This window comes from Phycodurus eques, chromosome 17 (genome assembly GCF_024500275.1).
Source record: "Phycodurus eques isolate BA_2022a chromosome 17, UOR_Pequ_1.1, whole genome shotgun sequence".
Classification (NCBI taxonomy): domain Eukaryota; kingdom Metazoa; phylum Chordata; class Actinopteri; order Syngnathiformes; family Syngnathidae; genus Phycodurus; species Phycodurus eques.
Window position 1 is genome coordinate 10,951,325 of NC_084541.1, and position 61,448 is coordinate 11,012,772.

At 41.1% G+C, this 61,448-nt stretch overlaps 1 protein-coding gene across 3 annotated transcripts; it reads left to right on the top strand.

The window, feature by feature from the left end:
• The first annotated feature begins 285 nt into the window (after positions 1-285).
• On the top strand, positions 286-41,941 carry gabra6b (gamma-aminobutyric acid type A receptor subunit alpha6b). 3 transcript variants are annotated; one of them, XM_061702903.1, is made up of 10 exons: positions 286-511; positions 643-767; positions 1,243-1,310; positions 3,267-3,487; positions 5,264-5,346; positions 5,701-5,844; positions 7,372-7,524; positions 11,379-11,656; positions 22,920-23,176; positions 39,435-39,538. In XM_061702903.1, the coding sequence occupies exons 1-10, from the start codon at positions 477-479 to the stop codon at positions 39,445-39,447; spliced, it is 1,377 nt and encodes a 458-aa protein (XP_061558887.1). In that variant the 5' UTR covers positions 286-476; the 3' UTR covers positions 39,448-39,538. The 3 variants fall into 3 exon arrangements, with proteins under 3 accessions (XP_061558887.1, XP_061558888.1, XP_061558890.1); XM_061702904.1 differs by having other exon boundaries at positions 649-767; XM_061702906.1 differs by lacking the exon at positions 22,920-23,176 and having other exon boundaries at positions 39,435-41,941.
• Positions 41,942-61,448: the final 19,507 nt, after the last annotated feature.

Genomic DNA, 61,448 nt, shown 5'->3' on the forward strand with positions numbered 1-61,448 from the left:
TTAGATAGCCACGTTTAAGTGTACCTACTTTTGTGGCCAGTTAGATACATAAATAATAATATATACAATATATAACTATATCCAGCATTTCACCGGTTGTAATGTCCATGATGGTGGTGCATGATTCCTCTTTTTTTTAAATCAGGTGATTATCGCCATCAATCTAAAGATTTGTATTTTCTTCTTGCAAAACTCTCCCTTCCCTCCCTCCCCACGCTCTGCACTCTCCAAACTCCTGTGTTGTATGATTTCTTTATTTATTTTCACTCTCAACTGAGCGGTTGAGGCTGTGAGGCGTGCGCACTGGAGAGGAAGTCAAGTCGTGCTGGACCGGACTGACGCGCCAAATCCACGCAACTCAACAGGAGCTGCTTTTTAAAAAAATAATAAATCATGTCCACGCATGATGATGGCATGTGCTCTTTTGCGTAGCTGACCTCGGATTTCTATACTTGTATTTCTTAATAGTACAAGGCATGGCTTTCCTTTGGACGTGCTTCTTTCTGTGTTGGTGAGTCGCAAACTCTCGGACTTTAACGCACGGCGAGCGCGCAATTTTTTTGCACCACTTCCTCAACTCCTTGAATATGTTGACAAGATGGTTTTCGTTTTTTTTGCTTATTTTTTGCACCTGTGCTTTAGTTACAGCGTCTGCAGTGTGCGGGGGACTCAGCACAGTGAGAGCAGTATCTATTTGGATAACATCACGCGCATACTGGATAGATTACTGGACGGCTATGACAACAGGCTGCGACCTGGATTTGGAGGTATTTTTGAATACGGTTTTGTTCATAAAACACACTTATGTTGTTGTTGTTTTAGTGCACAAAAGTTCATACAAAAGTTCATATGTTTCCAGGCTGGTTGTGATGTGACTTTGACTGGTGTGAAATCTGGACGAATACTGTATATCACGTGTGCCCATTTGCTTTAGTGTGAAAATGAAGTTAAAATGATGTTTTGTGAGTCCTACAATGGAAATATTTACCAGTAATTGCATGCAATAAAACTGTACAAATCCAGTGGTCTAGTCCTATTACGAATACAGTACGCAGTACAGTAAGTACCAGTATAGAGCAACATGACTAATCAAGTCAGATAAATGTATATATCCTTGAAAACAATATTTACAAAACTACATATAGGATATAAATATGTTTGTATTGTTCATTTTTTGTAACATTTTTAGAGCATTTCGTGGCAAACATGGAATATGTAAATGCTTGACTGCCTGTGCCGTAGGTCCAGTGACAGAAGTCAAAACGGACATCTTTGTCACCAGCTTTGGACCAGTTTCAGATGTTGAGATGGTATGTAAACAAGCATCATAAAGTTAATTCGTTCACTGGTTGTCATGCACATGCGTGTGTCGTGTTGTTCCGTCATTGTGTAGACATGAGAGCAAATGTGCACTATTTGTTGTTGGGTTGGTTTTTTTTCCTGGTAACTCAAGTCCTAGCCTTCATTATTCCAGCATTTGGTCAGATGTCATTAGTGCAGCTTAGTCAGACTTTAATCTGGTTGACAATCCCCCCCCCCCCCCACTTTAGAGAGAGGGAGAGAGATGTGGCTGATGTTGGGACGGGATAGGCTGCTGACTACTCCTGACATGGGATAGGCCAAGTGCTATATGTCTGTTGAATGTGATGCTGCTGTTCAGACCTTTTCGTGTGGTCTCTAAAGCCTTGGACCGCCGTGTGATGATGGTGATGGTGGATGTTCTATTTAGAGAGGCATTAAAAAAAAAATAATAATAATAATACAGGCGTCACGGTGGACAACTGGTTAGAGCATCAGCCTCACAGTTCTGAGGACCCAGGTTAAATCCCCAGGTTCAATCCCTGTGTGGAGTTTGGATGTTCTCCCCGTGCCTGCGTGGGTTTTCTCCGGGTACTCCGGTTTCCTCCCATATCCCAAAAACATGCATGGTAGGTTAATTGGAGACTCTAAATAGCCCGAAGTTGTGACTGTGAGTGCGAATGGTTGTTTGTTTGTATGTGCCCTGTTATTGGCTGGCAACCAGTTCAGGGCGTACCCCGCCTCCTGCCCGATGACAGCTGGGATAGGCTCCAGCACACCCGCGACCCCAGTGAGGAGAAGCGGCTCAGAAAATGGATGGATGGATAATAATACAGCTCTCCAGGGCAGTGAGGTTACCCATTTGACCTCAAAGCATCCAGGGTTGACATATTTAAGTGTGACTGGCTGCGTGTTTTTTGAGGAATAAATATACAACCACTAGCCAAAAGGTACTAGAGTATTAGGCAATATTTGCCCCCAATACTGAATGTTTATTTATGTACTTATTGGTTGCTGTGAAGTGTTTCCAATATTTTTTGAATTATTTAGCTACACAAGCGAGGCAAAATATTCGAAACAGCCCTCAGTATGATGCAGTGCAAACTACAACAACGATAATGAATATATCTCTCTCGCAGTGTAAATAAAAAAAGAATATAAGAGAGGAAAAAAAATAAAAGAGCATTATTATTCAAGTATATGTAAGGGAAGGCTTTTTGAATTGTATTGGAGTCACCCCTTGTGGAGCTGTTCAATGATCAAGCAATGGTGGAATCAGAGGGTCTTCCAAATTGCCCAATCATGCCTCTTTCTGTATCTGTTTGAGTCAGGATGCAAGTTTTTCTCGTCAATCTGCAAATAAATAAATAAATAAAATAAAATACTGCACTTTGAAAATGAATGTGAGTACAGTGGTACACCATTATAAATCGATATACTTAAAAATATATGAACAAATATATACAATACATGCAGCAATGGGAGTGATTCATCATTGATGAATTATCTTGAATTGATTCATACCAAGGTTCTTAAGAAAAAAAACCTGAAGACTTCTCATAATCATTATAATGATGAAGATACAGTAATAAATAATGGTATCTGAATTCCTGTGGATGTGTGAGCTATGGAGTTCTCCTGCTGCTTAAGAAAATATACTTTGGTGAATGTTGCATTAAATGTCCCAATATTTGTTTTAAAAGTACATATGCAATAATTGTCAAGGGATGGAATGTTGAAGTGACAGTACAATGCATACAAATGTGCCAACCAATGTTGGCCATGGAACGAATAAATCTGTATGAACATTTAATATATAAACCAGACACATTGCCGGCACTTTGCACAGCAGGTTCCAAAGAAACCATGTGTCACTCCCCTTCTGCCCGTCTCTGCAAGTCAGAAGGGTAGCGGCATCACAGAGGTACTAGTGAACAAGTAATATAAATTCTTCTTGCCCTGTACAGGAATACACCATGGACGTGTTCTTCCGCCAAACATGGATAGACGAGCGCTTGAAATTCGAGGGCCCCATCGAGATCCTGCGGCTCAACAACCTCATGGTCAGCAAGATCTGGACACCAGACACGTTTTTCCGAAACGGCAAGAGGTCGATCTCTCACAACATGACCACCCCCAACAAGCTGTTTCGCATCATGCAGAACGGAACCATCCTCTACACCATGAGGTAACGATGCAGTGGCCAAGACCAGAATAGAGTGGCGGATTGAGCCCTGGATAGCAAATCAAACAAACAAAGCATCCAAAAAAGGATGCACAGACATGCGTAAAGCCATTCCAAAATAAAATATGTGCCATCTGATCGTGAAACAGCCTTTGGACGGCAATTCAAACAAACTGCTTTGTTCCAAAAAGAGAGATATCCTGGATGAGAAAGTTCCCCTTCTGCGATGGAGGGCACCAGCTGAGATTTCTCAAAAATAATTGGAACATCTGAACGCAAAATCTTCTTTGTCAAACTCCAAACTAATGATGCACTGCATTCCGCATCATCTTTTGAAGCTGAGTGGTCAAAAGGTACATCCGCAATACGGCTATATTTACAATACATGGTTCAAGACACCCAATCAGGATTTTTGCGGCATGGTTGTGTAAAGCAGACTAAGCGCATATTGATTTTTAATACCATGACGGATTTTCAAAATGTGAGCGACTCCACGTGACAAGCTTCAGGTTTCCTCCCAATTGGCTATTGTTCCATTTCCCCTTACAATCACAGCGTCCGTAGATCGGTCAACCATAGGATTTTCAATCATTAAATATTGAACGTTCAATTCGCAATTGTCGGCCCTGACTGTTGTACAAGCAGATCTAGGAGTAGTAAAGTAAATAAACACTCTTAACTCACCCAACACCATGAAATAACCAGTAAAGATAATCATTTACAGACATCGGACAATCGCCGGCACGGTGCCCGACTGGTTAGAGTGTCTACCTCACTGTTCTGGGTACCGGGGTTCAAATCCCGGCCCCACCTGTGTGGTGTTTGCATGTTCTTCCCGTGCCTGAGTGGGTTTACTCCGGGCACTCCGGTTTCCCACCACATCCCAAAAACATGTGTGGTAGGTTGATTGAAGACACTAAATTGCCCGTAGGTGTAAGTGTGAGTGCAAGTGGTTGTTTGTTTCTATGTGCCCAGCGATTGGCTGGCGACCGGTTCGGGGTGTGCCCCGCCTCTCGCCCAAGGGGGGCTAAGATGGGCTCCAGCAGCCCACGACCCTGGTGGGGATAAGCAGTAAAAGAAAATGGATGCATGGACATCGGATAATCAGACCTTTGCAAACTTTGATCGGAAGGGGGGAATCAGGCTCAAATTAAGGCCCAATATTCGTAACTGCGTAAACAACGCATGAACTTGGAAAGCCTCAGATCCCAAACATGCCTCAATCGAATAAAGAATTGTAAAAATTGGATATAAATCAAATGTAAGTGGAGAAATTGGACATACACTACCGTCATTGTGAGCCAGCCATCATCAGAACACAATTAAATAAAAATTAAACATATTTGGTGCTTTTTAAACCTGAAGGCAGAAAAGTTTTTGTCTGAGTTTAACCTTAATGGCACATAATGTTTACCTTAATGTTTGTTTACCTCTACGTTATCACTGCCTGCTGCTGTCCATTCTGTTTCTGTACCGGCATTTGCGTTTTAAACACAAAGGTTGTTTCAGGTGTTCATGAAATGCAGTAGATTTCGACAAACACATCGGATAATGGATTTGAATAGCAATTGGAAATAAGAGCGACAGCGTAAATCCAGCCTCAGTTACTAATGCTATGATACTGTCTGTGGCCATTAAATATCACAGAGCTTGTTTACAGCCAAGGTTTTTTCAAACTCTTTGAATTCTCGCAACACACAGACAACTTTTAAAATCAGCACTCAGTGCATCAAATATGAGCTAAAAAACTTTCCTCCTAACTATTCTCTATTCTGACAGATTAACTATAAATGCTGAGTGCCCCATGCGCCTGATGAACTTCCCGATGGATGGACATGCATGCCCACTCAAGTTTGGGAGCTGTGAGTTTTGTTTCTTTTTTTTTCTTGTTGTTGTTTTGTGAAGTCTCTGTCACAGATGGTGCCACTCTCAAATGATCACTGTGTCACTGACTAACTGACTGGCTGACAGGACACCCTTCATAGATGTCAATTTGAAACGCGCAGCTCATTTGAGCAGCTCCGTGTCTGTCATCATGTGTCACTTTTGCAGGCTATTCGTTAGCAAAAGAAAACAGTTGGGATTCATTGTTTGAACATCAGATTTTTTATGCTTAGATTTCACAAAACACCAGAAATCTCATCTTTCTCCTTTAAAAGTGCCTAAATTTGATTTGGTGTTGAATGTTTAAATGCCCTCTGATCTGTTCTCTGCAGATGCTTACCCTGTCAGTGAGATCATGTACACGTGGAAGAAAGGTCCTCTGTCTTCTGTTGAGGTGCCACAGGAGTCATCTAGTCTCTTGCAGTACGACCTCATCGGTCAGAGAGTGTCAAGTGAAAGGCTAAAGTCCAATACAGGTGAGCAAAGATCCTTGTGAAATCGTTTTAGGGTTGTAAGGTTAATGGACACAAGTACTGGATCCCTCTGGTCATGACACGTACATGAATTCTGCTCCCATTAGAGGGCCTGTCTCCAACTTGCATGATTTGTATGGCTCAGATATATTTTCTTTTGTGATGCAACCCTCCCATTTACAAGGGCATGGAAAATCACTGGAAATTGTTGGTGGCTGGAAGGTGGACTATTGCCAGAAAAACCACTACGCTACCAATGCCCTTATTACACCAACATGAAATGACCGTAGAGGACAATATGGAGTTGATTTCTTTCCCCATTCATCCAGAAGAACATCTATGAGGTCGGACCTAAGAGAGGACGTGGATCACAATCTCCATTCTAGTTAATACCTATCGTTTTTGATTAAGTTGATGTTAGGACTGCAGAGCTCTTTAAAACCAAAGTCATCAACCTTTACATTTCTTTCTTTGTGCGTTTAGTCACAAGGAAATAGACTTCCTCCAACTGTTCCCGCAAAGCTGGAAATACAATTGTCCAAAATGTCTCTGTCAGATTGTGCTGTGCAATTGATTTACGACCATTGCCCCACCTCTAGCTCCAAATCTGTTGGATTTCCTGTGACCATGAAACGGATACGCAGTAAAAAACATATGAATAATACAATTGCATTGATGTTAGGATGAACAATTAAGGATTCAGTGGTAACGAAGGGATCAAGTCCAATCCTGAGTTGATTAATTGAGGGATTAAAATTAAGACTCTGGTCAATATAAAACATACATGTTTGAGATACAGCAACGTTATCTTTGAAGATACTGCACCTAAGATGTACAGTTAGGAGTAAGTCATAGCCTTATAGTCCTAAAATAGGGAAATGGGGAGTCAGCATCCTAGAAACTTTGAGTTGAATATGTTCTTCATGTCCACTTTGATCATTCCAGGTTTCTAGTTGGTAGCCCTTGTACTCATCATTTTCAGATTCCTTCTTCAAAAGCAAACAACTTGGAGTAGATTAATTTTCCATCCATTTTCTGAGCCGCTTCTCCTTACTAGGGTCGCGGGAGAGCCCTGGAGTCTATCCCAGCTGTCATCGGGCAGGAGGCAGGGTATACCCTGAACTGGTTGCCAGCCAATCGCAGGGCACATACAAACAAACAACCATTCACACTCACAGTCACACCTACGGGCAATTTAGAGTCTCCAATTAATGCATGTTTTTGGGATGTGGGAGGAAACCGGAGTGCCCGGAGAAAACCCACGCAGGCACGGGGAGAACATGCAAACTCCACACAGGCGGGGCCGGGGATTGAACCCGGGTCCTCAGAACTGTGAGGCTGACGCCCTAACCAGTCGGCCACGTGCCGCCATAGACTAATTTTCTGCAAACAAAATAGTACTCTTACTACATTTTTCACAGGTTTAAGACAAGGTAAAAGTCTCGCATTCAACCGGTCCAGAATGTAACAATGGCTTTGTCTATAAAGTGACAATTTGCCTCCAGTAGACACCACTGTCTTTTCTCTCAGGGGAATACGTCATCATGACTGTCCACTTCCATCTGCAAAGAAAAATGGGCTTTTTCCTGATCCAGACATACATTCCCTGTATCATGACGGTGATCTTGGCTCAAGTCTCCTTCTGGATTAACAAGGAATCAGTTCCAGCACGGACAGTATTTGGTAAGAATTGTTTTAACTTAACTTCAGCCACACGTATGATGTCAAACTCTAAAGGCTTCTCAAGCTTTTGAGTATTCTAAGACATTAAGCCAAGTAGTTTTAAATTGCAGTTTCAGGCTCCAAGAAGTATTTCTTAAAGTATCCAGAAGTCAAATAAAAAAAATATGAATTTATCGACTCAACACCCACAGTTTGACCCCAATGCAAGTCTCCATCTGTAAACTTTAAGCAGGCATCCTCTCTTCAGTTACTAGCATATTGAGTCCAAGCCCTGATTGGTTCTTAAAGGAAAAACCTTGCTAGCGCAGGCAAACAAAGGCAAAGTGATTTTTTTTAACCTTTCCTTATTATCTCTATTCCTCCTCCACAGTGGTTGAGCTGAATTAATTGGGAATAAATGTCCTTTTTGAAATTGCTCATGCAAAGGGCTGAGAGGAGGAGGATGTTTATACTTGGCTCGCTTCTGAGCACTCACAGGTTCCGCTCGCTCACATTACATTACGCTACAGTTGCCACCGAGCTCTAGCCTCAGGAGCAGAGCGGGCGAGAGACACCGAAGTAAGACAGAGAGAGAGGAGCAAGAAATAAAGACGCTGGAGACAAAGCAAAGAGGAAAAGATGGGAGAAGTGTGTGAAAGTGCGCACAATCCTATCCATTTTAATCCTGGTAACCTCATGTTAAATATCAAAGAAACTGGAGCAGTAGATTTCGGTGCTCTTTCTTGCACCTGTAGTTTTGAAATGATTTATCTTGGTCTCAGTCTTTACATCACAGAGAAATGGCCTTTGAACAGGGTTGTGTAGATGTTTTATATCCACTGTATATATTTAAATGAGACATGGTGTTAGCGTAGGGTTATACACTGCATCCATCTACAGTATTTCATGGCCAGCCTTAAATTTAATTATGGCATACAGTTAGATTGCATCTAATTTTGGATCTTGATTTGATCATTGGCAAGTTCGACCATTGTGCAATGTGCTCTGACACACAATGCGCTCTGGATTTAATGTTTGGAATCTGGATAAAATATGCACTGGTCCATAACCATTCAGAACATAAACCTTACCAAGTGAAACAAACCCAGACCATATGACTGGCTCCAAAGTTGAGAGCTCCATGGATAATTGCAGTTCTCTTTACCACATAACCCCTTTTCTTAAATTGATGTACCCATCACTCTAGAACAGTATACATCTGAAAATCCAAATCACATCTATATCTCCCCTAGCAAAGTGAACAATTGTATTTTCCATTACTTTTGCAACTTTCTGTGATTCTTTGGGATATCACTGTGTCACTGTGATTTTCTTAAGACTCTGTGTTTAGTCCCACTCCCTTGTACTCTTGCTCTTACATTCACATAACATCCATAGGTGAGTTGAGGCATTACGTTTTCACATTAAGTGATCTTCTTGGAGGATGATGGTTTAATAATTCATAATCTATGGAGGTTTTAGTAATCCTATCCTCAGTTGTTTTCCTTGCTTCACACAGGCTAGAAATGTGTCCCTCCTGAGTTTTTCACAACCACAAGATGGGTTTATCAGACAAATGACAAGCTATCCAGTTGCTTATATAACCTGTTGCCCTGTACAGCAGTGTTCCAATGGTTGTCTCTTTTTTGTTTTTTTTCAGTGGAATCCGTATGATTTCTTTGTTTTGGCCAGTATACTTGAGTTTTGGTGTGGATGGGCTTCCGAGGGGCAGTCCGACTTTGGTTTTGTGCAGGTCACAAGCAACCTCTGGCGACAAGATTCTTCTAAAATGTTGATGTTGCTGATTGTGATTGTTTTAGTTTGTGCATTGTGGAAGGTGCATTTAAGAGCTGGGAGGAATTCAAAATGGAGACATGGAGAAGCTATAAAGCATGCGCACAGTACATTAAGGCTATAATACAGTATATTGTGGACTGCATCGTCAACATCCGCTCTAAAAGCTTAAAGTTCCTTGAGCAGAAGTCTCCCAGACTTAATTGAGTGTATTCTAATTTGTACCTTTTTTCCCCAATAAAAGCCCATAAACGCCCAAAGCATTTCATTTCTTTCCTATCTTTGTAACATCATCCCCCTCCCTCCCCCCCTCATACACTTTCTTCCGCTTCCTTCTGCCTCTCACTGTTGGCCTGACAGCCTTTCTTTAATTCGCTTCACCATATTTAAGATAGAGACAGTCAGCATTGCTTGTGGAAGATATACTGTTTTTGAGGAGGTTTCTGTCCACTGGTGAAGTGATGGCTCACAAGAGAGCCATTATTAAGTCACATTAGCTACTTTAATTTCCTGGACTGCTAATGAAATCCCAAATTTGGTAAAAGCCTTGGCAGCAGTCTTCAATTACTTCTTTTTCTTTCTTACTTTCTCAATGAAAGTTAATTAGATATCTCATTTGTTAAGCGGCCTCTTAAAGGAATGTGGAATGTCAGCAATTTTGATTTGTCTTAATACAGATAGCGATGAGGCACAAAAGAGAATGACTTGATTCCACCTGCTATTCGCAAACACTGTGGTTCAAACAAATTTGGCAGTGTCCTCGGGATTGTATAAACTACTTGCTGGTCTCAACACTGGGTACACCTACAGTGTATATGGTAAATGGGCTTCACTTCTATAGAGTTGGTACCTTTAAGGGACTAAAATACAAGTTCACCCAGTCACACTTATTAATGAAATATATGGTCATGATAGGAATTCATTGACACTGATGCTGCAGCACTAAATTGGGGTTTCAGTGACTTTCTCAAGGATACTTTGATATGGTCTACAGGGAGCAGGGGAATAAACCCACAACCAACTGGTTGTGGGTTGCAACCATTCTAAAACTGAGGCAAAAACAGACAAAAAAACAGTGTTGTACTCTAAATTAAATTCAACAAGCCATCATTGCATACCCGGCTGACATTGGGTGAGAGGCACTACACCCTGGATTAGTCGCCAGTCAATTGCAGAAACAGCCAAACAAGTATTCACACACACACCAATGTGCAATCTAGAGTCTTCAAATCATCAAACATGCATATTTTGGAGATGTGGGAGGAACCCACAGAGTAGCAGTACAAGAGAAAACCCACACAAGACTGTGCAAACTCTACACAGGTGGGCCTAAACTGAAATTGTGACCCCAAACCTCAGAACTGTGAGGCAGATTTGTTTACTACTGTGCTGCCCCAATTAAATTCATCCATCCATCCATTTTCTGTGCCGCTTATCCTCACTAGCGTGCTGGAGCCTATCCCAGCTGCCTTTGGGCGAGAGGCGGGGTATACCCTGAACTGGTCACCAGCCAATCGCAGAGCACATATATACAAAAAAAACATTCTCACTCATATTCACACCTACGGGAGTTTTCAATCAACCTACCATGCATTTTTTGGGATGTGCGAGGAAACCGGAGTACCCGGAGAAAACACATGCAGGCACAGAGAGAACATGCAAACTCCAGACAGACGAGACTGGATTTGAACCCGGCTCCTCAGAACTGTGAGCCAAATATGCTAACCGGTCTTCCACCGTCTTAAAAACACATTTGGCTTGTGTGCGGTTATCACTCTCGATGGCTGTCTGTCTCCATGTTTGCTGATCACCTGTGTTAGTGTGGTGCCCAAAGTGCGGTCAGTGCACGGGATATGTCATGGACAGATCATAATCCCCTGAAGTGACATTTTGGCACAGCAATGAAAATGAAATGAAATGCCACCTGGTCTGACATTCTGGTGATTTACTGAAGCAGAATGTTATAGAAAGAGTCAGTTGTGTGCGTGTAATTGCACGGAATTACATCAATGTTAGCACCAGGTTACCATGGTAAATCGAATGATATCAGCATCAGTATCCACCCATCATTCTGTATCCAGGTATCACCACTGTGCTTACCATGACCACGCTGAGCATCAGTGCCCGCCACTCCCTCCCCAAAGTCTCCTATGCAACAGCCATGGATTGGTTCATCGCCGTTTGCTTTGCCTTCGTCTTCTCCGCCCTCATCGAGTTTGCGGCTGTCAACTACTTTTCCACGCTGCAAGCCAACCGGGAGCTACGCAAGGCGGCGGCCATGAAGGCAGCGGCTCAAGAGGCCCCAGCTGCAGCTGCCACCCCAGCTGCTGGTGCAGGAAATGATGGAGAGGTCTCCTCGGTAAGTGTCTCACATATCAAAATGATTCTATGAATGATCAATGTCCAATCAAAAACCCACATACAGTATCCCAACATATAATTTTCTTACATTCACTGTTTCCAGTTGAATCAGAATCAGAATCAGAATCATCTAGAACCAGAAGTATAAATTGCTTAATCCAGATACTGTACATCATTTGGGCTGGAAATACTGTTTTTTTTGTTTTTTCTCTTTTCTTTGCTGCCCAATGTGAAATGCACAAGGCAAGAGTTAGTGCTTCAAGTTATCCTTTGTATGTGTGTGTTTGGTTTGGTTTGGTTGGTTGGTGAACATTGCACAACAACAACTGAATTGATTTCCACAAAAATTTGTGGAGAGGTGTTGTTTGGAGAAACAATGTAGAAAAAGCTGTGGAATGAAATTGCGTGGAATGCTCAGGGTGGTTTCTACCCTCAGTAGAGTTACAGTAGGTGGTTATCTCAATAACTTATTATCGAGATGATTATGTAACATTTTAGCTCTCAGTCTGGTGGCAGCTTTCTGTTTGGATGATGTGAATTAATTTTTGCGAAAAAATTTTAAAATCTGAAAAATAATCTGATATTTGGGGATTTCTCTATAGGGCCTAGGGTGCGTACTGTGGAAGCGTGGCTTTTGTTTTTATTGAATAGCTCAGAAGACTTTCCCCGAAAGGCAAATCATGGATTCGTTGCCAGTCAACCACCGGGCACATATGGAGACAAACAACTATCCACACTAACATTCGCTGATCGCTGAGGGAGAAGTGAACCTGTGCTGCCTGCAAGTAAACCATTACACCATCCGTGACATTCAATATCATTGCATCATTTTTTCTGTATCAACAGTATACTGGTTGTTTCCCATCTTTGTAAAGGGTTATAGTTTATGCAACTTTTGTATTGGATCTCGTTAGTTTGTGCAGCGTAGGCTTGCCTAATGTTATGGTTAGTGAGTCCATGCAGCTCCCTCCACATCATTCATAAGAAATTCATGACAACCTTGCTGGAGTCTCACACATCTCTGCATACCCTCCATAAGCACACCAAACTTTGCACCACCTGACAATTAAATTTAACGTTTCTTCATGTTTATTTACTAATTCGCTACCCTGCTTTTCATGTACACACTTTATTCTACTGGCTACTGTGTTCATTCCTCCTTCGTATACTGCCCATGCATGCACTTAAACGCCACCGTCATCACTTCATGTCCACACAGGACCAAGCGTCCCAGTATAATCTGCTGCACACTTGCATCTATATGCACACGCTCACTTAATCTGGGAGTATTATGCATCCCACACCCATACAACATACTCATCCATTTCAGAATCAGAAGCATCTTTATTTGCCAAGTATGTCCAAAAAAACCACACAAGGAATTTGTCTCCAGTAGTTGGAGCCGCAATCAATTGATAGGGAACACTTTTGAGACATAAAGACATTGAGAAAAACAGTCACTGAGCAATAAAGGGTTGATAGTTATCTGGTTATATGCCGGTACAATTTATTTTTTATTTTTTGACAATTGTGCAAAAAGATGCAGAGTCCTCTAGCACTTAGAGCAGTTCGAATGACTAATCTCGCAATAGTCCGGGGCAATGACCATTGTGCAAAGGACCATTTCTAAAGTGACTTATCTATTCATCTCGGCTGAGTATCCATCCTCCTCTCCTCTCTAGCTGCCCTGTTACTGTGTGATCACCACAGAGAGTGACATGAGGAGACAGCCAGTAGTCCCCCCTGTGAACGACGCTGCCACAGATTATGTAAGAGCCATAGATTAAGGAAATATCCAGTGGAATGAGAAGGGAGGGCACCCACCACACTGGAATAGCCAGCCTGGGCCAAGATGCATAGATACAGTGCATGTGCGAGAGGGAGGGCAGTGGGGGTTTGTTTTTGTGTTGTGTGCGTAAGAGAGTTGCACTGAAAAGAGCTGAGTAGGAGGGAGGCTTCATAGAGAATGACTGCTTTCACCAAAATATGTAGGAGGGCAGTAAAAAGAAAGAGAAAAATAGCAAGCAACCACGGGTAGAAATAGCCGTCCTCCAGTCACGATTTTTAACATGACAACTTGTTATGGCTGCAAGGTAGAGCCGTAGCAGGAAATGAGTGATTATTTTTTGACAAGGTCCAGGTAATGGGAGATAAGTAAGGGAAAAGGATATTGTTAAAACATTTTGGGTAGTGTGCAAGTTGGTGGGGTATTATGGAGACACATTCTTGGACAGGGAAGACTTAGACATGAGTTTAGTCCAGCCACAGGGGATGAAAAACATTTTGATTAATTCCAAAATAGCTTTAGTGATGAGTATTTGATTACATGGGTAATGTATCTATCCAGTTATTTACTTTCAAGTAATTTAAAAACTAAAGTTCTAAAGGAATGGAATATGTTCTGAACCTCTGTTTCCATGCCAGTGTCGTATTGATTAGTCATAGCTGAGGTCCGCGTGGATGTAGCTGAGCTCAGGTTGGTCTTTTTTAGACATCTGATTTCCTACAAAATTCAACTCTGCATTGGTAGAATCTCTCCCTGAACGTTCTCAACTCCTGTATCCATGTCAGTGTCAGATTCAGCAAAATGATGCTGAATAACTCAGCATAGGTCTGCCTGGCTGACATTTTAGGACTTCTTTGGACAGCAAACTAGTTAGGAGTCAATAAACAATGCCTCTGCTGGTTGCAGCTAAGTTTTGCACTTTATTTTGCTGCAGTGGCTTTCAGACCCCTTGGCTCAAGTACACACTTGGGCTTCTGGCATGAGTCGGCCTTTCCCCATTGGGTGCCTTCAGTGGCTATTCAGTGCAATTGACATTTCCTTATAGATAATAAGTTTCTACCACTACAGCATGTAGTCAGACATCAAGCTATGCCAACAACCCGAAAAAATGCATCCCTCACAATGGAGACACTAAAGGGAGAGATAACTGTATATTACATGCTCTACCTCGCGAGGTAATAAGCTAAATGTCTAGCAAGCTAATGAAACAGCGACCTTACCAGTACAGCATCGGCTCGTCCGCCTCACTTGGTTTTGAGTCGTGTGTGCGTCCACATAACAGCGACACATCAGGGAAAGTTAACAGTTTAACAGCACAGCAACAGTCAGTTTGTGGCTGTGTGAGCTACAGAGTTGCAGACACATACAGGATTGACAGCTGAAGGGGATAATTGGGACACCGGTTTAAAAAACAACAACATTACAGTTCTTGAGTAATGAAGCAGAGGAATACCTAATAATCCCACAATGATAAAACTCCAAAATGGTGTATGTCTCATCCCCTCTCTCACTCAATGATAGACAGTCCCTATACTCCTCAGCTAGAACTGTTGTGTTGGTCTGATAAAACCCCTGCTATTGAAGAAACCACTTTGTCTGCGGCAATACCACCTGTCTTGCTTTCAGTATTTTATTATATAAGCATTGTGTCCTTTTTTTCCCTCAAATAGTGGATATCAAATAAAGGTAGTTCCCCAATTAATCGCCGGTTGCGTCATCAACTGCAGAAAAATAGATCCCTCTTACTTTCCCATTGGGGGAAAAAGTCTACATAGTGTCAGTATCTCAGTTCAATTTCACCATCATTCATACATGGACACTATAAAGTTAACTACTGTGTCAATTTGAATTATTTTGCTAACCACAACAGCAGCACCTACCAAGCATATACACAGTCTCTCAGCTCAATTAAGGGGTGGAGTTTTACACGATGTTGTAAATGATCGAACGTGATGTGACGATTAGCGACTCTGACATTTTATGTCCCGTTTGCTTCAGTGTTTACCTTTTCACTGCATTTCCCCATAGTAGTTCTCTTTTAAATTTATTTAAAATTCAGTTTAATTTGACATGAATTGTAATATTCAAAGACATTACTGGACATAATAATAAACAAAATAAACAATATTATTTGTCAAAATAAAATAGACAGCTCCGCTCCTCTGTATTGAACTAATAAATGCGGTAATACAATAATTTAACAATAGTGTTATTATGGTGCGGCACGGTGGACGACTGGTTAGAGCGTCAGCCTCACAGTTCTGAGGACCTGGGTTCAATCCCCGGCCCCGCCTGTGTGGAGCTTGCATGTTCTCCCCGTGCCTGCGTGGGTTTTCTCCGGGCACTGCGGTTTCCTCCCACATCCCAAAAACATGCATTAATTGGAGACTCTAAATTGCCCGTAGGCATGACTGTGAGTGCGAATGGTTGTTTGTTTCTATGTGCCCTGCGATTGGCTGGCAACCAGTTCAGGGTGTACCCTGCCTCCTGCCCGATGACAGCTGAGATAGGGTCCAGCATGCCCGCGACCCTAGTGAGGAGAAGCGGCTCAGAAAATTGATGGATGGATGTTGTAGTGGTGTTGGAATTACACTATATTATGCTGAGTGCTGATTCAAACTGTTGGCCCACTTATGTAGCTAACTAAGGTGAGCGAAATATTATTAACGCCTCTCAGTATGTAGCTAAAGAAGTGACCAATGGGTGTATATCGTAACCAAATAAGTGTATTTCTTTTTCCAAATGATGGTTAAGTGATTAATACTGGGTTGTATTATGAGGGGCCGTTAGGGACATTATTCAGGATTAGCTCACACTTACTGTTCAAATGGTTTCACACACACACAAACTACTGAAAGGCTCTCATAAGGACGACTCAAACATTCTCATACACACGAGTCTTGCTCTCATTAACACTACTCAAATGCTCTCATTTACACGACTCAAATGCTCTCATTGACACAAGTCAAATGCTCTCTTCAACTCTACTCAAATGCGTTCATGTGAGCACGTCAATCACTGGCATTCACGAGTACATGTCAATCATGCTCACACATGAATAGTGTAAATCTTTTATTAGGTACTTCAATTTCATCCATCCATCCATTTTCTGAGCCACTTATCCTCAAAAGGGTCGCGGGCGTGCTGGAGCTTATCCCAGCTATCTTCAGGCAGGAGGCGGGGTACACCCTGAACTGGTTTCCAACCAATCGCAGGGCACACATAAACAAACAACCATTCGCACTCACATTCACACCTAAGGGCAATTTAGAGTCTTCAATTAACCTACCATGCATGTTTGTGGGATGTGGGAGGAAACCGGTGTGCCCGGAGAAAACCCACGCAGGCACGGGGAGAACATGCAAACTCCACACAGTCGGAGCCGGGGATTGAACCCGGGTCCTCAGAACTGTGAGGCTGACGCTCTAACCACCGTGCCGCTGCCCTCGTACATGTCTTGTATTATTCTAACATACTTCTCTGCCACTCCAGACTTCCGCATGCAGTACCACAGTTCCTCTCTGGGTACTCTGTCATAGGCTTTTTCTAGATCTACAAAGACACAATGTAGCCCCTTCTGACCTTCTCTGTACATTTCCATCAACATCCTCAAGGCAAATAATGCATCTGTGGTACTCTTTCTAGGCATGAAACCATACTGTTGCTCGCAAATACTCAGAGTCTAGCCTCCACTACTCTTTTCCCATAACGTCATTGTGTGGCTCATCAACTGTATTCCTCTATAGTTCCCCAGCTCTGCACATCACCCTCGTTCTTAAAAATGGGCACCAGCACACTTTTCCTCCATTCCTCAGGCATCTTCTCACGCGATAGAATTCTATTGAACAAGCTGGTCAAAAACTCCACAGCCACCTCTCCTAGATGCTTCCATACCTCCACAGGAATGTCATCAGGACCAACTGCCTTTCCATTTTTCATCCTCTTTTATGCCTTTCTAACTTCCCCCTTACTAATCATTACCACTTCCTGGTGCGCCACACTTGCCTCTTCTACTCTCCCTTCTCTCTCATTTTCCCCATTCATGAACTCCTTGAAGTATTCTTTCCATCTATCTAGCACACTACTGGCACCAGTCAACGTATTTCCATCTCTATCCTTAATCACCCTAACCTGCTGCACATCCTTCCCATCTCTATCCCTCTGTCTGGCCAACCTGTATAGATCCTTTTCTCCTTCTTTAGTGTCCAACCTGGGATGCATGTCATCATATGCCTCTTGTTTGGCCTTTGCCACCTCTACCTTTGTCCTATATCGGATCTCAATGTATTCCTTTCACCTCTCCTCGGTCCTCTCAGTGTCCCACTTCTTCTTAGCTAACCTCTTTCCTTGTATGATATCCTGTACTGTGAGGTTCCACCATCAAGTCTCTTTCTTTCCTTTCCTGCCAGAAGATACGCCAAGTACTCACCTGCCTGCCTCTCTGATCACCTTGGCTGCAGTGGTCCAGTCTTCTGGAAGCTCCTCCTGTCCACCGAGAGCCTGTCTCGCCTCTTCCCGAAAAGCTGCACAACACTCGTCTTGTCTCAGCTTCCACCACATGGTTCTCGGCTCTGCCTTTGTCTTCCTAATCTTCCTCCCCACCATCAGAGTCATTTTATACACCACCATCCTATGCTGTCTAGCCACACTCTCCCCTACACTACCTTACAGTCAATAACCTCCTTCAGATTACATCATCTGCACAAGATGTAATCCACCTGCGTGCTTCTACCTCCGCTCTTGTAGGTCACCCTATGTTCCTGCCTCTTCTGGAAAAAAAGTGTTCACTACAGCCATTTGCATCCTTTTTGCAAAGTCTACCACCATCTGTTCCTCCAAGTTCCTTTCCTGGATGCCGTACTTACCCATCACTTCTTCATCACCCCTATTTCCTTCACCAACACGTCCATTACAATCTGCACCAATCACGACTATCTCTCTGTCTGGGATGCTCAGGGCAACGAACTGTATACGTTTCAGATTGTAATGCAGCAGTGTTGAAACTCTGTCTATGTGTCTACTATGTGCTACAATCATCAAAATAATACATATTTTAAACATGAAATACTTCACACTGATTGTGTGCAGTGTGCAGCTCTTTTTTAATTGAACTACCTAATAAAAGATTTACACTATTTGTGTGTGAGCATGAGTGACATGAGCTTGTGAATGCCAGTGATGTGTGCGAGAATCTGATTGACGTGCTCGCATGAACGCATATGAGTAGTGTTGATGAGAGCAAGACGCGTGGGTATGAGAGCATTTGAGTAGTGTAAATGAGAGCATTTGAGTTGTGTCAATGAGAGCATTTGAGTAGTATAAATGAGAGCATTTGAGTAGTGTAAATGAGAGCATTTGAGTAGAGTCAATGAGAGCATTTGAGTAGAGTCAATGAGAGCATTTGAGTAGAGTCAATGAGAGCATTTGAGTAGTCAATGAGAGCATTTGAGTAGTGTTAATGAGAGCAAGACTCGTGTGTATGAGAGTGTTTGAGTAGTGCTTATGAGAGCCTTTCAGTAGTTTGTGTGTGTGTGTGAAAGCATTTGAATAGTAAGTGTGAGAGCTAATCCTGAATAATGTCCCTAACGGCCCCTCATATTGTATCATTTTCATCCATGTATTAAATAGCCAACATTTACATATACTGTAGATAAATGTAACTTCTACAAGCGTATTAACACCCACTCGCCACCCACTCAGATGACCTCCTATGCACCCACTCCCAAACCACACATATTGGCAATATGCAGCTACTGTAACCTTATTTTACACACACCTACACGTACGCTGTCTAATACACACACACACACTCGCGACATTTACATATCGATTGCAACCGCCCCCATACATACAGTACACATACCCAAACAATGTATTTACTTGTCCAATAGTAAGTGACCATCTGTGTCATGCCAGTGAGCGTGTGTGCGTGTGTGTGCGCGTGCGTATGTATGTGTGTAAAAATGTAGAGCAGTGGATAAAGAGGAGCATATCCCACTGGGATTTGACCAGCAAGAAGCCAACCAAGCCAGTGTGTCATTATCAGAAAAAGCTTCTCTATGGGATCGGTTGCCATCTACAGTATAGTACACACAAACGCACACACACACACCATGTGGTGGAATTGATGAACCGACTGGTGATGGAATTTACGGAACCGTACAGTGGCACCCAAAAATAAATCTCCAAATCATAATCCTAAAATAGGGCTCATTTAGGCAAATGGGATGCAATGGAATAATCGAAAGTATACATTTTTAATGAAGAGTTTTTCCTTGGGATTTATTTCTAAAATGGTCTTCTTCTCACTTTTACCACACCATCGCAGGTTAGCCCTTCACATCTGACTTTGGGCCAAAAGTGCGGTACTCACACTCACATTCACACCTCAGGGCAATTTAGAATCTTTAATTGACCTAACATGCCCGTTTTTGGAATGTCGGATGAAGCTAGAGTACCTGGAGAAAGCCCACCCAAGTACAGAGAGAAAATGCAAATGTAACGCAGGAAGGCCCGAGATGTCAGAACGGTGAGGCAGATGTGCAAAACACAAAGTTGTGTGCTGTACTTATTATTTTATATTTATTATTATTATTAAGTTTTCCAATGTACTTTTACAGTCAAAAAATGAGGTCAGCAGTCAGATAGTGACAGTGGATGAAGTAATGAAGTTATTATTATTGAAGTACTTTGTTGCTGTCCAGCCATCCATCCATCCATTTTCTGAGCCGCTTCTCCTCACTTGGGTCGCGGGCGTGCTGGAGCCTATCCCAGCTATCATCGGGCAGGAGGCAGGGTACACCCTGAACTAGTTGCCAGCCAATTGCAGGGCACATACAAACAAACAATCATTCGCACTCACATGCACACCTACGGGAAATTTAGAGTTGTCAATTAACCTACCATGCATTTTTTTGGGATGTGGGAGGAAACCGGAGTGCCCGAAGAAAACCCACGCAGGCACGGGGAAAACATGCAAACTCCACACAGGCGGGGCCGGGGATTGAACCCCGGTCCTCCGAATTGTGAGGCAGACGCTCTAACCAGTCGACCATCATGCCGCCACTTTGTTGCTGTACTTAATTATATTTTTCAAGTACAGTATATGTACTTGAGTAATTTTTTTTTTATGATTTACTCTTACCCCCTACATTTGAAAACAGATTCAGTAGCTGCACTTTGTACTCCTTGCTTTGTCAAATGGGGCTTGTTATTATTTTCAACTGCTGCAGATGATGACACAATGTAAAAATATTAAAACAGAGAGCGCTTGATTGATTAATTGATTGTTTGATTAATTGATTGACTGATATGGAGCAATGTGAACCATGGAATATTAACAACGGCAACAAATTCGGAGAATCAATAAATTACCCTTCCTCTGCCTTATTTAAGAGAATTGTTTGATGTTAGAGCATTTTTTATTATGTTAGTTTCGTTTGTTCATGCAGCACCTGTTGTCATTTCATTCCGGATTGGCTGCTTAGTCATGCAGACAAGTGGATCTGGTTCATTTTTCATGCCGGAACAGTTTTGCCGTACAACAGGAGAGTTTGATAGATTCCCTCTGCTGTTGTTTATATTGAGTTATATTTTTATTGTAAATGCATTCAGACAGAACAAGGTTTGAGGGCAGACAGGCAGAGAGAAAAGGGCAGCGTCTGAGGCGACACGGCGGGCCGGACGAGCTTTTTGCCCGAACACCAGCGCGAGCCTTGCCAGCGGGGCCCTCCGATGGCGGGTTATCACTGCAAATAAGACGTGGTGGACAGTGGGGGAAAAAAATCAAAAATTGGAAAAACTAAATTGATCCAGTTTGGGTCAATGGTAGATACTTAGCCTGGATACTGTTACAGCGCTTTGATGTTGAATAAATTTTACACTTCTACTCACTCTGACGGCTCTTACTGTCTCAACTGTTGGTACTTGGGACACATGTGGTAACTTCGGACACACTATTTTTTGCAGACCGGTCACTCCTGGGAAGGTACTCCACTGTTCCATGTTTTCTCCATTTGTGGATAATGGCTCTCACCATGGTTTATTGGAGTCCTAAAGCTTTAGAAATGACTTTGTAACCCTTTTCGGACCAGTCAAAGTAAATTACTTCACTTTTCACAATTATTTACTATTCATAATCTGTTCTTGACATTCCTTGGATTGTGGCATTTTTTTTCAGCTTTTTTAGATCTTTTGGCCCATTTCATTTTGTCAGAGAGGTTTTTATTTCTAAAGGGGTCTTAAGTTTTTGCCACACCGGCCAGCCTAGAGCAGTGACAATGCTCAAGTCACGCACGGATCACTCTTCCACACAGAGCTGTCTCCATGTGAGACTCACTGCGTCGCATTTAAACGGAATGAGAGGAGCCGCTTTGATTGGTGGTGCCTGAAGTCGGCTGTGTTAACTTCCACAACGGCGCAGACCGGCCTCTTTTTAAATACGCTGTCTGCACAAACCAGCCAAATTACTAAAACCCAGTTTGATTTAAAATGGTCACAAAACTAGAGACCTAACGGTCAACTGTTTTCACTTGTGTTAGATCGGTGCTCTCCTGAGTTTCCTAATTGTAAACACAAATAAAACAACTGAAACCTCCTCAGTGGTTCAATGTAAGTGTCATGTGATGAGTTGAATTAAGAACCACAATAATGTTTAAATAAAAAGGAAAGATGTAAAATACAGATCTGATATATAAAGTGGCTAAAACGGAATATCGATTTTGGTTTTGCTACAATTTTATTATTCTATGTGGAGTCACCAGGGATAATCTCGTAGTTCAGTGTTTGTTCTATTTCTGGGCCACTGCAGGTAAAAGATTCCGTGCTGTCTTCTTTGGATTATTGCGCTGGCTGGCAGTCTCGCTCTCACGCTGACTCTATCTGCTGGCAACATGGTGTTTTTTGACCCAATTCCCAGAAGTACTTTGGTTTTTCTCTCCTAGCACACCACATGTGATTTACAGCGAGCGGCGCACGGACTTGGTTTACTCAAACTTGATGAGGCATGCTGATAACCATGTGTCAATATGTAGGATTCTGTTTGCATTTCTACCCTCCCCCATGCCCCTGAAAATGTTGAAATCTCCTTTAGAAATAAGCAAACATCATTTATTCTCTTTGTTGAGCTTCTTGTCTGGTTCTTATTAATATTTTAAACATAGTTTTTTTTGTACATTATCACATGCATGGAATCAACCCAAACGTTGTCTAAATAAGGCATTCACGTCATTAAGGGTGTCTTTTGACTTTCATATTTTGTTTCCCTCGGATTTTCAAATATTTTATGACTTATTTAACTAATACACATTTATACTGTGGTGATTTAGGATATGATGATGCCTTTTTTTCTGAAAAAGTTCTTAACGTGTTGTGATTATTTGGGAGAACAAAAACCCAGCACTGTTTTCATTATTAATGCCCTCATGTTACATCGAGCTAGAGTTCTTTTAATGTGAATTTCCATCTTCTCTCAAAGACGGATGTGAGCAACATGTTGAAGAAGAGAATGAATTCTGCGCCCCTCTTCGATCGCCCGCCTAAAACATTCCCCAACCCGCCCGTCAGCGCCCAGGCATTCCTGCAGCAAGGCTCCGCTGTGCCGGCCAACAACGTCCTAACGGGCACGAGCATCATCGACAAATACTCTCGCATCCTCTTCCCGCTTTCCTTCGGCGCCTTCAACCTGGTCTACTGGATTGTGTACCTCACCAAGGACACCATGGAAATGACCAGGTGAACACATGGCATGCTTGCTATTTTAAAATGCTGCTTTGTCAGTGTGCTGGGACTTCTTTACGAAACTGGCTCTTGCTGAACATGATGAAAGCGCTCGCTACTATAAACAGGATGGATACCATCCAATGTTCTCTGCATGCATACAAGTGACATGTTTCCATCTCTGTTATGCACTTTTGTTTCTTTCAAGCATGCATTGTCTTCACCTGGGAGCTGAATTTGTTATTCGGCAGCCACATAACACTCCTACGCTTTCATCGCTAATTAGTCACCATATGGCTTTTTAGCAACAAGCCCGGAGTGGTCACAGCTACACAGTGGTTAACATGATCATTTCTCTACAAGAAAAATGCGACAACACTGGTTATTCAGTGCTTTGCTAGGCTTGCAGCCTGGAGATGTATTTGCTTTTACATGTACAGTGAACTAATTTATATGAAAAAGGGCCACATAACACTACATGTACAGCCACACTATAGCTATAGAAAGACCCCCGCCAATGGTGAACAGTTGCAGGCCACTTCCTGGTTCCTGAAAGATGATGCAAGATTATACTGGTTTTTTGTTTGTTTGTTTGGTTTTTTTATTATTGTCCAAGGGAGGTGGTTCCTTTGTGACCGAACAGCAAAAAGTGAAACAATTGTGGCACACCATATCTTTCATTTGTTATCTGGCCAATTGCAGAGGATGCTTAAGACGACTGGACTGTAACGTGGTACATTGATTGTGGTGCAGGATGAATCGTTCCTTTGTGATTCAAATGGAAATAACTCAAAAATAAATTGCTCTTCTTTTTAAAAGTGAGCTCTTCTTTTTAAAAGTTTAAAAGTTTCTTCTAAATGTCTGAGGGACCTATTCTTGAATTAAAAAGTGTGAAATAAATCTTCTCTAACAGGGAAAATAAAACAAAATGTGGCATGCAATATTTTTGTTCATGTTGTCTGATCGAAATCGTAATTTCAGACAACACAATTGTGATAGACAGGGCTGCATTTTTTTTGTAGCACTCTCGATTGACCCGGAATCTGTGCATCAACTATAGTATCCTACTCATGGACAGGTCACGCAAACCTTTTAGCTCTGAGCTGATATAAAAAAAAAAAAAAAAACAGCGTATCCTCCCTTCTTTCCTGGTTGGTGGGCTGGGGATAATTGCTACGTGCTAAGCTAAATTGCTCCGAGTCCGCACCGACCACAAACTGCGCTTGCTAGCTGGCACGGCTAAACCTCTCCTCTCCTCTAAGTAACTAATCTTCGACTCCATAGGTTACACTTCTGACATGTACCGTTGTCACTAAAGGTGGATGAGTAGATAAGGGCTAACGTGAAATGTAGCCAAACAAACAGTGTAAGTGCTTAGGTGTACATACAGTATACTTTTCACAGAGGTTTGACTGTAACTGTGTTAGAGCAGAAAGCAAAATAAAATAAAATTATACAAATTTAGCATTACACAAATGAAAAAAAACACTTATTGCAAGAATTAAGGCCACCTCTGATATTTTTTTCCAAATGAAAAATATAGAATTTTACTTCATTTCATCAAAATGAAAACAAGTATATGAACCAATCAATCAAGTATCTTGCGGAGAGGCTAACAAAAGAGACATTACAAGCAAGGCATTATGCTATTAAATGTTACGTTAGAGGTTCTTGATGATTTCTGCCCTGTTCAGCTGCAGATTTTGCCACTGGTCCCTGGACTGTACCATTTTTTTATTCACAGAGATGAGGGACTTGACTTTATTGCGACTGAAACTACAACAAACAGTAAAAGACGGAGGTGACACATCATTATAATTCACACTCACAGAGTAAATCAAATCTGCATCTGCATTTTTATCCAGATGTACACAAAATTGGTTCAAATATGGTAAATCCACAAAGTTTAAATAGTTATAGAATTTCCCCCAAATGTTGATAATAAACATCCATACATCCATTATCTGAACCGCTTATTTTCACAAGGGTCGCGGGAGAGCCCTGGAGTCTATCCCAGCTATCATCGGGCAGGAGGCGGGGAACACCCTTAACTGGTTGCCAGCCAATCGCAGGGCACATATAAACAAACAACCATTCGCACTCACATTCACACCTACGGACAATTTAGAATCTTCAATTAACCTACCATGCATGTTTTGGGGATGTGGGAGGAAACCGGAGTGCCTGGAGAAAACCCACGCAGGTATGGGGAGAACATGCAAACTCCACCCAGGCGGGGCTGGGGATTGAACCCCAGTCCTCAGAACTGTGAGGCAGACGCTCTAACCAGTCGTTCACCGTGCCACCTGATAATAAACAGTTCTTGTTAATAAACAGTGAAAAACCAACAAAGTGATACCTTTAACCTTTGCACCTTCATGCTTGGTGGCGGTAATAAGGTTTCAACGTGCAGGTGTAAGCTACACCCACATCTACAATAACAACAACAAGAAGAACTGTAAGAACCAACAGGACACTGCATTAGGTACACTTGCACAACTTAATGGAAAACAATACAAGTGCTGTATCAAAAATGCCTTCACATCATATTGCTGTTAGAGAGTACAGTATTCATTTAACAATATTTGCATTATTGTGGTTGCATGAGAAGTGTTTCTGATGTCTTATTTAGCTACTAGGTCAAAGGGGTTAGTATATTAGAGGGTCATTACGATGCAGTGCAGCTGATACTTGGACACAGCTCTTGCATTGGATCTCATTGGATTGTGCAGGTGTGCACAAAAACACACTAATATAAAAACAAGCTTCTAAGGGCCTTTCAGCCAAATCCAATGTACAAAAATGCTTTCCCCACCACAGCTGATGTCTTTAAAATGACATTTCCTCTCACATAAGAAAGCGGGACATGACATACAATACAGACATGACACAAGATTCTTAACGACTGCAGATTTTATCGCAAAAGCAATGAGTTTTTTTTACTTCTTTTCTGCAAAATGGGGCTCTTGTAACGCCAGCTCCATGTGTGGTTTTACACTTAGCCTTAATGCTGTTCAAAGGAATAAAAACTGTTTATGATGCACGCGTGTAGGCAGGCTTATTTTTCCCACCTACAGTATATGATGCATGCTTGCATGTGTGCATCATATTGACTCTGGGAGGCTTTTTATCTGAGTTGGTCCTTTTTGCCCCCTGATGTGATCTATGGTTAAAAGTGGAAAAAACAGAAAAAAAACAGTCAAATGAGACAGACTGTATGTAACTTGGCATATTTGCAGTGGAGGGAAGTAACCAAGTACTTTATTTCTGGACATTTTATTTTTACTCCCCACATTTAAAAACAAATATACAGTATGTACTTTCTATTCCTTACTTTGTCAAAATAGATTCTTTACCCTTTTCAAGCACTGTGGATGACGGCACGACGTAAAAATACCTAAATACATAAAAATAAAGTCAATCACGGTTAAAATCTCAAAATATTGAGATCTTGAGGTCTTGGAGGACATGGCGCAACGTGAACGTGCACTGACAATGACAGAGATATGGAGAAGCAAGATATTCCCCATCCGTGGCCTTATTTCAGAGAATTATTTAATGTTGTTGACTCCAAGAATGTTTTTTTGGCGAATGTGTTGTGTCTTGTGCCAATCTATAAAAACCACGACAGCTTCTGGTGTTAAAATATTATCCATCTCATTGAAAAAAACACACAAAAGATGTATTTTTTTCACTTATCATTAGCAAGTTTCAATTTTTTTTCAGTTTACAATGTTAGCAAATTTAACTATGCAAACACTTCATTTTGATAGCATGTCCAGTAATTTTTTTGTCTTCTTCTCTGTAGGACCAGTATGCTCGTTAATATTGAAAAGAGTGAAACAATTTTGTGTGCAGAGGTTTTGTCGTGGTTTTGTGCTTGCCAAAATTATTATTGTATATAACTGACAGTACAAATTTATTTTTACTTTTAAGAGTCAGTACTTATTTGCTTAAAGGGGAAGTTTGCAGTTGTAAAACTGGTAGCAAGATTTGAATGCCGCCTCTCTTTTTAAATGCACGCCCTCCCCCACTGTAAAAAACAGGCCAACGCTAGCCACCTAGGTTAGAGCTCTCAATGCCATCAGGCTCATTAGGAATTCTCATCTGTATTTTTTTTTAAACGGGAGCAGGTGATTGGCTTACTGACGAATCCCTACACCTGGTATTCTGAGGTGGTCTCCCATCCAAGTACTAACCAGGACTGACCCTGCTTAGCTTCTGAGATCGAACGAGATCTCGCAGCTCGTGGGGATTGGGTCAGCTGTAGTGTAGTGTGACTTAATTTTAATATAGTGTTGATCGAGTTACTATGAATTTCAATGGAAGTTTTTTTATTTTTTTAATGTACATTCAATTGGAAATTAAAAAAAGGTGAGGAACCTACCTGTCCAGCAGAAACTTTGCTCCGGGTCCACTCTGAATCCTCTCAGCGGCCTGTGGTCCCTGCATCTCTGAAAGGCAGCTCCTACATTCCCCACTTCTATCTTTTTAACTTTTCTTGCTAATCAGAGGTTTATATTCAGATATTCAGCCATAGGTTCACCAAAGCTCCTCAAGTCCAATTTAATCGGTAACAGCGCGACACACAAAAATATATATACCATATTTTCACGACCATAAGGCGCTCTTAACAGTCTTAAATTTTCTCCAAAATGGACGGGGCGCCTTATAATGCGGCACACCTTATGTGTGCACCGAGTTCCAAAATCTGTAAATGTTGTTGTGTGACTTTGATAAGCGCTCTACTTGACTGACTGGGAGCATTTCCTGCCGACACGCTGCTTATATAGAGGAAAGGCGGACGTGACTGAGGACAGCATGCGGACGTTAAAGGGGGAAGGGTGCGCGTGAAAGAAGACGCTAAATGCACGCCCCCAGTAGGTATATAGTGCAGGTATGTGCATTATGCAAAACAACATCGGTTTGATTATACTGCCCGAAAACGGCAACTACAAAGAAGCACAGTTTAAACTGCAAGCTATCAGTTACGTGAAGGAACATGGGAATCGAGCAGCCGCAAGAGAATTCAAGATCAACGAATCCATGGTTCGCAAGTGGATGCCTGGGCTAAGCTATCTGCTTTGACTGTTGTCCGAGCTTTTGCGAAAGCCACCATCATTGCTGAACAGCCCCCCAGCAACGAGACTGACTCCGAAAATGACGAGAGGGAACCCGGCATGTTTGATGGAGAACTTGCCCAGCTGCTCATTTCGGATACAGAAGATGAGGACTTTGATGGATTTGTGGATGAGGATTGATAAAAAAATAACGTGAGTACATTGTTAAATACTTCAATAAAGTACAACTGAACTCAGTTTTGCTCCCGCTGCCTTTTTAAAATCATACGCTAGCATGCATGCTAGCGTATATTTTAAGCCAGCATATGTTATGTGTTAAATAAAGAAATAGACCCCGTAACTGAGACTGCACCTTTTAATACGATGCGCCTTATGGTAGCGAAAATACGGTGTGTGTGTGTGTGTGTGTGTGTGTGTGTGTATATATATATATATATATATATATATATACACAGTACCCACTGTACATTCAGACCCCCTTACATTTTTCACTCTTTTTTTATATTGGAGCCATTTGCTAAAGTCATTTAAATTCATTTTTTCCAGATTAATGTACATATAGCACCCCATATTGACAGAAAAAAAACTGAGTGGTTGAAATTTTTGCAGGTATATTAAAAAAGAAAAACTGAAATATCACCCAGCCTTAAGTATTCAGATCTTTTGCTCAGTACTTAGTAGAAGCACCCCTTTGAGTTTTTCACACCTAGATTTGGGGATCATCTGCCATTCCTCCTTGCAGATCCTCTCCAGTTCTGTCGGGTTGGATGGTGAATGTTGGTGGACAGCCATTTTCAGGTCTTTCCAGAGATGCTCAGTGGGGTTTAAGTCAGGGCTCTGGCTGGGCCATTCAAGAGCAGTCACGGAGTTGTTCTGAAGCCACTCCTTCGGTATTTTAGCTGTGTGCTTAGGGTCATTGTCTTTTTTGAAGGTGAACCTTCGGCCCAGTCTGATGTTCCTGAGCACTTTGGAGAAGTCCTCTCTTTACCTCTCTCACCAAGGCTCTTTTCCCCCAATTGCTCAGTGTGGCCGGACGGCCAGCTCTAGGAAGGGTTCTGGTCGTCCCAACCATCTTCCATTTAAGGATTATGGAGGCCACTTTGCTCTTAGGAACCTTAAGTGCAGCAGAATTTTTTTGGTAACCTTGGCCAGATCTGTGCATTGCCGCAATTCTGTCTCTTAGCTCTTCAGGCAGTTCCTTTGACCTCATGATTCTCATTTGCTCTGATATGCACTGTGAGCTCTAAGGTCTTATATAGACAGGGGTGTGGCTTTCCTAATCAAGTCAAATCAGTATAATCAAACACAGCCGGACTACAATGAAGGTGTAGAATCATTTGAAGGATGATCAGAAGAAATGGACAGCACCCGAGTTAAATATATAACTGTCACAGCATAGGGTCTGAATACTTATGGCTGTGATATTTCAGTTTTTCTTTTTGAATAAATCAGCAAAAATTTCAACAATTACATTTTTTTCTGTCAATATGGGGTGCTGTGTGTACATTAATGAAGAAAAAAATTAATTTAAATGATTTTAACATATGGCTGCAATATAACAAAGAGTGGCAACTTTAAGGGGGTCTGAAAACTTTGCGTAGCCACTATATATATATATATATATATATATATATATATATATATATATATATATATATATATATATATATATCTACACAGTATACAGCAGCTGAAATAAGTATTTAACACGTCAACCATTTTTCTCACTAAATATATTTCCAGAGGTGCTATTGACCTGGAAATTTCACCAGATGTTGGGAACAACCCAAGTACGTACAAAGTAGAACAAATAAGCTCAGAAATGAAGTTGAGAGAAATAATGTGAAATGACACAGGGAAAAAGTATTGAACACGCCAACTGGTATTTCTTTAATAGTTTGTACAAAAGCCTTTGTTTGCAATAACAGGTTTAAGATGCCTCCTCTATGGAGAGACTAGTCACATGCATTGCTCTGATGTGATTTTGGCCCATTCCTCCACACAAGCAGTCTTCAAATCATTCTTGAAGGTTCCGTGGGCTTCTTTTATGTACCTTGAGTTTCAGTTCTTTCCATAGATTTTCGATTGGATTCAAGTCAGGTGATTGGCTGGGCCATTCCAGCAGCTTTATTTTTTTTTCTTTGAAACCAATTAAGAGTTTCCTTGGCAGTATGTTTTGGATCATTATCCTGCTGAAATGTCCACCCTCGTTTCATTTTCATCATCCTTGTATATGGCAGTAGATTTTTGTCAAGGATGTCTCGGTAGATTTACCCATTTATCCTTCCTTCATTAATGCAAAGTTTATCAGTACCAGCTGATGAAAAGCAGCCCTACACATGATCGAGGAAAATCTATTGTGGTATGATTGGCTTTCCAATAACAATTTATGGCCCCAACCGGGCTCACTGGAACATTCAGAAGCTTAGATATATGCCTGTAACCAATGCCATCATTATGTTTTGCAACAGTTAAGTTTGCGATGGTCTCGAGACAGCTCTTTGATCTTACCCATCATGAGATGTGTCTTGACTCACACCTTGTCAATGAAACCTTTTTATAGGCCATCAAATAGGACGGAACCAGTTGATATTCATTTGCACTGACAAGGGGCTGGATTGCTGTTAGATTATTGATAGGTTTTAAGTGTTGTCTTGGCTTTCCATGCCTTTTTGCACCTCCCTTTCTTCATGTTCGCAATACCTTTTCCCTTTGTCATTTCACATTATTACACACAACTTAATTTCTGATCTTATTTGTTCTACTTTCTTTTTATGTATGGATTTCTAGGGTTGTTCCTGACATCTAGTGAAAAGTCTAGTCTAGTCTAGTCTAGTCAATAGCACCTTTGGAAATATATTTAGTGAGAAAAATTGTGACGTGTTAAATACTTATTTCAGCCACTACATATATACCTACAGCTTCTACATCCAGTCAATACAAGCGCGTTGTGAGAATCCATAAAGTGTTGAAAGGCTAAAGAATGTGATAAAATACCTGGCAGCCCAGAGGTGATAGCTTCAAATCCCCAGAGGTGTTACAGACGCTAAGCGGACCAGCCAGTTCAAAGCAGCGCTGTACGCCTGCTTGACATCATGATCGATCGCACTTGAATTATCTTCACAGCAAACGTCAGGGTGTTTAACATGAAATAAATATCAAACACATTTACTTTTTTTTTGATGGAGTTTATTTTAAACTTGCAGATTGGCTGCAGACCAGAGAGAGAGAGAGAGAGAGAGAGAGAGAGAGAGAGAGAGAGAGAGAGAGAGAGAGGAAGAGACAGACAGACAGAGAGAATGTCCATCCATCCATTTTCTGAGCCGCGCATCCTCACAAGGGTCGTGAGAGTGCTGGAACCTATCCCAGCTATCTTCGGGCAGGAGGCGGGGTACACCCGGAACTGGTTGCCAGCCAATCGCAGGGCACACATAAACAAACAACTATTTGCACTCACATTCACACCTACGGGCAATTTAGAGTTTCCAATCAACCTACCATGCATGTTTTTGGGATGTGGGAGGAAACCGGAGTGCCCGGAGAAAACCCACGGAGGCGCGGGGAGAACATGCAAACTCCACACAGACGGGGCCGGGGATTGAACCCCGGTCCTCAGAACTGTGAGGCAGACACTTTAAACCAAAGGTGCCCAAACTTTTTTGCCCCAAGATCTACTTTTCAAGCAGCCAACCTCCCGGGATCTACCTTTTCTTGGGGGGTGGGGGCCGCGACCATGTCTCTGGTTTGAGAGCGCAGAGCGCTACCAGTGAGCTAAAATTCTGGACTGCCGACACAGCTCGGCACCAATGTATGTTGATGTACCTTGCAACACCGCATGAGCCAATCATGCACAACACAACATAATTAACAATGTCAATGTTTTTGTCATTACCTGAGTTTACTCCGATGACTGAAGTGAATCAGCCAGGGATGCGTAGTCGGTGTTGTATTTTCCATGCACAGTCCTAAAATGCCGCTCCACATTTCCATTCTTTGGTAATGCGATGGCAGACTGGCAAATGAGGCATATGCATTTCAAAAATGTCATCGTGAAAAAAAATACTCCTCGTCCCATTCCGTATGAAAGTGGTAAGTTTTTGTCTTCTTACTTGGTCCAGCTCCCCCACTCATTTTATACCCTTCCTTAAGTTTAAGAGACAACACCAAGAGATAAAAATTGGAGGTAACTCACTGACTAGCTTGTTAGTTTTGACACACTTGGCGCCGTTGTTTGCACATCTGCAGTTACCTTTTAGCAGCGTTGTTTGCGCATGTGCGTGACCTAAGTGTCAGAAAAATTCAGATATCATCGATTATATATGTATATCAATCAAACAAGGGGATGGATGATATGCTGATGTCTTTCTTTTTTTTTTATGTCACGCGATGTCATGCGATCTACCAATACTACCTTCGCGGTTGACTGGTCGATCTCGATCGACGCATTGAGCACCCCTGCTCTAACCAGTGGCCCAACGTGCCACCAATGAGAATGTGTTTATCCAAATATAAAATGCACTGCTGCATTAATCAATGGCAGCGACAACAATAATAATTTAAAAAAATTTTGATTAGATCAAAACTAGACAAGAAGGATGTGGTGTTTATCTCATTTGTAATCAAACTATTGCTGAATTAGCATTAGCATAAAGGAGACAGGGATGGGTTAAATGCAGAAATCAGTGTGATTGTAAAAATTAAAATCATGACAAAGATTTAATCTTTTAATTAGTTTGGATTCAGTCTCATTTGTGGTCACCGGCCACATCATTAGGTACACCAGCACAACCAAATATGTTATTTTACAAAAATATTAATGCTCAGTTTTTATTGACACTGTCAATGAGATTGTGATAACAGGGGTCCTGGGTTTGTATTGAGTAACTGTCAGCCTAGCTTTAACCCAAAAAATTTTGTAGGCCAGCAGTTTGAGAAAAATAAAGTAAACAGTACACCTATACCAACTTTATCTTTAAGCTAAAATGGAACGATTTTAATTTCCTTAAGTAAGAGTGTTTAAAGAGCACTGCACAATTATTCAAATAATGGGTTTGAAATATTCCTTTTCCCAAACCAATCAGAATTTTTTTTTTGTCATGCAATGCATGGATCGCAATGGTGCGGGCCTGCGCTCGGTAGACGTAAATGAGCGGTGACATTATGTAAATATGGCGGCTTCCAACCAGAGGTCATATGCAATGGAGATCTTGTTTTTAACTACACTTGTACTTTGACATACAAGTGGCCTGACTTTTTCGAGATACGAACTGTCATTCGGCTGAATTTTTCCTTTGATTTGCGAGCGCAAACTTGAGATAGGAACACTTCATGGTGGGGAAAAAACTCAACTCGCTTCACAATAAGCACCACTTCAACATATGGTGAACTTTTCATAAAAAAAGAGAGGTTTCAAGTTGTTTAATGCCACTCCCAGTTGAGGTTTATGCTCAAACTAAGCATAAAATAAGGAGAATAATTAAGTTGTGTATGTAAAACCACGGCTGTGCCTGAGGAATGTCTGCTAGCTTAATGCTAACAAACAACGACTAAATTAATGGAAAACATCAGTGACATGCTAACAGTTAGCATCAAAAGTCGCTTTTTTAGAACCCTTTAATAAATGGATATTTAAAACCAAATGGTGGAACAACACACATACAGTAGATAATATAACATTACTCACAGACATATATTCTTCATCCTTGACAAAAAACAAAACAAAAAAAACACTAATATTACAGCAACTTACTGAGTTGTCGAACAGCAGAAGAAGAAATAAATTATTCGTTTGTCTGCATGACTGTACCATAGAATAGCCTCCTGGTGGCCAATGCGGGCACAACAGAAGGCATAGCACACATGGATAAAACGTTAGATCATGAGGCACAAACTGTTTAATGCTTTACATTCATCCATCCATCCATCCATTTTCTGAGCCGCTTCTCCTCACTAGGGTCGCGGGCGTGCTGGAGCCTATCCCAGCTGTCATCGGGCAGGAGGCGGGGTAGACCCTGAACTGGTTCCCAGCCAATCGCAGGGCACACATAAACAAACAACCATTCATACCTTGGGGCAATTTAGAGACTTCAGTTAACCTAACCTTTTGGGATGTGGGAAGAAACCGGAGTGCCCGGAGAAAACCCACGCAGTCACGGGGAGAACATGCAAACTCCACACAGGAGTGGACCGGGGGTTGAACTGCAGACCTCAGAACTGTGAGGCAGACGCTCTAACCAGTTGTCCACCGTGCCGCCGTCACATGGCCGTTCCGATTAAATTTGGTGCACACCCGATCGGAACAGATCATGCCATGTAAACAGTTGACCAGAGATCTTCACTCGGAATGAATTCAATCGGAATGACAAAAAAGTCTGCATGTAAACCCAGCTAATACTGTATGTCCTGTAATTATTGGGTTGTACTTTACACAGCGGAATAGTGTTTCTGTCCCACAGCCGGGACATCCGGGTTCATGTTTCTGTTGAAACATCTCTGTGGAGTTTACAGTTTGACTCATTTGCTTATTCATTTTTCTATTTTTTTTGTATTTTTATCCCATTTACTCCAGCGTCTCCACCTTGGGAGATGCGTTCGGTCTGCCCACAGTGATGTCATCCTGAAGTTTCCCCTGGCCTGGGGGGACTCTCCAAAATGTGAAGAGTCCCCACCAGTCTACCCCAGTTGTGGTGGTCTCTGTGGTGGCGTGCTCTGTGGTTGCGGGCTGTGGCACCTCTCGGTATGGATGGCTCCCAGAGACTGTCTTTCATCACCTGGCTCCTCTATACTTATAGTATTAGTCAATAGGTGCTGTGTTTGTGTATCCGCGTGGGTTTGTGTGTTCTGTATATTGTATATTTTCTGCTCTTTTCATTGTCTTTTTTATCTCTGTGAAGCACTTGGGTTGCATTTTTGACATTATGAAAAGATGATTTGAATGAATGATTTAATGGATGAAGACTCCAAATTGCTCGTTAGTATAAATGGGAGTGTGAATGGTTGTTTGTCTGTATGATTGGCTGGTGAATGGTCCGGGGTGTACTTCGACCTCAGCTGAGATAGGCTCCGGTTCACCCACAACCCTAATGTGGACAAGTGTTATAGAAAATGGATGGATGAATCTTTCACTGTTGCCATATACAGTAAGACGTTGGCATTTCTCGACAGTGCCACCCACACTGTTGAGCCTCTGACCCTAACCACCCGGACCCTTCCATTAAGCACAAGCAGACTAAAAGCATATAACAGACCCTTTCCCCCCCCCCCATCTTCTTTTTGTATGTTTGGCTCTATTAGTATAGGCCCTCCTGCAGGGATGAGCTGGACCAGAAGAGTCCCGTCTGTTTGTGTGAGAGTGTGTGCAGGTGGATTTATGTATATGTGTGTGTGTGTGTGTGTGTGTGTGTGTCTAGTCCTACTTGCGGGGATAAAAGCGAACAAGTGTGTAAATGTGCCGTGGCAGCAGCAGTGGCGCCGACTGACTGGAGGCTACTTTCATGAATAGCGCCATTCAGAGGGGGACGTGAAGGAAACAATTTTGCTGAAAACACTTCCTTCCTTGAAGGGCCACAGCTGGTGGATGCACTGGTGGCTGGATGTTGTGTGGGTGTGTGTGTGTGCTTATGTCCTCTTTATTATCCATCAGTGCCAGGCTTAAGGAGAAGAATAAACATCTCACTGTTGTTGTACTGAAATCAAAATCACTAAATGCTGCTTCCAAGTCCATCCTTTTCTTTTCGCAAGTGTGTAGTTGAAGCCATAACTTAGCCATAATTTTCATTCCATTCCAGGCCATTCACACAGACAGCCATCAAATGGGATACAACCAGCGATAGCTATCTATTATTCTCCCTTTGCCACGTGGACCCCCACGGAATAGTTGCATCCTCCCGGGTGTCTCTGGTTCTCTCTGCATGTGTGTGTTTGTGATGCACGGCTTAATTTCTCACGAGCGCAGTTCACGCTTAAGTGGAGAACGGCCGACTTTTGCTAATTCAAAGAGGATACCGTGCTCAGTCGCTTTCTCTTTTTCTGACTTTCACACGCGCTGCCATCCCTTGGTTATTCCCATGTCGAAGTGTCCCGCTCAAGCCGAGTGGCATCAAGGTCTATCTGTAGGACTGTATCTGTATCTGTATTGTGGACCGTGCATGTGCAATGTTTTAAGCCATCTGTTCATATGACTCAATTCACTTACGTACTGTAGCAGCCTCCACTAAAGAGGACAGATTGCTTAACCCAGAGGTCAAACGTTCAAGAATTAGTCCCTCGTCTGACGTCAATGCACATTAAATTGGGATTAATCAGCTGCAATGGAGTCCCTTAATGAAAAAGAATGGATTTACAATAGACCCTCAAAAGATGAACACTCCATAGGTCACACAATTTGAAATTTTTGGGAAAAGTACATGGTCCACTCAAACACGGGTATATTTAATGTTTAAAGACAGTGATTCATTGCTGTGTTTTGGCCTTTCACCCACATGCAAGTGGCGTTAAAGGAGACATATCGTGAAAAACTGATTTTTTGACAGCTTGCAAATACAGCAGCTCGTTTGTTTATGATGGAAGTCCGTTACGACAACAGTGACGTAACCCTAATTTGTACTGAAATTGGAACCGTCACTAACTTACCCTAAACACAGTTGGAAACTCATTATCGCAGTAAAGATTTGTCCAAGAAAAACTTCTCGGCCATGAATATGAAACATCCATCCATCCATCCATCCATTTTCTGAGCCGCTTCTCCTCACTAGGGTCGCGGGCGTGCTGGAGCCTATCCCAGCTATCATTGGGCAGGAGGCGGGGTACACCCTGAACTGGTTGGAATATGAAACAATCAAATGCAAAACAGTAATTATGATGGTAACTGAGCGTGCCTTCTTGCTCAACTGTTGGTGACCTCGACATGTCATATGATGGGAACTGTGTGAACCATGGACCCTCTATACATATTAGGGTCTCTGAATTGCCTGCAAACCCATCAAGTGTGAATTTATACAACCAGGTACATTTCATTTCTCTGAGCTGTCGGTGTCACAAAATGAATCAGGGAGCAGGCTGTTCAAATACTGGCCCCAAATGTGATGTCACAGTAAAAAATAAAAATAAAATACCGTTTATCTTATTTTTATTTTCATTTTTTTTAATTTAATGTATTAGCATGGTATGACTGAAGAAAGACCACATTTATTTTTAATCTGGGTTTGGCTTGCTTCTTTGGGTTTTGTTTGAATTTGGCACATACTGTTTATAGTGAAGGCGGCCACAGTGACAGACATGCATACAATCATATGAAAGCACTTTTTAATTGGCGCCAATACTGAAACTGCAGCAGCCTGGTTAGTTAGTTACATTTTTATATATATATATATATATATATATATATATATAGTTACAGTTATATATGAAGTTACAGTTCTGGCTCCGAGGTTGACCAAACTTTATCCACTAAACAATACGACTAAAAGCACGAAGCGGCGGAAAAAAAGGATTTTCGCCAGCAGCCACGTGAGATTGGAAAGTGAAAATATCTCCAGGCGATGTCAGCTTCCTCCTGCTCTGACATGTCAAGAGGAGGAATGAGGAGGAGGTGTGAGATACACAGCAAAAGTTTTCAGACAAAGTTTCCAGCAGCCAATGCTGGTAGCAGTGGAACTGAAAAAAAAAAGTTTATTTCCGAATTTGGCCTGAGCAGGTGCTGTTACATCATTCTAAAGAAGTGAGGGTATGTTGGCACATGTGGCTGATGGGATTGGTGTGGATGTTGCATCTTGGACTTGGAAAACTATTATTAAAGTTGGATCTTTCCATAGAGGTTGCTGAAAATACAAAACCATTCCAATTTGCACGCACCTTCTTATTCGATAACATGAGGAAATGTACCCAAAATTTAAACTGGTGCTGCATATAGTAATTAATAGAAATGTATGGGAAGTTTGCAGTATTGTTGGCAACATTAACTAGATTCAAACCACCAAAATGCAAACGTATGATTCAAATGTAGATTAGACTGCAGTATTTCGCTGGGTGAGGACCATAGGGAATATATATATACATATATATATCCATCCATCCATCCATCCATTTTCTGAGCCGCTTCTCCTCACTAGGGTCGCGGGCATGCTGGAGTCTATCCCAGCTGTCATCGGGCAGGAGGAGGGGTACACCCTATATTGGTTGCCAGCCAATCGCAGGGCACATACAAACAAACAACCATCTGCACTCACATTCACACCTATGGGCAATTTAGAGTCTCCAATGAATGCATGTTTTTGGGATGTGGGAGGAAACCGGAGTGACCGGAGAAAACCCACGCAGGCACGGGGAGAACATGCAAACTCCACACAGGTGGGACCGGGGATTGAACCTGGGTCCTCAGAACTGTGAGGGTGACGCTCTAACCAGTCGGTCACCGTGCCGGCTGGTTATATATATATGCTATTTAATAAAATTCACTGATTCAAGTTTTAATCACAAATATCATGGCAACCCCCCATTTCCAATCGTAACTTCCAATGTGGTAAAATTTGGAATTACAGAACAACCTTTGTCTTGAAAGTCATACAAAAAGCTATTAATATTTCAAACATTTTTGAAAATTAAAACGTTGCTTTAAAATTGTCTGTTATGTTGTTAAAGGCTTTACGGTGGCAACAGTTTGACTCTGCAATGTATTTTTTTCTGTTATTATAAATATTATTATTATATATATATTTTTAAAATTATTATTATTATTTGAAGTTGTGCAACATTGTGCAACAATGTAACCAAAAAAATAACTAAAAATAGTCAGGGAATGTTACTGCAGAACCCATAACGTTCTGGGAACCAAACATTGTTAGAAGGGCTAGCAGTTGTGACATATTCAAAATGTATTACCTTAAACACTGCGATTGGCTGGCAACCAGTTCAGGGTGTACCCCGCCTCCTGCCCGATGATGGCTGGGATAGGCTCCAGCATGCCCACGACCCTAGTGAGGAGAAGCGGCTCAGAAAATGGATGGATGGATGGATGACAGAAGGATCAACCTAGTGCCCCCTATTAATCAGCCGCCACTAGTATTTGGAGTATTTTTTTTACGTGATATTTGGTGTAAAATGTTTGAGAACCACTGGTCGAGATAACATATTCCCATGCACCCAAATCCTTGTTTTTAAACCTAACATGTGCTTTTGCTCTGTTTGGTTTCCAGGGACACCGTCTGAACCCGGATAACGTGGACATCACACAGATGCAACTGCAGAGACACACATATCATGTATACAAGAGTGTGGCCCAATGATAGCACTGGTCTCATCAACCGTTCATTGTGTGTGTGTGTGTGTGATGCATGGTGAGAAAGTCTCTAATGATGCATCATTGCATTGTACGTCTTTTTAGGTTTGCTTTAATAAAAAAAAAAAAAGTGTCTTTAGAGTAGATGCTATTGCCAACTTGAGCCCAGTGTGCAATAGCTTCATCTATTGTATGTCTCCTTGGGATATTAAAAACTCCTTTATCCAAATCAGTTAGGGACTATGGATTGATGTTCACTGGTAGCAAGGCTGGGGAGCAGCAGGCTCTGCTTAACTTTTGTCATGCATGTCCAGACTCTGAAATTCTGCATGTGTTTGTAAATCATACATACACCTCCCTTTGTCATTTATTTATTTATTTTATTTTTAGATGGAATGAGTGTACACCACTCGATGGACAGACTTATCCTCTTCAATTATCACTTCACACTCAATCGCATCATTTCCCCGTGCGGGTAAAGAGGACTTGAGGAAACATCTTCAAAATAAAACATTTTCAAGTGGCGTGCTACCACGGATACTTTGTACAAATGGGAAACGGCAGTATTCCATCCACCTGGTAGCTCTTTTTTCGGGGAGGACACTGACCATTTTTGGATTTTAACTACAACAAGGTAAAGCTACAAATAGGTATCCAATGGGAAATTACTGCTGGGTGTTAAGTTATTTAACTGTAACTAATGCAAATTAATACTTATTTTATTTTAAAAAACCTGCTGGTGGTCAAATTTAAAGGTGGACAAGATATTCATCAGTTTCAGAAGGGTCGAAAGGAAATAACAACAGTCAAGAAGAAAGTTAAAGTCTTAAACACGACTTCCCAAACAGAGTTGCATTTGGTGGCTGCGGAAACACAGGATGAGGCCAAAAGTGTTTCCAGAATTGCTCTTTTTAACTTTATTCATAATATACCGGATAAAGGTACATTCATGCATTTTCTATTCCGCTTGTCTTTATCAGAGCCACGGGTGAGCTGGAGCATACCCCACCTGTCTTCAGGCAAGAGGTGGGATATACCCTGGCCTGGTTGCCAGTCAATCATAGTAGTTACATTAGCAAACATTTCTTACAATAAAATAAAAAAGCTTGGATAAATGTGTTGGTTAATGTATAAAATAATGTCTTGTGATTGACCAGTCCAATGATTAGTATGCCTTTCAACTGATGTCTGCTGGGATAGGATCCAACTCCCTGCAACCCTGAACAGAATACGGGTTAAATAAAATGGATGGATGGATGTATACAATACATTGTTTGCCTTATATGTCTCAAAATAAGATGTTGCTTTATTTCTATTAAATGTTTTCTATGGGTGTGGCAAAAGGCTAGCATTCATTAGTCATTTGTGTAGTACATTCTTAAAACCTTAGAAAAGGTGGTGAATCACTAGTTTCTAGGTAGAAATGTAGTCATGATTATAATAGTAACAATTGTGACTGGAGGTCGCTAAAATCAGTGAATGAATCAAATTGGTCTTCTTATTACTACAAAAACTGAGGGATAAGTAGTTTTGAAATCAGAAGTCAAGGATAGTAGTTTGTTTTGCTATTGTTCAAGTTACTGTAAAAAGGGGTTTGACAACAAAAAATGCTTGCATACATATGACAATTTGAAATTTTGGAATAGATTTGAGCAACAATCATGGAAGTTGACACATATGATTAGTTTTCACGGGTCTACATAAAATTTTGTGGTGGTCCAGATCTGGCCCCCGGGCCTTGAGTTTGACACCTGTGCTGTAGGGGCAGTGTTTTGAACTTTTGAAGCCTTCAGTTGATTTTGTTTTGGTTGTGAGAAATTATGGTCCCAAAAACGTAGACTACCTTAATATACTGAATGAGCAAGTTATTCCATCTGTGTGTTTATTTCTCCCTGACGATGCATGCATTGAACCCAAATGTAGAAAATTTGAGGTTGTGCTTTCCAAACTGTCTCACAACAACTATGGATGGTAATAAATGTAACATTGCACACAATGATCAATACAATGCCACGGTCAATGCATGCAGTGATTTTTGGGGGGCTGGAAGTGTATGATAATAAAGACTTCTATTTAATATGTCAGAAACTAAATGGAAAAAAAGGACAGAAAGCACATTACTGTTCACACGCTAAGGCTTCGTTGTACCTAAGCAACAGCGTATGTACACTTGAGAAAATGATGATTGTCATTCCTCTTGAAAAATGTATCCAATTATCACGCTTTTTTTCATGAAATAAAGAGTGTTCGCCAGTACTTAATTAAGAAGACAGCTTCTGGTTTATTGTTCTCATTTAACGACGGGCAAAAAATAGAAACCTCAACCCAGAATCATCAATTATCCAGGATGCCAAAACACGTTTGTTAGTAATCCACTTGTGTGGATTATGCATAGTTTACAGCTAAGCGGTAACATGTTGTGTTGTCTAAATATACGCCGCCTCACCACATCCATCATCCTGTAGCTTTTTCTCATTAAAAGTGTCTCCTATTAACAAAGGCACATTTTAAAATGACAACCAACTCCCTTACAGCCATGTCCCAAAAGATACAATATATCCATTGCAACTGATATTTTAATCATAATAAAAACGTTATGAATATAATTAATTACTTTCTATTTCTGATTTCATTTAGTATAATTTAAAAAATTGTAAATGATTTGTATTTACCTCAAATATAAAATGTGAAATTTTAATAAATTAACATTAATATGAAATATTAACTTCCATCCCTCCATTTTCTGTACCGCTTATCCTCACTAGGGTCGCGGGCATGCTGGAGCCTATCCCAGCTATTTTCGTGCGAGAGGTGGGGTACACCCTGAACTGGTCGCCAGCCAATCGCAGGGCACATATAAACAAACAACCATTCACACTCACATTCACATTCATAATTATTATTATTATTATCAATAATAATAATAATTATTATTATTATTATTGATGGATGCATTACTACCATGTTCATGCACAATATAGTGTATTTATCTATTTTATTAGTATTAATAATAATAATAATAATAATATATAATAATAATAATAATAATAATAATTATTATTATTATTATTATTATTATTATTATTATTACTATTACTACTATTATTATTAGTATTATAATTATAATAATAATACAATGTTTTTGTCAATTATCATTGTATTTTTAATTATAATGTTTTACATTTTGACAATTTTTAAATTTACATATTTATATTTATTTCTTACTTCATTTAAAATATTTGGTGTTGTATTTATTTAATTTTGTTACAGTGGAATTTGTAGGGACACCAGTTTGGCAGTTCTCAATGAGGCTGTATCATAATGCATGATGAAAATGTTTTATTCGAAAACCTAACCCTAACCCAGAACACTAAACTAAAGCAAACTTCAACCTCCAAGACTTTGCCATGGCCTGTCATTACATCTAATATGTCTGACATTTAAAACACAACTAATGTAAATTGATGGCATTCTTGAAAGCATTTTATTCCTCTGCGAAAGTAATTCTTCTCCATTTTACTGCCCTCCTCTCCGCTTTTGTTAGCGGGCCGGACTAAGGAGACAATTTAAACCGCTTGTCCTCTCGATGCTAATGGATGCTGCTGGCATTTTGATCTCCCACCTCAAGCACAACAAAATGTCAGAAAAACAGTTAGAAGGGAGGAGTGTGTGTGTAAGTGTGTAGGTGTCTGTCTGTGTGTTTGTGAGTGTGTGTGATTGTGTGTGCGCACGTGATTGTATTTGTCCATCCATCCATCCAATTTCTGAGCCGCTTATCCTCACTAGGGTCGCGGGGATTGTATTTGTTTTGTTTTGAATGTAGGAATATGTAGTCAACGAGCTATTGGACGTGCCCTCTGACAGCACATCCGGGACGAGCACACTTGCACGACCTAAAGACTTTTTTGTGCTCGCTAGGATTTTTGAATATAAAGTTTTACGAAGTTCTTTAAATAAAGAGAAATGCTACGAAGGACACTTACCATTCTGGCATGGATGCTTTTTTTTTTCATTAACTTTCTTTCAGTCAGTGTTATCACAATTACTATTTTTGATTTTGTCTCTTTGATTTTCCCAAAAATCGTGGACACTAATGACTCTGCTTTAACGTGTCTAGGTAATTGCAGTATTTGTATTAAAACAGTGGAACCCTGCTTGAGAATGAGCTGCACTTTAAGAACTGCAGTGGAACTGTTTTCATTGAGTCACCACAGACATTTTTGCTTTAGGCAGCTCCCTTTTTTTCCCCACAGCATTGGAAAAAACAATTTGTAGTCCCTATTGAATGAACGTTTCCCCACAAGAATGTTCAATAAAGTCAACATTATTTTGCTCTCCCAGTTTGTATAAAAACTGCAGCAATGTCAGAAGAAAGTGCTGCAGTAGAGTTAAAAGTTTCTCTTCCTATTTGGAGCTCAGTCATTGCCAGGAGTTAAAGACAGAAACGATAACTTGAACAAGAATCAACTAAAATGTTGTGAAAATATGGATAAATAACTGGGTAGAGGGGTTTTCTTTCAAATATTCCTCCTTTCCCGGCATCCAAATGGTAGAGTGCTGTCCATTTCCTATTAGCTACGGCTCGCCGCACGCTGCAGCAACGTGGCCAAAAACGTTTTGAGACGACACCAAGCTGTGACAATCAAGTATATACAGCATTGTGTTTTACATTTCATATGTACCTGTGGCTAGAAAACAAAGCGCGGTGAGTCACTGTCGTCGAAATGCAAGGGTGCAGTCGTGAATGGAGCGATCGATCATTGCCAACAACCTCTCAAAATATTCACTCCTAATTCTCTAATTTGCTCTTCTTTGTGGGGATCCACTTCTTTCTTGACAATCGCACCATATTTTTGTGGTTCAATAAAAGATAATAAAGTACAGCATGGTGGATGTTGATCTTCAAAGGGTCACACTTTCTCCTTTACAGCGGTTGATTTACAGTGCCCAGTCATTTGGTGTGCGGCAAAGAGTTGATGGTCCACTTCAGTCGCATTGGGCCACGTTGCCCCATGTGTGTGACAGGCCTAATAAACCGACAAACATGATTTTGTCACTTTTGTTAGCGCAATAAACATTCCGACTTCTAGCAATAGAACTGTTACCCCCTCCACTAGAAAGTAGATGGTACAGTCCTGTCGGTCTCCATACATCATTCTTAATGAACCAGTAGGTAGCCTGTTAGCTACCTTACTAACATACAAACACAAATATGGCATTCGCATATTTTTTCCCCACTTTTGTGAGAATAATTTGAGATGGATGTGTTTCAAGCCCCATTACAAAGCATACAGCGTAACCCCGTCCATCGACATTCATCATTCTCAATGAACCAGGATGTAGCCAACAGACGGACAGAAGTGTTTTTTTTTTCCTTCACTTCTGTTAACTTTTTTTTCCGTTGCCTTTGGTGTTTGAGTCCTAATGGAACAATCCCACCCCACCCCAGAATGCAAATGGTAGTGTCTTGGTCGTCTATTACGAACATCATTCGCCATGGACCAGGAAGTAGCCTGCTCACCATCAAAGACACAGAAAAATGCATATGTATATATATAAACTTTTGTTATATGAATTGATATTCTCATTTTGATTAGCGATGGAAGGGTTCCCCTGCACTAGAAAGCAAATAGTAGTCGAGTCCATCTACATCCATCATTTTCCACGAATCCGACATAAAAACCAAACACAAACATACCATTCAATTGTATTATGATACACCTATTTGTATTTTTTCTGCTCTTTCTGTAACACCCTAAGATGCCACAACATGGCACCAAAGCCCTGTCTAATAGAAAAGTAGTAACTGGTGTTAAGGAAGTATGTTTAAGTGATACAACTAGACTGTAAGGTCTTTGTATCCGGGATGACCCTTGGTATTAAAGTTTAGCCTGGTTTGTGAGTAGAGGTTATCGCGCTTCTTCTCTGCATGAGCATGTACACGAGCACTGCTGGTGTATTTTTCAAAATAAAATCTTCTGTAAGACATCAAGGTATTCTTGTAAGATTGGGATAATTGGAAATTATATTATGGTATTTTAGGACTATAGTCTTTGGTATATGTATGGTTTACACTAGAAATATAGTTAATTATAAACCTTTTGGAGGGTTAAAAAAAAAAAAAAGTTTTTTTTGCTATTCACACAGTACAGTTTGGTTTGTTCTTTCTACAGAGTGTGCGAGTCATGATGGAACCCCTAGGACGGACAGTACTGAATCTAGCCCCATATCCAGTGCACCTATCTAGTATCAATTATTGTTAGTTAATACAAATGAGAAAAATGAATGATCGATACACAGAAAATCTGATTAATACACTTGCAAAACTGTAGAACAAAAAGTGGCACTACAACACCACGCCAGCCTAGTAATTGTTTTTACATAATAAACAGTCCAACAAAATATGCATGTGACTACACACACACACACACACACACACACACACACACACACACATGCTGTATGGCACACTAAGAGCATGAGTGTTTTAATTCACACAATCTATTGTGCTTAAATCCAATTTATCTCTAACTTCCTGTTTGTTTGGAACATACTGGCATGCATTTGCTGGCCTCTCTCAGTCTGGGTCACAAAAGTTTAGAGTGCCACCTATTGGTAGTGCACAGCCACCTCTCCAACAGCCATCTCTCCATCTCGCATCCCGTCCCACACTGATCCATGGTGGCACTCAAAGACTCCTACACACTGACTCACCATATGTTTTTTTTATTTATTTTATTTTTGGGGGAGTGCATAGAAAGGATACCAAACACATTTACACATGCAAAGAGGCTGACATGAAGAAGGGGGCGTACACAATGAATTTATGTAAAAGAAAAAGCACTTTTCTATAGTACTTGTCGTCATTATGGTTGCAGGTGAGCTGGAGCATATCACAGCTGAGGTGGGGTAGACTGGACTAGTTGCCAATCAATCGCCTACCTGTATAGGTAGACAAACAACCATTCAAACTCACATTTACTAGGGACAATTTAGATTCTTCAATTACTATAACATGCATTATCTTTATAAAATATGCAATGCATAATGTTTTTGGAATGAGAGAGGACAGGGAGAACATGCAAACTCTACTCAGGATGGCCGGAGCTGACATTCGAACCTCTCGACTATGAGGCAGATGTGTTAACCACTAGTTCACCATACTGGCCTTTTTCATTCTTTCCTATATGTTAATTCATATTTAATTAGAACATAACAAAACTCTCCAGTCCCCTCAAAATACTAGTCGAATTTGTTTATCATTTCTACAGCTACAGTGCTAGTCGCGTTACGCCTCACAAAGTTTAACAAACAAATTTGCAAGGTGTGTGCAGACGAATAAACCTTAAAAGCCACACTTTACGCCCAACCTCAGTGACCGTTAGTGAGAAACTATCAGTACTACTTACTGCTGGGCCTGTGATAACTGAGCAACACTTTAAATTCAACCTTCAGGCTTGGCGGTGGTGAGAAACAACTTGTGTGATACTTGTGTGGGAAGTGGAGAAAGAAAAAATAATAATAAAGGTGTCTGTCACCTTTGACTCTCACCCCTGGAGAATGATACGGAACGAAGACGCCTACGCGACAGCAGCCATTAAACTCCTCCGCTTTTTAAGTATGGTAGAGAGAAGAATTCAGGGCCAGCGTGTAGCCATGAACTACACTTTGTCTACGATCGACGCCATTGTAACTACATTTGGTCATTTAAATGTCAGCTTTAGCGTCCGATACGTCAACCGAGAGAGGTCAGTGAGAGCATCGATAGGATTAACTCCACGAGAGTGTTTTGCTTCTTCTTGGACTGGTGTTGTGATACCACCACAAAAGGGGCAAAGAGTCATGATAACCATAAAATGGGAACTTGAACTTTAAAAGTCTGGCTCCTCATTTCAATATAAGCAATGCAGTGAATTACATACAAAAAAAGTTATTGTAACAATCAGATGTTAATAAAAAATACTTACGTACACAATACATTAATTACAAAATTAATTCAGCAATATCTACAAAATGCCAGTTGGTGACAGAATCGATTTGCAAACAGATTCCTGTTCCTTTGCCAGGTGCCTTCACCGAGTGGTTTTGGTGTAATTTAGTTTTATTATACAGTAGTTAACATGTGCCATTACTATTGCAAGTAAAATGATGAGGACAGTTTGAGTTTGGGCCATCCATCCATCCATCCATCCATTTTCTGAGCCACTTCTCCTCACTAGGGTCGCGGGCGTGCTGGAGCCTATCCCAGCTGTCATGGGGCAGGAGGCGGGGTACACCCTGAACTGGTTGCCAGCCAATCGCAGGGCACATACAAACAAACAACCATTCACACTCACAGTCATGCCTACGGGCAATTTAGAGTCTCCAATTAATGCATGTTTTTGGGATGTGGGAGGAAACCGGAGTGCCCGGAGAAAACCCACGCAGGCACGGGGAGAACATGCAAACTCCACACAGGCGGGGCCGGGGATTGAACCCGGGTCCTCAGAACTGTGAGGCTGACACTCTAACCAGTCGGCCACCGTGAGTTTGGGCCAAATTAATTCAATTTGTTTAATAATAATAATAATAATAATAATAATAATAATAATAATAATAATAATAATAATAATAATAATAATAATAATAATAATAATAATAATAATAATTACGGCTGGGTGAATACTGATGACAGGTATTGGTATCGGGCGATACCTGCATTCTTTCAAGGTATCAAGTACTCGTGAAGGCTGCCGATACCAGCCACTGATACTTCAGGCAAAAAATTTGACATTGATAAAATCTTCCTTGCAAGTCGTTGGTGCTACACTGCAGCAGTTTGACACATCGGTGAATCATCAAGTGTGTCACAAAAAAATCAATTATTATAAAATGTTATGTATCAAAAGTGGTAGTGGTATCAGTAATTAGTATTGGTATCAGTAAGTACTCTATAATGAATACTTGTACTGGTATCGGTCTTAAAAAAAAAGTGGAATTGAAAATCCCGAAATGATAATAATAGATTTAATTTACAGGTGCCTTTCTGGGCACTCAAGGATACCATACAAAGATAAAGAAAATAATCAATACAATAAAAATAAGAAAGAGTATAAAACATCAGTCAAAATTGCAAATTATATGAGCAGTGGCGAGCTAACATAAATGGCTGAATAGGTAGTCTTAATACAAGTATATTTTGAGTCTAGATTTGAAGTGGCTCACTGAATCGGTATTATGTACTGGAGGATAGTGACAATTCAATCACTACTCTGTATTGATTCAAAAATAAGTACATCCATCCATCCATTTTCTGTACCGCTTTATCCTCACAAGGGTCACGGGCGTGCTGGCGACATTCTGCTCAATAACAGAAGATGGTGAGAATAAGATAATGTAAATGAGGAAAATAAAGCGAGAAGTAGTTTTTATTAAATCCTAGGACAATACTAAATTCATGACAAAATATGATGTCTGTGACTGGCTGGCACCCAGTCCAGCATTTATCTCTCACCCCAAAGTCAGTTTGGATATGGGCCAGCCCACCCACGACCATAAAGAGGACAACCACTATAGAAAATGGAAAGATGGAAAATATGATGCAAGGATCAAGTAAGACTGCATTAGTCTTCAGTTTATTATGAGCCTTTTTAAAAAACAATTTTTTTTAGAGGGGTGGGAGGTGTTAAAAGTGTGTCTTTGAGGTTCTCAAGCAGTCATATAAAGTCCAAGTCAAAGTGATACATGCAGTAAGTGGTTACTCAAGAAGACACAAAAAGAACCAAATCAAACACTACATCTACTCTCCATCAGTGACTCCCAAACACAACGCAATGGTGTTTTGTTTGGCCCACGATGCTCCGGCTGTCCGTCATTTAATTCGTTTATATCTTCTTCCCCAGTGAAGGATGTAATGGAGTGTCACGCGCTCACATCTCCTGTTCCATTTGGCGGCGACAGTGTGACAATGGTGAAGGGCTTTCAGTTGCTGCGAAGTATCAATCGTAACATTTCAGCAGCTGAATATATACCATACTTAATAAGAAGAGAAGATCTAAGTTAGATTATGTGCAGTGAAAGGCCATGCTGAAAATATACTGTATATTTCCTGCTTAATTTGATGAGGAACTTCCTGTTCCGATTAGACCTACACTGAGGGCCTGTTTAAAAATAACCACACGGAATCAGTGACAAATGACCTCCTTCCACACATGCTGACACTCGGCGCACTCAGAACCCCAAAAGTGAGTATGTTTAATAGAAGACGAACAGCTGATATTAATAAGAACATTTATTCATCATGTGCCGCATATTATTACAATATTTTGCTTTTGTTTTAAATTCTGAAGAACACTCATGCACCTCTGAAAGTGGCATGTATCCAAAATAGTCACACATGGCACAGAGAAATCTTAGGAAGGTTCATTATTTTGGTTTCACTACTGCCGGGTATAACACCATAAAATCATAGGAGTCCAGAAAATGTTACAGCTGCACATTCAATAATGTTACCCTTCATACCTCGTCCATATAAACCCACCCACTTTCAGATTCAGTTTGGCACACCATTTTTGCATTTCCACTGCCAAAAATTGTGGTTTCCCAAAACAACTTTTTTTCCCCATCAAGTTGTGAAGGTTGCCAAAATAACTAAAATTGTCACATTTTCATTGCCAAGAGTGGTGAAAGGTGCTAAAGCAAATTATATTTCTAGATGTCAATGATGCAAAAGTGTGCAGGTTTTCTTGGTGTTGAGGCAAAAAGGTGGATGACCCAAATGCAGGAGCCGAGGAGCCTAAAAATTTTATTTAATTTTAAAAGTGAAATAGGGCAAAAAAAAGCACGTGGAATAATAAAAAAATACATTGTTCAAAAAGCAAGATTCAAAGTAACAAACAAACACAGGGAATTATTAACCACAAAAGAAAACATAACATGACTAGACTAACTTTACTAAAGCAATAATATTAATGAACAGACACAGACTGAAAGAAACCAGGGAATTAAATACAAGCTGACGAAACAACGAGGCACACCTGGACAAGACATGATTGGCTGGAGGGAGCTGATTGATAGACACAAGGAACAGGGCTAACGAGAACAAGTAGAAACGAAAACCTGATGAGCAAAACAGCACATGAGTACGGGTCACAAGAAAACAAGACATAACATGAAACAAAACTAAATATAAGATAAACCACAAAAACACAGATTATGAATATGAATATTTTTTTTCATTTCCAGTGTTAAAAGTGATGACTCAATCAATCATGGGTATTTGGTCTAAGTTATATTGTAAAACAATGTGTAGGGTAAAAAATAACAAGTGGTGTTGCCTTTTCATTGTAACAAGTGGTGAATGGAACCAAAATAACCTTTTTTTTTTTTTTTCATTCCTGGTGTCAAAACATATCAAGGTACCAAATTAACGGATGTGTTTGCATGGCCAAAAATCTTTGAAGGTTGCCAAAAGAATTGATATTTATGCATTTGCATGAATTGAAGTGATACTGACAGTATCAAGGAAAACTAAGATTAATATAATATGATTATGACTTTTACAGACTTTTCAATGCTCTCGTATTAGTAAAGGGCTTGTATTGGATCTCATTAGCTGCAGGTGTTGTTTTGGCCAGTGAGTTTTTGTAAACATGGTGCAAAGAGGAAAACTAATTTATTCCAAACAGGCAGACTCACATTGTGTACACTTTAGCTCCGCTTGTCCGCAAACCCCTGACATTGCGGTAAAAGCATGAAAAAAGAGAAGGAAAAAAAATTCACATTCATAGCGAGGATTAGCACAGTGGGGGGAGAGTGACACAGGGTGGAGACAGGGAAAGCCAATCTGTACCTAGAGGAGCCATGGCTATTAAGCAGCTTGCTGTGACCTCAACATGGAGATTATAGTGCAGATACAGAGTAGTGTTGTGCAGATGTGCTCGCACATTAATCCACATAACATGGACGTAAGAATCATGTTGGTGGCCAAACTATTATGATATACAGTATATAGTCTAACCAGAGGAAGAGGGCATGCTGAGCTATAACACACATATCACCTAACCTGGTTACTGACATGACATAAAATTATTTCTGGTGACTGTACGTGGCACCTTGATTTTTGAATTAAACGTCCCAAGCCAGGCTGTTTGTCAGCATGCAGTTAAGGGGAATATAATTTTTACGGCCAGGAGGTAGTATTCTGCCTTTATGGTGTCAATGCTTTTCCAATTAAAGCTAGGCATTTTGGAATATTATAAAGCAGGCAGGTTGAAACTACAAAGGGCATTGACCAGTCAGGGAAGAAACCCACTTAAACAGTTTGTAATGTTCTACAGTGGCAGGATACACAATAAAGAGAACGCAAATAACCCAGCTGACTATTGCCAGCCAATGTCGAGGCACTTATAGATAAACAACTATTCACACTCACACCTATGGACAATTTAGAGCAGGGGTGTCAAACTCATTTTTGTCGCGGGCCACATCGCAGTTATGGTTCCACTTGGAGGGCCGTTCTGGCTGCAAACCCATATGATTGCCTCATATTATTACATATACACAAATTAATGGAAAATTACTTTTGAAATCAGAAGCCAGTAAAAACTATTTGTGTGACTACAGTATGAATCCATCCATCCATCCATTTCCTGAGCCGCTTCTCCTCACTAGGGTCGCGGGCCTACACCCTGAACTGGTTGCCAGCCAATCGCAGGGCACATAGGAACAAACAACCATTCGCACTCACAGTCATGCCTACGGGCAATTTGGAGTCTCCAATGAATGCTTGTTTTCGGAATGTGGGAGGAAACCGGAGTGCCCGGAGAAAACCCACGCAGGCACGGGGAGAACATGCAAACACCACACAGGCGGGGCCGGGGATTGAACCCGGGTCCTCAGAAGTGTGAGGCTGACGCTCTAACCAGTCGTCCACCGTGCCGCCCATTATGAATCCATTTTATTTTAAAAGGGGGGTTGGTAACAAAAAAATGCTTGTAATATCTCAACATTTTTAAGTGAAGCCGATTTGCAATTTTGCTATTTTAGCAAGAAACAGAAAGTCGATGCACACTCTCGCGGGCCACATAAAATGACGTGGCGGACCGGATCTGCCCCCCGGGCCACCAGTTTGACACCTGTGATTTAGAGTGTTCAATTAACCTAACATACATGTTTTTGGAATATGGGAGGAAGCCGGAGTTTCCGGAGAAAAAAATTGGATAAAAGAAATACGACACTCTGGACTGGTCGCCACTCAATCACAGCGCACATATAGGGACAGGTGACCTTTGACACTCACATTCAAACTAGCTCTGAATGGGAATTGCGCCCATGCTGTCGGCACGGAGGTCAGGCAACAGAACTGAACTTTAAAATTTCATGCAATATTGTTTTGTTTTTCTGTTTTTCACTCCAATTGTGGCCACTTTGCATATGTTAAAATGAAGATTATTGACACGCTTAATGCTATAGAGAATGATGATATGTTAATGAGGACCTTATGAGACATCCCCAGGGTTTTGTTTACATACTACATGCGTGCATTTATGTTGATAGCTACTGTACGATGAGTCAGCGTAAACATAGTTCTGTTGGACGCTCCTGAAATGGAGCTAGATTTAAAGGGGGACTGGAGGGATGCATACATATTTGACCTGAAGAAGGTCAACTCCACATCGCCATGGTAACCGAGCAGAAGAGATCAGCTGGACCATCTGTTCTTCAGCCAACTTTGAGTTGAGTTCCTCCTACACCTCCATGGATTAAAAAGACAGCAATGTGTTTCTTCACTTCAAATAACAAATACACACAGGATGGACCACTGTAAAGAAAAATACTATATATTTATTAGGGCTGTCCATTGATTACAATTTATTAGCGCAAATTAATTGCACACTTTGTATCTGTTTGAGATGTACAATAAAAGGATATTTTTAAAATGTTTAATACTCTTATTTACATATAAATGGAAAAAAATACTTACCTTACACAATTATATTTATTATTACAACAAATGTGTTACATCCATCCATCCATCCATTTTCTGAGCCGCTTCTCCTCACTAGGGTCGCAGGCGTGCTGGAGCCTATCCCAGCTATCATCGGGCAGGGTACCCCCTGAACTGGTTGCCAGCCAATCGCAGGGCACATAGAAACAAACAAACATTCGCACTCACATTCACACCTACGGGCAATTTAGAGTTGCCAATTAACCTACCATGCATGTTTTTTGGGATGTTGGAGGAAACCGGAGTGCCCGGAGAAAACCCACACAGGCGGGGCCGGGGATTGCCACCGTAAAGAAATTCCTAATAAGGAATAATACATGATATAAAATGTTGCAAAAAAAGTAATGTGAACAAAATCTGGATTCCTCCTGTGTCATCTGCTTTAATTAAATCACTCAGTTGGGTGTATTTATTTTGAAGCACTGACTCTGGACAATTGACAATTGTGATTAGATTAAAGGTTATGTTTCATATGTTGTGGTCTCAATTTTAAAAAACGTCGTGCAGACAGCTTTATCACAGAGCCGCCACAACGGATAACATTTTAATTTTGACACTTCAAGAAACACGTTCAGTAGTATGAAAATTATATTTTCATGTAGCACAATTTGTACTGTACTTATTAATGGTGGAACGCACTTTTGTCAACAACTTTTTTTTATTGCTGTGATCATTACTGCAAAGTGATCCGATACAGCAGACCTATAATGCACCTGCTCTTTTGTCATGGCTGCAAGCGAGAGAGAGAGAGAGAGAGAGAGAGAGAGAGAGAGCGAGAGAGAGAGAGAGAGGGGGGGGGGGGGAAGAGTTTTGCGTGCCTATGAACCAAAAGGACAATTATTGTAAACCATCCCACCCCTAGTTACGTTACATAGTTGGACCAAAATGTTCACAATCACATCATTTTTATTTGTAATCGTCCCAAACCAGTGTGAAGTATACTTCACAAAACAGGACGAAGTATACTTCACACTGGCAAGTGCGCAGCAATGCAGACTTTGTTGCTAGGTTGGCACAAATGTGCCCCCAAAATGTTTCTTCCTTTCTTTCAAAAAAAAAAAAGGCAAACTTTTTACAATGCAAATCAATTTACAATGCAGGCAAATCAATTACAATGCAGATTTCAAAACTCTAAACGAGATGACTTGTCGAGTCAAGTCAAGTCTCTTGGCTACCAAGTCTAAAGTCAAGTCTTTCTTAAGTATTTGGCAAAAAAGTCGCAAGTCATAAAACTGGCAACTTTAGTCGACTCGAGCCCTCCTCACCCCCCATCTATGATATATATATATATATATATATATATATATATATATATATATATATAAACTTTTGTTATATGAATTGATATTCTCATTTTGATTAGCGACGGAACGGTTCACCTGCACGAGAAAGCAAAGAGTAGTCGAGTCCATCTACATCCATAATTTTCCATGAAGGAGTAAGTAAGTAAATTACCCGCACCAGGAGCATCAAAGCGGAGACAAAAGACACCTAGTTTTGCACCAGAACACTATATTAACGAACTTCCAGCCAGCCCGGAGAATCTCACCAACAAAGGCGTCTCCGCCCTGCTGTGTACCGCTGGACAATGGACGGGGTACTTGCGACACCCACAGGTGGTGTAACGCCACTGCAAACGTGGGTTCACTAACCACAATCTTCACTGGACTTGACTGGGATCTAATATTTTACGAACTTTACATGAAACCACTAGTGACTGTATTTTCTGCAAACTTGAATGTCTGAAGTCGAATCTGGTGTCAACTGAACCAGATGAAATGTTTCACTCCACAGCACACAAATGCCACATTGCAAATATTACAGTGTTCTCAACAATCACATAACACTTGAAACTTTCATTACAAGGATTAAAGAGGATGGGCGTGGGACAATGCAAAGTGGGAGAATGGTCTTGTTATCTTAAATCCAATAATTAATATTTTTTTCCACTGGTTTTATTTTTTATTTTTTTCCACTGGCCTCACTCTCTGAAGCGGATAAAAAGGCCGAAGCTACTCTCTGTCTCTCTCTCTCTGTCTCTCTCGCTCGCTCTCTCTCTCTCTCTCTCTCTCTCTCTCTCTCTCTCTCTCTCACACGCTCCCTCTCCCTCTCACTCTCTCGTAGTTCCACCTGCCGAAGGCCTGGCCCAGCCCGGGGAGACCTCAACCTCACCACAAGGTGGCGGAGGCTGGGAGACACTGAACTTCCCTGCCGCACTGCCAAGCATGGACCGCAGGGAGCAGCTGCCAGCTCCCCAAAGCTACCATTTTGGGTGTGGGGCACTTTACGAACGAGGCTCTGTTGGGAAGGAATTGCGGTACGAGCTTTCCCTGACCAAGCATTGCCACTGCCACGGCAAACCTGCACTTGAAGTGAGTCTCTTTGTCTTTGCTTCCTTTTCCTGCAAACCATCCCTCATGAACGCGCTTGCCAACCCCCGGAACCTCGACCCGCCTGCCTGAATTGGTCAACACACGTAAATCAAACTTGCGGTCTACTAAAGTACAGAATAGTGCATATTTGTGTTTATATTAACAAGAGCAGGAATCCCCAACTATATGCATTGTCATCCCATGCTCGCTCCCAACCTCACATCACAACTCAGTTTCCTTTGCCAGTGTTCGTCTGTACTTTGTTTGTTTTGTGTTTTTCTGAATTGCTTCCCTGTAGATTCCCCATGTTAGACCCTTAAAAAATCCATAAAAATCACTACCTGCATTGTTGTGTGTGTTTGGGTTCGAGGAACGAAATCTCTGGCCGTCTATAACGCTTATCAAAACTTCAGAAAGTGTAGCAACCTTCAGATTACGAGACCGATATAAAGTTTTCACGCCACGTTCCCTCAATTTTTGTCCACTTAAAAAGTGACTTGGTGCCCCTTTTACGAGATAAAATAGCTTGATTTATAATGCTGTAATTTGAAAGTAGGTCGTTTCGACCGCATTCTTTTCTCCTCGACCGCATTCTTTTCTCCTAGATTAATTACATTTTTATTTAACCTATATACGCTACATATGTGTGTGTATATATATATATATATATATATATATATATATATATATATATATATATATATATATATATAGATATAATCCATCCTTCTTTACCGCTTATCCTCACTAGAGTCGCGGGCTGCTGGATCCTATCCTATCCCATATATATATATATATATATATATATATATATATATATATATATATATATATATATATATATATATATATATAGAGAGAGAGAGAGAGAGAGAGAGAGAGAGAGAGAGAGAGAGAGAGAGAGAGAGTTCTATTGCTTGATCTGATTACTGGAACGATAGTTTTGTGTTGTATAATAATAATACTGGCTCAAAAATATAAATATGCCTTGTCCAGTAGGTATTTAATGATGTCAGCAATCTGTTTAAAAGAAGAAAAAAGCTCAGTGTTGGTGATGTCATCATCTCATGGAGGAGCTTTCGATAGAAGCAAAAAGAAAAAGGTACAAGAGAAGATAACAGATGGTTGGCTAAAACTGGCTGTTTGGCTGAATGGATTGATGGCTTCCTACAATCTTGGATGATTCCAACACTTTTAGATCAGATAAGGCGAAACCAAAATAACATATTACTGTAGAGTGAGAGAAAAAGGAAAATCTTGATATCACAAAGATTGATGTGGGGGAAAAATGTTAGCAAACCTGATGAAAGGGCAATCAATCAGTTTCCTTGAATAAAACTCAACAAAAGCACAATTTTGTGAGTTTTAGACATTTAACATCATTTTCTCAGTTGACCATAATTTGCTACCATTATTAATGCCTCGCTTTAAAAGTAAACAAAAATAACTATTGTGGAGAAATGCAGCAAAACGGAGAGCGACTTGGCAGACCGAGTGGAACAAAGAAATTGTGTAGCTCAACAGAAGATAAACATCGATGCACTCCGCAAGTCGGAATCTACTGACGTCATCTCCATGTAACCATAAGATCATCTTTAATACTGCACAGGACTCCAGATTTTAATTATGAGAGGCTATGTCAAAATCAGCATCCGTGTGGACTTTTGCATTGTTTTGATTTTCCTGTGTCCTATATTCATCTCTCGTTTGCTCTTTTGCTTTTCATCTCCACCTGTCCTCGTCAGCACTGTTCCTTGTGTCAACCAATCAGCTCACTTCGGCCCTTCATGCCTTGTGCCTCGTTGATTTGTCAATTTGTTTGTATTTATTGCCCTGCTTTCTTTCAGGCTGTGTTGGTTCATTGTTGTTGTTGTAGTTAAATGTCATGTTTCCCTAGTCACCTCATGTTTTGTTTCCTGTTGTGGTGAGGCTATTCCCCATGTTTCTTGATTACTTTCAGCCTTGTTTTTTGGACTTTGTTAATTTATTGTTTTGACTAAAAAATATAAGTTTTTTTTGTGAACAAATCCCTTAAGGATGGACGACAAGCAATGAATTTCTGGAATTAACTATACGCCCTCATCCCATCAATAAATTATTTCCCGAAAAAAGTCTTCGTCCGACCCTCCTCTCATATCCTACTAAAGATTTTTGGTAATAAATCTTTCTGTATGGGAGCCAATAATGTAGTGCTATGTGCCTGCCGGTACTCAATTTATGGCAAAAGATGGACGCCACCATATTCTGTTAAAAAGATGCAAACTGTGGAAAAAATTGTCTCTGAGGCGGGCTGTCTTATCTCTGGGGTTGAGGACACCGAGGTGGTTAAAAAGCTCCTCGGTGGCAAGGCCGGATTCACCCGGAGTTCCTCAAGGCTCTGGATGTTGTAGGGCTGTCCTGGTTAACACGCCTCTGCAACATCGCGTGGACATCGGGGACAGTGCCTATGGATTGGCAGACTGGGGTGGTGCTCCCCCTTTTTAAGAAGGGGGACTGGAGGGTTATTCCAACTACAGGGGGATCACACTCCTCAGCCTCCCTGGTAAGGTCTATTCAGGGGTGCTGGAGAGGAGGGTCCGTCTGGAAGTTGAATCTCAGATTAAGGAGGAGCAGTGTGGTTTTTGTCCTGGCCGTGGAACAGTGGACCAGCTCTACACCCTTGGCAGGGTCCTCGAGGGTGCATGGGAGTTTGCCCAACCAGTCTACATGTGTTTTGTGGACTTGGAGAAGGTGTTCGACCGTATCCCTCGGGGGGTTCTGTGGGGGGTGCTTCGGGAGCATGGGGTACCGAACCCCTCGATATGGGCTGTTCGGTCCCTGTACGACCGCAATCAGAGTTTTGTCCGCATATCCGGCAGTAAGTCAGACTCGTTTCCGGTGAGGGTTGGACTTCGCCAAGGCTGCCCTTTGTCACCGATTCTGTTCATAACTTTTATGGACAGAATGTTTAGGCACAGCCAAGGCATAGAGGGGGTCCAGTTTGGTGGCCTCAGTATTGCATCTCTGCTTTTTGTAGATGATGTGGTTCTGTTGGCTTCATCGAGCCGTGATCTCCAACTCTCACTGGAGCAGTTCGCAGCTGAGTGTGAAGCGGCTGGGATGAGAATCAGCACCTCCAAATCTGAGACCATGGTCCTCAGTCGGAAAAGGGTGGCGTGCCCTCTCCAGGTCGGGGATGAGATCCTGCCCCAAATGGAGAAGTTCAAGTATATTGGGGTCTTGTTTTGTTGAGTGAGGGAAGAATGGAACGGGAGCTCGACAGGCGGATTGGTGCAGCGTCTACAGTGATGCTGACTTTGTATCGATCCGTTGTGGTAAAGAAGGAGCTAAGCCGAAAGGCGAAGCTCTCGATTTACCGGTCGATCTATGTTCCTACCCTCACCTATAGTCATGAGCTGTGGGTCATGACCAAAAGAACAAGATCCCAGATACAAGCGGCCGAAATGAATTTCCTCCGCAGGGTGTCCGGGTTCTCCCTTAGAGATAGGGTGAGAAGCTCGGTCATCTAGAAATAAATGAAATTTTTAACATTTTTAGAGCAGCTTCTACGCATCTGCGAACAACCCAGATCAAAAAGAAATTGAAACTTTTATTAAAGATCTAAACATCCCTCAATTAAATACACAAATTAAAAACAGCCTTGATGTTCATTTAACCATCACAGAATTACATAACGCTTTAAAAAAATATGCAACCAGGACGGGCGCCTGGCCCGGATGGAATCCCTGTTGAATTCATGAAACATTTTTGGCCAATAGAGCACCTCTATTTTTCAGAACAGTCGATGAGATAAACAATAAAGGTAGAATTAATAGCCATATGACCACAGCTTCAATTAAGTTATTACTAAAGCCAGGTAAAGACTCCACTCTACCGGCGAATTATCGGCCCTTATCACTGATTAAAGTAGATATCTAGATTATCTCGAAAGCCCTCCCAGCAAGACTTGAAAAGGTACTTCTGTCGATAATCCACTATGACCAGACAGGCTTCATTGAAGGTAGAAGTTCCACAAATAATGTCATCTGCTGAATTTAATAAGCATGTCACAGCGTAAAAATCTAAACGCAATCATCATGTCACTTGACCCAGAGAAAGCTTTCAATAATGTTAACTGGGCTTTCCTGTTTTTAGTTCTTCGCAAATTTGGCTTTGGAGATTCAAATATACATTGGGTTACAACATTATACAATTCGACGAAAGCGACAGTCACCACAAATAGGATCACTTCAGACAAGAATGTCCACTCTCACCAATGCTATTTGCAATATTTATCGAACCTCTTGCTGCCACTATACGTCAGAATGCTAATATTATCTCAAAATAATATTATTAATATTAACACAAAATCAATCTATATGCTGATGATATCTTTTTTTTACTTACAGGAACCCAAGTATTCTCTTCAGGCAGACTTCAATCTCATTAAAACATTTTCACAAATATCAGACTACTCTATGAACTGAACAAAATCAACAATACTCCCAATGACAGCAAACTCATGGACTCCTGCTGATCAAATCCCAGATTACCCTATTCCTATAGGAAACATTAAGTATTTAGGTATCAATATTTCGTAAAAACTCACAGAGCTAACCAATCTAAATTATACACCACTTCTGGAAAAAATCTCAGCTGACTTAAAACGCTGGAATAACTTGCCTATATCATTACTGGGAAGAATAGCTACAATAAAAATGAAAACCTTACCTAAAATAAATTCTTTATTTTCAATGATTCCATTTAAGGCCACATTTAAATGGTTTCAAAGCTTAGATTATGCTGTAATAAATCTTTATTAAAAAAATAAGAAAAATAGAATCAGTCTATCCACTCTTCAGAAAAGTAAACAGGAGGGAGGCCTAAATGCTCCCAACTATAAACATGATTATTTAGCTAACCAATTACAATACCTCATCAAATGGTTGCACCACAGTGAGGAGTGTGATTCTTGGGTAGAATTGGAACAAACAGACTGCAACAATATCAAACTACCAAAAATCCCATTTATTTCTACTAGTCTTAAACGCCATAAATGTTTCAATAATCCAAAATTTAGAATCGACAGGATTTCAATTAGCTCCCAGTATGCTCTCCCCAATCTGTCATAATCCAGATTTCGAAATTAATAATATACCCCTTCATTTTAGCACATGGGAACAACCTGTCACTACTCTGGCCTGCTTCCTCTTCTTCTCTCCATTCTTTGTGTCCCGCTGCAGTCACCTCTTCCTCTTCCTGTGAGGGAGCCAGGTGGACCCTGCGGGCTGTGGGGCCTGCTGTGGGGTTCTTTTTTTTCCTGCCTGGTTTGTGGGGGGGGGGGGGGGGGGGGGGGGGTCCACCTCCCACACTCAGGGGCGGGTAGTGGGTGCTGGCGGGGGTGCCCGGGGTGGGTGCTGCGGGTCTGGGTGGGATGGCCCTCTTCATCGGTGGTTGTCCGGCCTAATGCACCCGACCTGCAGGAGCCATGCCTCTTAATCACTTACTGTATATATTTTCTCAATAATCTGGGCTCATAGACATATCAAAGGGTTCCTGGGGGACTGGTATGGGATCGGGAGGGTGTGGGTGT

Coding starts and splice junctions, on each gene's coding strand:
- gabra6b (XM_061702903.1), top strand. CDS start 477: ATGGCTTTCCTTTGGACGTGCTTCTTTCTGTGTTG. Junction 768..1,242: donor GCTGCGACCTGGATTTGGAG/GTATTTTTGAAT, acceptor CCTGTGCCGTAG/GTCCAGTGACAGAAGTCAAA. Junction 5,845..7,371: donor AAGGCTAAAGTCCAATACAG/GTGAGCAAAGAT, acceptor CTTTTCTCTCAG/GGGAATACGTCATCATGACT.